The 72,089-nt window shown below is 34.4% G+C and overlaps 3 protein-coding genes, 2 long non-coding RNA genes and 1 pseudogene across 9 annotated transcripts; 1 reads left to right on the forward strand and 5 right to left on the reverse strand.

Moving 5' to 3' along the window:
- The first annotated feature begins 6 nt into the window (after positions 1 to 6).
- On the forward strand, positions 7 to 9,446 carry LOC134282006 (polycystin-1-like protein 2). The gene is made up of 11 exons (XM_062764448.1): positions 7 to 14; positions 182 to 415; positions 1,667 to 1,837; positions 1,971 to 2,131; positions 2,254 to 2,971; positions 3,103 to 3,235; positions 3,533 to 3,780; positions 4,472 to 4,646; positions 4,899 to 6,173; positions 6,456 to 6,550; positions 8,939 to 9,446. The coding sequence occupies exons 2-11, from the start codon at positions 191 to 193 to the stop codon at positions 9,080 to 9,082; spliced, it is 3,345 nt and encodes a 1,114-aa protein (XP_062620432.1). The 5' UTR covers positions 7 to 14; positions 182 to 190; the 3' UTR covers positions 9,083 to 9,446.
- A 13,377-nt stretch (positions 9,447 to 22,823) lies between these two features.
- On the reverse strand, positions 22,824 to 26,071 carry LOC134281950 (uncharacterized). Its single transcript, XM_062764392.1, has 5 exons — positions 26,066 to 26,071; positions 25,716 to 25,832; positions 25,313 to 25,372; positions 23,504 to 23,578; positions 22,824 to 23,416 (listed from the first exon to the last, which is right to left on the reverse strand). The coding sequence occupies exons 1-5, from the start codon at positions 26,069 to 26,071 to the stop codon at positions 23,330 to 23,332; spliced, it is 345 nt and encodes a 114-aa protein (XP_062620376.1). The 3' UTR covers positions 22,824 to 23,329.
- Positions 26,072 to 26,306: 235 nt separating this feature from the next.
- Positions 26,307 to 29,142, reverse strand: LOC134281959 (uncharacterized). Of its 2 annotated transcripts, XR_009995198.1 has the most exons (4): positions 29,095 to 29,142; positions 28,227 to 28,315; positions 27,168 to 27,230; positions 26,307 to 26,333 (listed from the first exon to the last, which is right to left on the reverse strand). It is a non-coding gene; the product is annotated as an uncharacterized LOC134281959 (long non-coding RNA). The 2 variants fall into 2 exon arrangements; XR_009995196.1 differs by lacking the exon at positions 29,095 to 29,142 and having other exon boundaries at positions 28,227 to 28,372.
- Positions 29,143 to 34,192: 5,050 nt separating this feature from the next.
- LOC134281970 (uncharacterized) lies at positions 34,193 to 36,349 on the reverse strand. 4 transcript variants are annotated; one of them, XR_009995202.1, is made up of 6 exons: positions 35,915 to 36,349; positions 35,735 to 35,826; positions 35,543 to 35,622; positions 35,143 to 35,251; positions 34,448 to 34,544; positions 34,193 to 34,326 (listed from the first exon to the last, which is right to left on the reverse strand). It is a non-coding gene; the product is annotated as an uncharacterized LOC134281970 (long non-coding RNA). The 4 variants fall into 4 exon arrangements; XR_009995203.1 differs by having other exon boundaries at positions 35,143 to 35,241; positions 35,543 to 35,625; positions 35,915 to 36,348; XR_009995199.1 differs by having other exon boundaries at positions 34,195 to 34,326; positions 35,543 to 35,625; positions 35,915 to 36,346.
- A 16,693-nt stretch (positions 36,350 to 53,042) lies between these two features.
- On the reverse strand, positions 53,043 to 59,839 carry LOC134281996 (R3H domain-containing protein 4-like; annotated as a pseudogene).
- Positions 59,546 to 61,354, reverse strand: LOC134281984 (uncharacterized). The gene is made up of 6 exons (XM_062764429.1): positions 61,280 to 61,354; positions 61,052 to 61,195; positions 60,762 to 60,896; positions 60,597 to 60,666; positions 60,118 to 60,467; positions 59,546 to 60,022 (listed from the first exon to the last, which is right to left on the reverse strand). Exons 2-6 carry the CDS (start codon positions 61,193 to 61,195, stop codon positions 59,963 to 59,965), a joined length of 759 nt encoding a protein of 252 aa, XP_062620413.1. The 5' UTR covers positions 61,280 to 61,354; the 3' UTR covers positions 59,546 to 59,962.
- Positions 61,355 to 72,089: the final 10,735 nt, after the last annotated feature.

Consider the following 72,089-nt stretch of genomic DNA (forward strand, 5'->3'; position numbering starts at 1 on the left):
CTAAAGGATGCACGGTATCTTAACGGCCGACATTTTTTTGTATATGACAAATGTTAGCTATCTGAAAAAGAAAGATATTAAATATGATGTATCCTGCAATGTTAAGGTTCATTCATGAATTATTTTTTTTTAGTTTTGCTACTGTATGGTGCTAAGTCTAACGTTTATGTTATTTATGCAGGTTTTACCAATGAGTACTCTTAACGAAACAATATGCAGATGCCCCAATCCCTCGACAGGGAGTATTTTTGCATCCACTTTCTACGTACCGCCCAACATGATTGATTTCAACACTGTGTGGAGTAAATTCGATCCTTCAAATGCAGCTGTTTATGGAACCGTTATTGCTCTTCTAGTAATATACGTCATAGCAGCGATCTTTTTACGACGGGAAGACAAAAAGGATATTGAAAGGGTATACTTATTATTGATACACTTCCCTAACAATTCAAAATAGGGAAATAATATCTTTACAATGCGCATATGTAGATTTTAATTATTTATGGCATAAAGTGAAAACGATCGCGAGCACATTGCATGGATATAATACAATAGAGACAGGAACTGAATACGAAGAGATTTTGCAAAATAAGTAGCTTTTGTTAAGGTTCTTCCTTTTGGAGTGGCATATTTGACAAAGATGAATGTCATTATTGGCATTAGACTGCCTTAGCATGAAAACAATATTTATAAATAAGACTCATCTTTTATTTTTTACCAGAGATTTTCTGTAGCCATCGTTAAAAAAAAAACAACTGTTTTATAAAACAAATTAATACCTTTCTATAAAGTTTATTTTTTAAAGAGTTAATTAAACATATTAACCTAATACTGTAGATCACTTAATTTTTGCGACACCTTAATTTCGCGAGACAGTCATTAACCATTTCTTTCTTTGCGACAACACAGTTATTTACCGTTTTTTTGTGTTTTTTTTTTTGATAATTCTTGTGACAGTGGGCCATCCATTTCCTGGTGGACAGTGACTCTACTGATGAGTATTTCTACATGATAACCTTATACTGTAGATCACTTAATTTTTGCGACACCTTATTTTTGCGAGACAGTCATTAACTCTTTCTTAGCGAGGCAAAATTTCACTAATTGTGGTTATTACTCTGTATATAGCCCTATGGAATACTTACATACGCGAAAATGAAACTTTCGAGAGCACAATGCCTCTATAATGCGAAAATTAAGTTCACGAGAATTAAATGTGATTTACAGTATGCTGACCATGTGCCATTTCTTTCTCCTTGCGACAACACAGTTATGTACCTTTCTTTTTTTTTTGATAATTCTTGTGACAGTGGGCCATCCATTTCCTGGTGGACAGTGACTCTACTGATGAGTATTTCTACATGATAACCTTATACTGGAGATCACTTAATTTTTGCGACACCTTATTTTCGTGAGACAGTCATTAACTCTTTCTTAGCGAGGCAAAATTTTCACGAATTGTGGTTATTACTCTGTATATAGCCCTAAGGAATACTTATATATGCGAGAATGAAACTTTCGAGAGCACAATGCCTCTTTTAATGCTAAAATTTCACGAGAATTAAACGTGATTTACAGTATGCTGACCATGTACCATTTCTTTCTTTGCGACAACACAGTTATGTACTGTTTTTTTTTTGTTTTTTATTGATAATTCTTGTGACAGTGGGCCATCCATTTCCTGGTGGACAGTGACTCTACTGATGAGTATTTCTACATGATAACAGTACAAACCGGCCTCAGACGTGGGGCAGGGACAAAGTCCGTGGTCAATTTTGTCCTGGCGGGCGAGGAAGACGACTCGGGCGTGAGAATCCTCAGCGACGGTGTAAAAGAGGTACTAGTGTATCTATCAATGTTTTTTGCATTTTTATTCTACTTAGGCTTATATCGAACCGTAACATAAAAAGTTTCAACGATGCATAAACACTTGTGTGTATCAATAATTAAACTTCTAAACCATGTTGCAGGGATTCGACACTGGAAGTGCAAAGAAGTTTATTATGGGTACGAAGGAGAAACTTGGTGGATTAACTTACATACGTATATGGCATGATAATTCTGGGTCTGGCGACTATCAGAACTGGTATCTCAACAAAATTGTAGTGGACGATCCTCAAACAAACACCAGGTATAAATCAAAGTATTTTCCCTTTATATTTTGATGTCAAAAATTATCAACATTGTATGCTTTTTTAATATAAAATATTTGTTTCAGAAAAAGTATTTTTTCTTAAATAATGTTTTCAATAGATATGTCTTCCTTTGTGATCGGTGGCTGGCATTGGATCAAGACGATGGACAGGTGGACAGAGTTGTCCCGGTTTGTGGAAGGGATAATCTGGTGGCCTTCAATACTCTATTTGCCCAGCATGCTCAGTTCAATTTAACAGAAAACCACCTTTGGCTTTCCCTTATGATCCGTCCAGAAAGAAGTCCATTCACAAGGGTTCAGCGGCTATCCTGTTTGCTTGCTCTGTTGTTTTTAACAATGATTGCAAACGCTATGTTCTTCAAATCATCCTCAGAGGAACAAAGTAGTAACGAAGTCCAGATTGGGTTCCTACGATTCTCTCTGTCAACGGTTTATGTGTCTATAATTGGCATTGTTTTAACTACGCCTCCCATTATGTTTGTTACAATGGTATTCAAAAAATGTAAACCGAAGGTTGAAATAAAACACAAAAATAAGAAAAAGGCCGAGGAGCTTGACATGAAGGTCAGAAAAAACATGGACATGGAATTGAAAAAGAGAGCCTTTAATGGCGAGGATTTTTTCACCAAAGATCATCTCCCGTTACCACACTGGATGACTTACGTTGCTTGGGTCGTCGTTTGGCTAGCTGTGATAACATCGGCATTTTTCCTCATTCTCTACAGTATGGAATGGGGGAAATCAAAAGCGGAAGAATGGCTTTCTTCCTTTTTCCTTTCATTCTTTGAATCCTTGATTTGTGTTGATCCTTTGAAGGTATTGTTATGTTTTATTCTTTCAAATATTTGAAGAAAATACAAATGTTTGACACATATAGAATTCAGATCATGAAATAATTTCAACAATTATGCAGATAAATTAACTTTCATCTTTACTTTATATTTTAGGTAATAATAATAGCAGTTCTACTTGCAATGCTTTTCAAACAACCGGCAGATGGTGAAACTCCTAAGATGGATTTAAACAAGCTGAAAGCGACGGCTTCTCAGTACAATGCCGGATCAGAGCGCAGTTATATGGGTAAAGATATATGCGTATATGATATTATAGTGAGAATAATGTTTCATCAGTATGTTTTGAGCAGATATGTATTGTATAATTTATACAAAGAGGTTAGATACAAGTTTAACTTAGCACCATTTATTCCTTCTAACATATTTAATGGTTGCTACTCTATGTTTAAGTAAAAATATGTGTTGAATGAACGAATAGTTCTATAAATTACTTTAATATAGCCTGGTGAAAATGCCATACTAAAGTAAAGACAATATTTTTGATTTAAAGATAATCATTGAGAGACACATTAATATGTTGCAGCTTTCGTAAATGGAATATTTAACAAATCAGAACCGCCGCCTCAATCAGATCTGGAAAAGCTCAGACAGAAAAGAAAACAAGAACTTAAAGCACAGGAGGCGCTGATGAACCTGATATTTTACGCCGTCTTCATGTTTGTTATCTACAGTATCAGCTACGTTGAGCGAGACCATAGAGCGTTTTTCTTGAAGTCCAACGTAGATAATTACTTGGTTGGACATGGCAATGGACAGCTAGGGTTCTCAGGGGTATATATAATGCTTCTCATTTATTTAAGGAATGAAGCTTATTTCAACTTTTGTTATAAGTTGAAAAAAGCTTCATTCCTTATAATTTAATTTCAATGTAGACAATGATATAATTTTTCCAATTTTTCCTTCGGAAAAAGCCTTCAAATATAGCATATTTTAAAAGTTAACGTCCAGCGGAGTAATACGTTTTTGACGTAACTCATTGTGACGTAGGCAAGTTATGTTATACAAAATGGATAAAACCGTTTAACCAATCAAATGACGTGTTACAACTGAAATTAAATTATTAATCAAAGCACTTACAGAGCATTTCAAAACATTTTGTCAAGTTTAAAACACGATAAAATTCCAGTCGGTAGAAGAAAAAGATGCCGGATTATCGTAGATGCCTGTCATAGTCGCTTTGGATAAATCCCATTTTTGAAGATAGAAAAAAAAAACTTCATATCAAAATTGATTAAATTACACCTTTTTATCAGTAGAGTTAAACCTTCCTTTTTATTTAAAACATTTTTCAAAGGTAGATGTCTGCATCATTAATGGTAGTTTACATCAGTTACCAAATGATTACATGTATTTAATTTTGGTTTAATTTATTGCATTTGATGTAGGACCTATCTTCACTTTGAAGTAAAAATTGTACTGTGAAATATGCTTCACACAAAATAAAAACATCATTTATTAACAGATCAACAAAACTGCCGACCTCTTCTCTTGGTTGAATCAGACATTCATCCCTACTTTTTACCCTGAGAACCATTATTCCGGTGCCAGTCTGGGAGTCCAAGATAAGAAATATTTTGGGGATCTGGCAAGTATTCGTGTAGGCCCTGCAAGACTCAGACAAGTCCGTATGACTAAAGGTATCCAATAGATTCTAGTACTTTAAATCACATGAAATAAAATTCTCCAATTCATGCTTTTTTTTATTCAATTTTAAATTTTAGTTATGCAATAATGTACTCAAATTTAGTTATACAATCTAATTAAAAGATTTGATAAATATGTGACAGATCAATTAATGTACAATGTTTTGTAATAATAGCAGTTTTATTGCTATATTTTACTTTCAAAAACGACATGAAAAACAATGAAGCATTCATGTTTATTTTTAGGGGAATGCGATTACCAGAAATTAACATGGCCACGCTATTGTGTCGATTACTACAACATGTATCAAGAAGACGAAAGAGAGTACTGTCTTGGTTGGTACCCATATAACGCCACTGTTTGTGACACTAAAGTTTATAAGGACCAATTCCAAACGGCTGCTGCATGGAGATTTACAAAGTCCATTGACGTCTGGGGTCTTCCATTAACAGGCGAATACAATACCTACGGAGGTGGTGGATATATCCTTAAATTACCATCAAGTAGACTTGCAGCCCAAATTCTATTGAAAGAACTTCAACACTACAACTGGATTGACAGAGGAACACGTGCTATTTTAGTGGAATTTACTATCTACAATCCCAATGCTAATCTGTTTACATATGTTACTTACATAACAGAAATAACAGAAATGGGTGGTTCCTTTACCTGGACTGAGACAAATCCATTCAGACCGATTGTTTCTCTCAATGCTATGGGAACGTTTGCTATCATATGCTATTGTGTATACGTTTTGTACCAGCTTATTCTAACTTTCAACACGCTAAAAGGGATTCGAAGGGATGGACTCTGTAAATACTATAAGGTGGTCTGGAATGTAGTGGATACGATATGCTTGATCTTGGGATACAGTGCTGTCACAATCTTTATTCTCAGACTGTCTTACACGAACCAGGCAATGGACGTATTTTACGACGACAAGCTTACAGGAGAAAATAATTTCATCAATTTCTTTCATATTGTCGTGTGGGACATGCTCTTTAACATCCTAATGTCCATACTCGTGTTTATTGCAACACTGAGAATATTAAGAATCCTTGGATATAACCAAAAACTGACGGAAATAATAACCGTTGTCACTAATGCAGCTAAAGAAATCATTGGTTTCGGTGTTGTTTTTGGAATGGTATTTGGGGGATACGTCATTTTTGGGTATCTTATTTTCGGGCGTTCCCTTTACGAATACAGAAGCATTTTCACTTCTTGGGGAACTCTCACTAACGCTTTAATTGGCAAGAACAGCTTGGATACCATGATCAATGCAGCCCCACAACTTGCACAATTTTACTACTTTACATATGTTTTCTGTGTCCTTTTCACGCTTATTACCATGTTTGCTGCTATTCTGAACAAGAGTATTACCGAGGTCAGAAATGAATCAGCCGCACAAGGAGATCAATTTGGTATTGTTGACATGCTGACAAAGTCTTTTAAGGACATCATTGGTATTGCATACAAAACTGACGGAACAATGTCTAAAAATGCAGAGGCAAAGAAAAGTAAGCGAATATTAATAATTTTATAGAAAATTGTATTCATGTTAGAATTTTTCAAGAGTTTACACATCAATATCAGCACTTAAAAAGAGTTTTTGAACAATTTTTCAGCGATGTTAATGCACATCATACGAATATTTGCATGCCTTGAAGCATTAAAGCACTTTGTTTTATTTTTATTGTAACATGTATAACATTTTTAGAGCTTAGAGCAACAAAAAGCGGCAATTTTGACACCTGATAGATGAAATCATCTTTTTTGGAAATGATTCATTACTTTTACAGAATACATGCAAAGTATTGGTATGAACGCTAAGTTTGATGCTCCTAACATTCTGCGACTGGTACGCACTACCCTAGGTGAAGTCAACAACGGAGAGGTGGGTGAACTGTAGATGGAGAACACATTATATTGAAACCTTTTTTCAGTTAGATTACACATAGTATTACATGATGTACAAAAAAGAGACTTCAGAGAAATGTTGGCTATATGATGTTTAACTTTTTTTGGGTAACTTTGAATTAAACTTTCGTAGTCTTTCATTGCAAATCGACAAAATCACTTGGATACTTTATGCAGATCAAGTCTATTAAAGGCCTGCCTGCATATATATCTTACTTTTGCATAAAAAGGGGGCAACTTATTTTTAATAAGCGTAGTTAGAGAAGGGGAAGCCAGTTGTACCGGTGTTTATGTAAATTTTAGGGTGAATTGCTAACGGTACTAGACTGGTGAACTACGCACTAGCTACCTAGCACGCACGTACAGTCCTAACAGGATCACGCTTAAGGGACTCCGACCCTCAGCCAGGAAGGACAACTCTTTAATTTATAATTTAATTCAAAAAGTCTTTAAATGAAGCTTGAAAATTAATTCTTTTCATGCAACAATTTTCATTATATGCCTCTCAATGTGCTTCAAGGTTCTTTAAACTTCTCAGAAAGGTCTAATTTAAAATAGAAATTTTTATCCCGAAAAAGCATTTTTAGATACCAAAGTTCATTAACATGATATGAAAGTAGAAGTGATTTATGGATCTTTGCAAAGAACCTTGAAGCACATTGAGAGGCATATAATGAAAATTGTTGCATAAAAATATTTAATTTTCAAGCTTCATTTAAAGACTTTTTGAATTAAATTATAAATTAAAGAGTTGTCCTTCCTGGCTGAGGGTCGGTGTCCCTTAAATAATTCACGCCTGCATGTCGGATGAAGGGATTGCTTTCACTGGCGTACTTTTGTCAGTTATTGTTTAGTTGTTTCGGCAAAGAAACACTTTTGCACAACATCTGATATTAATCTTTTAAGAAATGGGTTACCATTAATATCAGAATAACAGTGCCCAATTTGCTACGGAAAATCCCAATTACCTGTATTGTCGGGCACACGTAAAATAGGTTTTGCTTGTAGTGGTATGGGAGGATTTAAAAAAAAAAAAAAAGATCGAGTTCCTTATGACAATTTTCTTGTTTTGCTTAGGGAGACCCAAAATATCTTCTTAAAATGTAAACGTTTAAATTTTTAAGGGATTGGAGAAGTTTCGGATAAGGGGAGGTTATACCCCAGGTGCAACGGGCGTAGGGACAGACAACCCTTAATTAATATAATATTATACATCCATTGCAACTATATAATAAATCTATTTCGGCGACTTAAAATATTTTGCTGAAAGACAAGACATTCGATAGTTGATCATCCTAAGCATGGCAGATAGAAAATTGATTTGAATTTCTTCTGAACAATCTTAATGTCTACTTAAGTAAACAAGCTCTTTTAAACTTTTATTTTTAAAGCGGAGATCAAACAGAATTTCTTTTCTTTATTTTACATCACTTACTATAATATACGAAAAGCAGATTATCCAAAAAAGATTGAAATACGGGGCCAAATCTTCATACAGGGTCTCTATTGGCTATCCTTTCTCTAAAATAAGTTTACACAAGATATGCAGGGAGTTATGTTTATGGAACAAATGAATGCTGTAAGAGCGGTTAAAATTCAGTTTATTGCAATTTATCTTAAAATTCTAGGAGTTCGATTATTTCAAGAAGAAACAGATTCGATAATTATGGTAAACGTAATTTATGTAATTGATGGTTGTTTTCAAATTTTTTGGTAAAAATGTTTATAAAATTTCATCTTCATTCTTACATCTCTGAGAAAGCATGCTATGGGAATGTCATTGTTGTGCATCAATCTCCTTGTATAAATAAATATGTCTTTATAAGATTATTGTTGATATTTGCATTGATATTTGCATTAATTTTCCTGGAATTTTGATAAAGAGCTTCAATAATATAATGATATACTTTTTCATGAATTATTAATTGATAAGCGAGAAGAATTACTTAATATATATGTATATGAGTTAAGGGATGAATGTTTCTCTCAGCACAGCTAATCATTGAACAATGCATGACTTGCACACAGCATGACAATAATTAGTCGAGCTTTGAACAACTTGCTTAATGTATAAATTTTGGATCAACATTCTTTTGATCAAGTTTCACTTCCTACGTCAATGTAAATTTTTTAAATATTTATGTCGACTGAAATATTCTCTCATTGTTTTTTTTTATCGATCGTACTTTGTCCTTCATTTCTGTGTTTGCTTAAGTAATTTAATGAGATGTGGACCGAAAAACGGAAGATATTTTTCTGTCTTATTTTAAAGTTTTTGAATTTGATTATTTATTGGCAGCATTTAAATATTATAAAATACTAGTATCTATGTTTTAATACCGATTTGCCATTTTTTGAAATTCAGCAACAACACATGGAGAATTCCAACTCAGAAAGCCTTCTTCTAAATAAGTTGGATCCGGACTCACAAAGTAGATCTATCTCAAGGGCATCCGGAGCGGAAACTCCAGGGGACATAAGTCTGGCTTTCTATGATACCAAGCGTTAACTATAACCTCCGAAATCTTCTGTAGATTTTACTGACTTTAGTCATTTATGTCTGCATTTGTTACATATTCCATTCAAATTACATTGGTGTTAAAGATGACTATATTTTCGTATTGTTAATTTGAATTTCATTCCCGGATGCAAATATTTACATTGACTGACTGATATTGATTTTTAAAATTGTTTTCTACCTAGAGAACTACTGTTTTTACTGCGAAACAATATGCATTATTGATTAAAAGAGTGTGCCAGTATTTTCTTACATAGCACGTATCTATCTATGTACTTTTGTCATGTTTATATAGCAGAATAGTCTGTGTGTAAGAAATGTTAACGTCTTATTGTTTTAACATTGTTAGTTTCTTAAAACAGCGATTAAAAAATTGTAGGAATTTTAAAGAAAAGACTTGTTTTAAGTAAAAGAATCAGTGATTGTATTTCCATTTGACGTCAAATCATTACGCTTTTTCTAAACACTTGTTCATCACCAAGAAGCAGTGGGTTCTGTGAGTTTTCTTTCTTAAAGGTGTAGAAATTGTAATTGTTTTACCGCCACCATCCATTTAATTTGAATAGAATAAGGTATATATTGCATGTACTTGAAATTCGCTTTGCTCTAATAGAAGACGACCACTATAATTGGTGATAAACATATGATGTCTCTTCGAATTTTTTTAAAAAATAAAACACTGTGATATAATTTGTACATAGATTTGCAATAAATAACTCAAACCGACTTCTCTTCACCGTTTTTCTGTGTTTCTTCATGTTTTAAGCACATGGAAAAAGAACATTAAAATGTTGCAAAACAACCTTTATCAACAACCTAAACAGCAATAATTACTTCATAGCCACAGTTCCTAAATATGCCCCATTTTGTAAAAACTGAATGCCTAATGTTATAAAAGAATAAATCTTAATAGCCACATGTAGCATTCAATTCTTCATGATACCCACTGATTATTTGCTTCAGGGTATTGGAAACCTTGAGCTCTGGAAATATGATTGTTATACAGAAATTCATTTTGTTCCGAAGTTATATAATCTTTCCAGTAGAAACTGAAAACTTCAAAACCCCATTACTCGCCATGCTCACATTCCAATAAAGGGCTATTCCTAAAAAAGCAAAGTAGCCTAACTACAACAATATATCCAAATTTTCCAAATATAAGCAGTATGGGCATGAAAACTATAGGACATTTAACCACGTCGACGGTCGCTCATTTGAGCACTAAATTTGGCTAGGAAAAATCAGATCAGTATTAAAGTTTTTTTATATATCTATATCTATAAAAGATTCTAAATTACAAACGTCCCACTGCGGGAGGATTATTCGAACAAAATTGAATCTGCACTTACGAACACCTTTTTTGCACTGAATGTTTAATTCGAATTATTTCCGACACGTTTGATCTATTGTGGCATGGACATGTTAAGAACAATCTTGAGGACGTTTTTGAGTTAATAAAACTAATTATGTTCCTGTTCTTGAGCATTCATGAGCACTTCGGGGGGCTCGTACCTCGCACACTAATTTTGAATAATGGAGCTTATTGGAGTTAGCCGAGGCTGATTGCCAATTGGTTCTTGAGAAAAGATTTTAAATATTTTTTTTCTATGTCGTCCTCTTTGTAACTTAATTCGATCACCTTTACTTACCCTTTGCACAAACATATTGTGCGGTAAGTTCGGTTCAAACTGGTTTATGGTTATTGAGAAGAACTCAAAACAGTTGATAAGACATGCTCATGAGCACCAGCTGGACGAGCACCTCATTTCAACCTTTGACACGGGTAAGCTAAAAACAACACTGAAAAAATTGAGAGTCAGCAGACATGAGATATATAATTTTTTGTGCGATTTAAATAACGCTGATTCTTTATGACTGTATATGCACGTATGTATGGCAATGTATATCGATATATATATTAATTAATTTGTTAAAATAATATTGAAGCAAATATGGGAGACGAAACAATTGCCGTTTCAAGGCTTATTATATCAAAGGGGAATCGATCATAAAAATTTTGATTGAACAGAAAACAGTCTGGTTCACTCAGGAATAGAACAACATTAACGAAAGAGAAAAATCTTTCAGCATCAAAGATTTCATAAAAATGATTTTTTATTGTGTAAAAATCGGAAGTGATAAAAGAATGAGAAAGGCTACGTAAATAATATATCATCCGTTCCAGCAGACAATTGGTCTAAAGCATTTCCGTTTTTGTTTGTTTACAAGGCTCATTTTTAGCCGGGCTTATTGCTCAAAAAGCAATTGCCGGCTTATGTGATCCTGTTCAACGCAGGATGTTGACCCCATAGTCGCCATTTTAAAGTTACGTGCAAAAATATAGTTCTATACTCTCTACCGCTTTTGAGATAATACAAACGCTAAATAAAGCAACAAAAATAAACCGAAGTTTTATATCTATAAAAAAAACATTAGTCGTAATGACTTTGAAAACTTCAGTCCGAAGTCAAAGAACACATTTCATTAGCGTAAGGATTTTTGATAATCAGTGTTATCGTAGTTCTCTACGCATACGAGGTAATGCAGGAGAGGGAACCAGACTGGCCTGTTTGTTTACATTCAGCTGCGGTACCAGATTAATTCTGATTCTGACAAATTCGGACCGTGGTATTAGGATTGAAAAACTCACTGTCATTGTCTTATCATTTATATTGATAGTTTTAAAATAATTTTTTCATCAGAATATAAACGTGATTCGTGTAAGAAATTCATTCTACTCTGTGAATGAGCCCGGCTCTCTGTACTTCTGAGTACTTTGATTTATAACTGTTTTATAACTGTATTTAGGAAGAATGTGGTTTAAATCTACGCCTGGAAATCCAACATATACTGATAATTCACTTGCTACGAGCAGGCACTCTGAAATTAGCATTACAAGGATGCTGGATCATGTCTTGCAATAAACTGTAGGAAAACCAGACGAAACTGCGTTCCTTTGTTAGCTAATTTGGTTATATTCCCAATGAGCAGAATTTACAGAAATACATCTACATGGCAAGGAGAAAAACACTTATATTCTGTGGCCTTCCATTCGATCATTCAGCAATAACTTTTGTTGAGAATTGGTGTAAATTAGATATGGATACTTAACTTAAAAATTCAAAGATACTTTTGGAAAGTCATACCGGTATATCAAAATTTTTTACCACCTTAAAAATTAGATAAATAATTTAAAACATATTTCAACTCTATATAAACAACTATTCCTTACGATAAATTTTACAACAGAACTTACGACTAAGACCAAAAACTTCAGATGATTGTAAAATTTTGAAAAATTAATAATTCTCTTTGAAATTGTTTGTGTGAAAATATCTTAACACATCCCTTTTAAAAAGTTTGAAATAATTTTCGATAAAATGTTGATTAAAAAATTATAGGAAGAAATAAATTTGGTCTTAAGTCGCAAGTCCTTCTGTAAAACGGGCTTTTTGGTATTTTTGACATCCCCCTTTTCAATAAAAATGGAACTCATAAATTTAATTATCTTGACAATGGTCATTTGCTTCAATGGTCATTTGTAAAATTATTTTGTTAAAATACATTCTAATTGTACATACAAGTACTCTGATTGAAGTTGATATTAAAAAGATGCTTGAGTTTCTTATTGACAACATCTTTGCAATGTTTGGAACCCAGGTCTTCCAACAATCTGTGTAAATTCCTATTGGTACATGTACCCATTGCGTCTCATTTTTACCAAACCAAATTAGGCTCAGCATTTTAACACACAGAATTATCTATGATTTGAAATTATGACAAGGAGAACACGGCTGGTGTGACCTGTCGGCAGGGAATGCTCTAAATGTCCTGGTTACCGCATGAGAGTTGTAGCTCTGTCCCGGATTTTTATTGTTTGAGTGGGCTTTTGAGCTTGAATACTGCTGAAATCCCCGTCACACCGGGGCTGCGTCCTCACGGCGATTGCACGGCGTCTTCAAAAAATGCAAAACGCCGAGGTGAGCGCAGTAGAATCTGCTACAGTGCTGTGATAACGTTACGAGATCTCCACTGAACGCAGTAGGGTCGCGTAGGGTCTCCTAGATCTTCAGAGGATGGCGCGCACTTTGGACATACATAAAGTACGCACCGTAGAAACATACATGTAGAACTAGAGCAAAGCTCGTTGCAAAGCAACGAGTAGGTCGTCCGTCCTGTTTGACCGGACGTAACTTTAATTTTAAAAAAAGAGAAAAATGACGTCTGTAATAATTTAAATCTTTCAAATCTATGTTAAAAATTGCAAAAGTAAGCCATTTTTTGCTACTTCCTGTTTGACCGGATGTGACGTCGACGGACGGAAAATTAAGTTTTATGTTTCAAGTGACAGATATTTCTCAAACACATGTCAAAAACGACAAAAATATGCAAGCAAGATCTCATCTATATCATAAAGCGCTTAAAGCCTCTTTCAAATCATACAAAGACCTAAAAGCTATTCATCCTCCCATCAAAACACTCAATACTACATCTTTTTGATCACATGATAAAGCCTATCGCATTATTTGGCTGTGAAATTTGGGGAACCCTTACAGCACGCATACAAGATAAAAACAAACATTTATACGATATTTTTAAAGAGTGGAAGGCAGAAAGCTTAAATATCAAATTTTGTAAATATCTATTGGAAGCTGGGAAAAAAGTACTAATATTGCAATAATTTCTGAACTGGGAAGATACCCTATGTATTTTTCAATAATTCAAAACATCTTATTATACTGGCATAGGTTGCAATCAAGTCCAGAATCTTCCCTGTTACATAAAGCATATACAGAAAATATTAACCTTAGTCAAGGCAATATTAACTGCTGGTACAAAAATGTAATTTATTTCAGTAAGAAAATTAATCTCTCATTACCAGAATGTAAAACATACAAAATCACATTTAAAAAAAAAAAGTTAAGAAACATTTGAAAAAACATTTCCTACAATATTGGAAAATGAAACGTGAAGAGGGACTTGACGCTGGAAAACTTACTACTTATTTTATGTTTAAAGAAAATTTTACAACGGAAAAATATATGTACATCAAATCTCATGAAATATGAAAATCCATATGTAGATTTAGAATAAGTGCTCATGACCTAAGAATTGAAAAAGGCAGATATGAATCTGTAAAAAATAATGCTGGTCAAAGAATTCCATTGGAGAGAAACAAAAGAATATGTTTAATGTGTAACCAAAACAATATAGAAGATGAATATCATTTTCTTACTGAATGTCCATTTTATACTGAGGAAAGAGATAAATTTTTTCGTGATATCTCATTACTTAACAAAAATTTCATATTATTATCAAAAGGAGACAAATTTCTCTGGTTAATGTCTAATGAAGATAATCTAATTATTCCAAAGCTGAGTGAATATCTTGTCAAAACCACCTTCAAAATAAGGCAAAATGCCATAAGATTTTCATAAATGATGTTATAGACACATATTTATGTATACTGTTATATATCACACTGCTCAACGCGTTATCGGCAACTGGATTGTTATCGGACACTCGGTGCAAGAAAAGCAATGTTTAGAAAATGTGGATAACTTTAAATTTCATATTTCAACGATAAATATGTATTTCAGCAAACACAGTTCGTGATCTAAGACAGATAATTGATTATGCTTTCAGCAGCAGAAAGCACAAACCAAATCACTCTCTTTCAAAAGATCTACAACTCTTTCAAATTATATTTTACACAAATTTTGGAAATGTCATCATATTTTAACGTCTGTAGAATTCAAAATTAGTTTATTCTATCAAACAAACTGATCTATTTATTCTATGGACAATCAGATACCTTTAGATCAGCAAACTGAGATTAAAAATCCAAATTAAGGGTTAGTAAACAGTCTTTTAAAATGTCTCTTAAGTTGAAAACATGTTATCGGCAACAAGGTTGATGTTGCCGGATACTTCGGTTTTAGACGGGTGTATGTTATCGGAAATTCAGGTTAAAAAGTTCCTTTAGCTTCATAAATAGATTGGAAAAAGTCCATTATAATCTGCCAATCCTTGAAAATAGCAAACGTAAAAGTTTGTTTTGATATGGATGTATATAAATAAAGTTTATAATTATAAATTTATAATAGAACTACTCATCTGTTCAATCATTTTTCTTGTTTTCCATTCAAGATAACCTCTTGGAAACCGCTTCAGGTGGTTTCAGACGTAAATATGTTATGTTTAATTAATCCTAACAATTTTGCGTTAGACTTCCGATATACATGTATTACGTTATCTTTAAAAAAAAAAACAAATTCAATTTCCCCCATGATTCCAGGGGAACTAATTTTTTGTCCAGTAATTTTATTATCACGTCACAGTTCCCGGTACACATATAGCAGGTGTGGCTTAAGTAGGGGTGCCCCGTATATGAAACAAGTGCCTGTGATTGTGACGTCTGACAGGACTTATGTTGCTCCGCAGAAGAACGTAATAACATATTTTTAGAAGCTTAAAATAGAATCACCCAGTTTATATGACTTTTTTAAATACTTGATCATGTGATCTTCTGTCAATCAGACAGCTGTCAACATTAAAGAAAAATAATAATGCTTAATTCTTTTTTAATACAATGTAATTTAGATATGTAGTAGATCAAAGAGACTAATATCCTTTAACAAAAAGCATGGTCCAAAAAAAATATTTTAAAAAATAATAATAAAATTAAGGGAGTCGACTGGAATTTTATTGTGTTAGGAACACTTTAATTTAAAAAAATATATATAACTCATTTTCCAACCGTTAACATACCTACTAGTATTTAGGTGGAAGGGGTGCTGGTTGATTTACTTCAGTTCCTGGTGTTTAACTTTTTCTGCAAACAGTTATTTGCGTTTTCAATTACAATGGCGGGGGGGGGGGGGGGGAGTGGATTGGTCCCAGAGATTTTTTGCTTCAGTATAAACATCCAATAGCAATGCAAAATCCATGTCAGCCCCTCCCCCCTCCATCCGAGCACCAGCTCTATCTACGCATTGAATTTGAGCACACTGCAGGATTTGACCGTTCATCATGGGGTTCTTATTCCTTCTTGGTACGTTAAACAACCTCCGATGTTTTAAAGATCCGTGTTTACAATTTTGTAATATTTTAAAGCCAACCTCTTTTCTCCTCAAGATTTTGAATTCTATGTCATATATTTTGGTCTAACTACCTATTTGGAAATTCATCTAACCACCGTTGAGTTTAAATTCTTTAACTTGCTTTACATGTATATACCAAACTTATAAATGTATTCGTGTTCGAAAGGTTGTGAGTTTGAATCTCGGCGGCGACTGACCTAAGTCGATAAAAAAAAGGTAGCAACTGTCCCTTCGCCATGCGCTCAGCACCTTGATTGTATGCTGTTTAACGCCCTCTTGAGAATTTTCCAGTCATATGGAGACGCCATCATTGCCGGTGAAGAAAATTTGTCATATACTCAGCACTCTGCGCCATTTAGCAGTGAGGGATCTTTTTTGTGCTAGCACCCACTTCGACGTTCCAATGTGGGATATGAACCTGCGACGTATGGATGGACTCCTTACTTGGCGACTCTAGAGCAGACACTCTTAACACTGCGCCACGCGGGCGACCTCGGTTCCTTGAAATGAAATTTAAAACTTATACCATATTTTCGAACAAGTCAAGATCATGTAGATTTCAGTGAGAAATGCCAAAAAAGCACTCATTTTTTTTAAAAGTTACATATTCTTAAAAGAGGCAAATTATAGCCAAAAATTAGAATTTCGTGCCAGCCACTTTAACTATTTAGGTTTCATGCGGATTTCTGTCGTTTCTTTGCGTTTTCCCCTAATCTATGACAACTTTTGTTTCCAATAACCAAAAACTAAGTTATCCGATAACAAAGTGCATTATTCAACCGTATTTCCGATAACATACTGAAAGTTAAAATTGGGCAATTTTTGCTCTTGAATTACATATTAGCAAGTTTCTGTGGAAGTCTTCTTGTGGACAATCATTAACGCAAGGTAAGTTTAAGGATTTTGAAGAAAAAAGCTATTTATAACAATGCCAATCGGAGAAAAACTCGCAAAATATAACAAATTTGACTTTTAAAGCCTTCCAAAGGCTAACAAAAGCTATAGTAATACGTATCAATGCTTTATTTTGTATCCGTATTCGTTTCTGTTTACAAAACTCACAATGAATATTCTCTGTTTCTATTTTAACAGAGTTTATTTAAAATAATTTACTAACCTGTCAAAAATTGGGTGTCCGATAACAACCGAGTAGCCGATAACGCGTTGAGCAGTGTGCATATGTATATTGATAATATTGATTTTGATCGCATGTTGATTAACAATTTGATAACCCCAACTGCTGCATCTACATGTTCAGTTACCTGTATATATTATATCAGATATATACATGTGTGTGTGTGTGTTTATGTCTGTGTATGTTTACTAACCTTTCATTCAGAAATTTCTATCTTGTTATTGTAAAAATCCTTTATGTCTTCTTGGCCCAAAATTGGAAATAAAATTATCTTATCTTATCTTATAATGAGTTGGTGCGTAGTGGATACAAAGATTTTTCAATATCTACTTTTGTGATTGCTCGCTTATTCCTATGATCATCATATTACTAGTATTAAAATACAGTATACAAATTAACGGCATAAAAATATTAATTGACTGTGTTTGTAAAAGATCGATATACAATTCTGACCGAAAAAAATATTCATAAAAATAAGAAAGGAGAATAAACATATTATCTCAATAATTTGACTGCATTTTATTTAAGGTATAATGAAAAAATATATTCTACTTTTTATTTCCGATATTTCATAGTTTACTGACAATTTATAGTTTTATTTTTAGACCTTTATGGAAGAGTAAATCAGGTAATAAAACTGGGACTGAAGACTTTCTCAATCTAAAATCAAAATCAAAAACAATACATCATTGATATCAAAATAATTAAAATAAAAGCTTTGTTTTGTTTTTAAGGAAAACCATATTTTACTGAGCATGAGATCAGTATCATGTGTCTCGGACAAAAAAAGTGCAATCAGTGAAGTAACAAGAAAACATTAATGTAACCATCAATAGTCGCCCGGGAAATATATAAAGTAAACAATGAAAATGAGTCTTGATCAACCAACCGCTTCGTTATGTGTAAAAAGGCATGCGTGTAAATGATGGAGACGATAGTCGCAAATATTTTTTAAAAAAAAAACTTGTAGTCGGATAAAAATCAATCAAAAACGATACCATTTTAAAGTTGATCAATTCCTCAAGTAAATGTTGGCTGCATAAAATATAAATTGACTTCCTAGCTAGACACACGTAAATTTTAATTAACATCATTTATATTTAAAAATGTATTAATTTTCAATTTTAGAATATAAATCACGAACTTGTGCAGAGTACGTTTTTATCCGAGAAGTAAAATTCAATGTTTTAAAAAAAAAGGGATCTGTCGTTGTTTCGATAGTAAATGATAAGTAACTTTATATATTAAAATATGAAAAACGTATATATTTTTACAGATTCACTTTATGGAAGTAAATATATTATGTATCTCGTAATTTATAAACGGAAAGAACATTCTGATTAACAATCATTTCAATGTTTAGAAAACCTTTAATTCTACATAACTACTCCCACCCCAATCCCCATACACCAACACTTAAACTTATATTTTGATTTAAAAATCAAAGTTAAAGCAGCCCGTTTCCTGGCCGGGCTGCAATTTTTAAAATTCAAAGTGTAATTTGATTTTTTTGACCGACTCTGTTGGTTGTCCAGGCTTAGCTAATGGGTATTGTTTTCAGTGATTAAAACATGAAAGTTTGTTTGCTGGATCAAGTGATGTCTATGTTTACATTTTTTTTTTGCTATCCATTGAAGACAGGACTCCCAGATTGTGAGTGTTGTTTATTCCTTGCAGAAATATCCCAAAGGGAATGGTAAAAAACGGACAATCAAAAAAGAAATCCAATGACATACAACGGAAAAAATATAATGCTACAATTTTACACAATTCTTTAATTCCTGATTTGTTTTCTCTGCATAAAGCAAATGTAGTACATAATTTCTCAAATACATAAATGTACAATTTAAACATTCTTTTTTTTTTAACAATATAATTTTTTAAAACAGTTATATAAATGACCAAGTTACATACACTGTAAAAAAATAACTATAGTTAATGTCACGAAGAAAACTAGTAGATTCAATGTCCATACAATCACTACCTTTAATTCCAGAGATGAAATAGTAAATTTAGAATAATGAATAATCTAAGTAGATCGCTGTTGGTCATCTTAACCAGTAAATGAAAGTTTACACCCCACCCCCTTCTACGAAACACACTAGTTAAATTCACTAGGTTTTTCTGTCAGTGTAATAATATTGTTCTCAGTGTCAATGAGCATACATACAACAGATTATTTTTTTATTAACCACCAGATATACATGTAACTTATTTTTTAGAGATGATATCTTTAGCAGTCAACTATTATTTGGCAAAGAAAAATTTCATAAATTTTAGTTATAAAATTTTATCAATTCATTATATGGAGCTCTTCTTCTAAAGGAGATCAAAATAGTCTAAAAATGGCCATGACCACCCAGCTTCTTTAACTGTCCATTCACAAGGTGGATGTCAAATGTGTTGTCCGTCTGTCTAGCTGTCTGTATTTATCATATATATGTATAACTTTACACCTTTAATTGCTATATTGGCAATCACTAATTCATATTGTATATATTACAGGGAGAGGTTTATTTAAGTTTCAAGAACTTGTAACCAATCCCTTTGTATAAATTATAATATAAAATACGTTTTAAAAAAGCTGTCTGTATGTCTGTCCGTAACAAAGTTTTGATCGCAGTTTTCACAGCAAATACTCATCACAGATGCTTGAAATTTTCTTCACTGAGGCATGTCATATGATGGGATCCCTTCTTGTTGAAATCCGATGTCAGCTGCCTTTTTATTCTTTAGTTCAATTTTTTTTGTAGCATGCCATATGTGGGATTTATTTTTGTATGAATCTAATGTCAACTTCCTATTTGTCCGTGCATCTGACCGTAACTGAACTTGTGTAATTAACATAACATTGTACCAGTATAGAGCGGAGTATTTACTGGTGAGTTTTGGCTCATAGACTTCTTGTATGTCCAACCCTGTTTTCAAACAAGTATTATTGATTTAGTGTCATACCATCAAATCTTAACGCGTTATCACAACAGAAAACGTCAAAAACGAAATGTGCGTTTTAAAAATGTGTGATTGCGGGGCAACGGTATATGCGTTAAAATGCGTGATTGCGGAGAAGGGGGTTAATCAGTAAAATGAACAAGATTCACCTCGTACTTTTTAATTTTTCATTTAAAGTTTCACAATAATGGGATTTGGACGGAAAAGTATTTAAAGAGATTAATAAGAATGGTTGCAGAAAGGTAGAATTTTGAGCATCAGAGAGGGTTTACAAATTCAATATTTTAAACATTTTTATCTGCATCATTTGCAACAAAAATAGACCCAGAACTATGCAATCCAGGCATTTTTTTTTGTATATCTGTCCTTAAATTTTATCTACCATTTATTCTTTTTATGAGAAGAAACAAGTTCAAAATATTGAAAATTTAGAATTAAAACATCAAAGTTTTTAGAATATGTTCCAATAAATATTTCATCTTCAATAGCATAATTGTTGCTTGGATAAGTTTACTTTACAGACATTCATTTATTTCATCCCTAAAGCAAGTACCCATGTAGCTTCGAAGTGCTTGGGCAGATTAAATCATAAACTGTATTATGTGTCCTTTAACGGTATTTTGATTTAAAAATCAAATTTTCAAAGAATTTTCTGTTTTAACACCTTGCTGGATTGGAAAAAAATAAGTAATTCGATTATGGATTTTTATACATGAAATACTTTTTTGATACATTTCTTTGACAATATTGTAAAACTTCTGTCCAATTTCTATCTGAAGAAGTTTAATTTTTATTCCAGTATGTATAACAGTATCAAAAGCCTTATGAAAATCTACAAAACATGCATAGAGTTTCCCATTCTTTTCATTGCAATATTTATCAAGAATACATTTTAGAATAAACATATGATCACATGTTCTGGCTTTCTTGGTAAATCCTATCTGACAATCATCAATGACTTTGTTTTCCACAAGAAATTTGTCTAGTCTATTATTCAAAATACTATTAAAAATTTTTCCTATTACACCTGTTACAGTGATCCCTCTATAATTATTTGGATCATTTTTATCACCACCTTTATGAATTGTAGAAATATATCCACATGACCAAGCCTTAGGATATCTCCCACTGGACAACACCATATTGAATAATTTAACAAGACTGGATAGTAAAACATGCTGACCACATTTTAATATACTATTTAAAATATTATCTAAACCAGAAGACTTGTTATGTTTAAGTTTAGCAATTGCTTGAAATATTTCTGATTGTTTTATAGGAAAATCTAATGCATTGAATATCTTTGTGGATTCCAGCTGTTCAAGACTTTTCTGGAGAATCCTGGTTATTTACTATTATATAAACAAATCTTCCCTTTACGAAAGAAATGCTATATTGTAAAAGTTTCAATTAATAAGGGCTAATAGGCGACCCCCCCCCCTCCGCATCCTAGTGGCATTTCTTTTACAGAAATGATTAAAATATACGACATTCCCATCCCAGTTATAATTATATCTGGATATATTTTTGTTTAATAAAAATTTATTTCGTACAATGTACATATTTATATCTATGTTTGTAACTTCTACTATAAATTTTAAATTTAAAAACAACCCTCAAAAACTCAATAACATGTGTTATGAAAATTAAAAAGAAATTGAAATCATTGCTCTGCGCATTTAAAGGCAGAAGTAAAATCAGAACCGATGACGTAAATATGACGAACTGTGTAATCTGTTTAATGGAAGGACTTCCCAATGGAGTATTTCTTGCTGTATAGTAATTTTTATGAAGGTTTCTTCATTATGGGGAAGTTTTGCTCTACTGGTCCACTGGGATGGTTACTCCTCTATGGCACCTTATCCAACTTCTGCAACTTCTGGTGTTTTCAAAGGTCTCTATTTGTTTTTAGTTACCATTTTTAAATTGGATTCTTGAGAATGACAATTGTTCTGTTCGCTATCTTACATTGCAAAGTTTGGTAAAAATTAGCTCTCTACATCTAGAGAAAAAAACAAAGGCTACAAACTTCCAAGAAACTAGACACAGAGATGCTGGAAACTTCAGTCTGTGGTATTTAATACAAGAAAAAACGCTTGTTTTTTTCAAAATTGCATTTAATAAATTTACATATAATTAACAAATATAAAATATCTAAAAAAAGTTTACAAAAATACTCGAAAAATATGACTTTAAACAATTATCCATAAATACTCTACATATTCTTTACCATAAAAAATACTCTGTTGTTAGACTTTCAGATATACCAATAAGTACAATAAAATGCTCAATGGAGCGGAGATCAGTCTTGGAGCACTAAGATAGAGATCGAAGCTGGATAGTGTCTTTCATCATCGTGGGATAGCCCGGCCATTTTATCTCTTATTTAGATGGGTGTTTGCGAGTCTTGGAGCACTAAGGTATAGATCGAAGCTGGATAGTCTTTCATCATCGTAGGAAAGCCCAGCCATTTTATCTTTTATTTAGATGGGTGTTTGTGTGATTTTTTTAAAAAACCAAATGTATTATAGTTATGAAAATGTTTTTAAAAAATAGAGCATCTTGAACCTTATTATGACATATGGATGGCGTAAGACCCTCTCCAACCCTTTTCCCTAAAAATTAGGATATTACAAATTAATTTCTTGAAAAGCATGCCTAAATTTACATTCTGATGTCTGAAGTAAATTCTAAAATTCTCGTTTTTTATGTTACAGATGACTCATTAAATGCAAGTATTTTTATGTACCGGTAGATCGGGGCCAATCTCTGAAACTTATCGAAAATGGAGAGTTGAATTAAAATCTGATTATAGGAATAAAATGCTATAAATTCGCGTTTTTAATTAGATACTGTGTCCAAAAATTGCAGTAATTTCTCGGGAGAATTGGGAAGAAAGGGCTACACCATCCATGTGTCAACTGCCTGTGATATTACAATTTTACAATTACATGTAAAAAAAAAACATTACAAAGGATCTTTCAAAAATATATGATGCTCTACAGATCACCCATCTATTTTAAAAAGTCAGAGTCTTGAAAATCGGCACTAATCAGTTTGTGGTCTACAGCAACATCCAAAGCATCGTCCAAAGCATCGTCCAATTCGTCGGAGAGCACGGCGGAAGACATTTGGCTGAAATTATAAAATTTAGCATTAATATTTATGTAAAGATGGAGTTAACTTTAACTGCGATGGCATAAAGCCTAAAATCTGCATTACCTTTTTGCGCTTTTGGGGCACATTGGCGGCATCATAGAAAGCTTTAATGAGGTCTCGGCTCAACATATCCGTTGCCTATAAATGATATAAAGATACCAAATTCAAACGTTTCAATAGGTAAAAAATTAAAACAAATTAGTCTCTCGTATATTATATTATGAATTAATCTAGCAGTATGAAATGTAGTAAAATTATCGTATTTTTTCAAATAAAAGATAGACTTTGTTGTTACTGAACAATACTTATCAAAGATATATTGTGAACAATAAAAGAAACAAACACACAATTTCTCAAAGAAACAAATCATAATGTAAAAAAGAATATAAAACTAAGAAGAAAACAGAAATTTTAAACTGTCTCAGTAGGATGTTAATAAACATGAAAATTGCTATAATGTTGATAATAATTAACTTTTGAGAAATGCTAGTACAGAAAACGTCTAAAATAAATTTTTCGCACACAGTATTTGATTTCCATAATACTTATATTCCACAAAGAAGTATTAAAGGGGACCTTCTTTTTAATCTCTTTAGCAAGAAGAATGCTGATAAAATTATACAGAACCCTTTTATACACTGTAGCTCGTTCAGTTAAAAATAAAAGTTACAAAAGTTTAACTGAGTTGAACTATTGCAATAATTATTACGAATATAGATCTGAGCAATATGTTTTAACTCTAGTAAATAATTTGGTATATATATTTCTTTCGGATCCTATGCATACATTCAATTCTATGACAAACAAAATAAATCTTTGAAATAAAGAATTGTAAATATTGGCATATTTTCTCTATGTAAATACAAGGGAGGCTGAGTGGGGAATATTTCTTTGAAGGAAAGACTCAAGGCGAATGGGATTAAACAGAGACTTGTTAAAATAAATTTAATTCAACAGAGAAATATTACACAGAAAAGTGTTAATTACAGTACTGTAGAAACACAAATTTTTGTGGGGATTTGTTATCTAAAACGGTTTCTAGGGATTAAAATTTCGTCGTTCCGAAAGTAACCCTAGTCAATATATCTAGTCATATGAAAATTTCGTGTGGGATTTAATTTCGTTGATAATTTTGAACAACAACAAAATGAACCAAAATTTAATTTAATCAACGAAATGTTCTGCTTCTACAGTATGTTAATCTAAAATGTAACACTGAATTGACTGTAACCTCAAGAGTGGAGCCCAGTCTTCTTTGACCCCCTCGCCAATGCTGGATCCGCCTATATACATGTATGTATGTTGCAAATGAATGATTTATATAAATATCTAGTAAATGAGAAGGGACCACTGGATTTTCAAGCTGCAGATTTAATTTTTCTTAATAATGATTCTGAACAGCTATATATTGTAACCAAGTCAAATAAGATGTATCACCTATATCATAATGTGGCTTCATTTTTTAGGAAAACACAACGAGAATAAAAAACATTATGAATTCGTGAGTACTAGTAATCATGACCCTGGCCTTTTTGGTCCATAATCAAAAAGGTGTCTTTCTTAAGTTATCGTCATCACCTTTAGTTTCATTGCAAAATTTTAGAGAACCAGTGCTTTCATTTGGAAATCATTTATGCAACATGTGAATATAATATCCAAGGCCTTTGGTTTTTTTTTACATCAACCATATGAAAGTCAATAGGGTCTTCCAATTTTTTGTTGTTGAAATCATTGCAAAACCAAATGACAGCTATATATCATTTTAAAAGGAGGGTGTTACAGGCAGATAGAATAACGGATATATAGACCTAAATAAATATCCCCGCTTTATCAAAAGCAAGAAAAAAAAATCTCAGAAGGTTAAGTTCTTACCAAGCTATTTATGGCAGCTGAATCAATGAAATCCTCAAGCCATCTTGCAGTGAATGTATCCTGTAAAAATTATTTAACAAAATATTTATATACATTTTGTAAGTTTTGAAAAATAGAATAAATTGTATCCATGTAAATTACGAGACTGTATTTTGACTTCAAGGGATAAAGATTCAGAGATGAAGTTTGAGAAATCAAGAGTACATAAGCTTAGTTTCTCTCTCTCTCTCTTTTTCTCTCTCTCTCTCATGTACACATTACCACTCTCTCACACAAATATGCATGAATATTGTAAACAATTAACTGAAATATACAGAGTGTATCAAGGTGATTAATGCCAGGAATTAATATCCTTTTTTAAGATATTAATACATGTATCAATGATAAGAACCCCAATACGTACCTCATGGCCGATGTACCTCAGGCTTAGGTACCTTGTATATAAAGTCTGAGGCCGCGGTCCTGCAAACAGTTCAGCTAGAGAAACATGGGCAAGACTGGTTGATGGTTGATCCTCATCCTTTAAGACAACATACACATGGCAGAATATTAGTTTTGCTTGATACCAATATTCAATTAAATACTTATGTGAGAATATTTTCCCATAATTTGTATAAACTGGTCAACCTAACCCCAAGAATCTCAACTATTATGGAAATATTCAATTCGAAAGTGATCATTATTGGTCAATGGTGGTTGTAATGTAGTGTTGTTTAATAGAAATGCATTCTCAATCATTTCTGAAATAATTACATGCATTTCAATAGTTGTTGATATTTCAATAGTGGTTGATATTAAAAGTGGTAGATATTTCAACAGTGGTTGATATCTCAATAGTGATTAAAACCTACAGGTATCTTTATAGTTTCCTGTCAATTAACGACATAAACATAATTCAAAGATTTACTTCAGGGATTTCGTCAGAACATTTGTTTGACCAAAAAAAAAAAAGATCTTACTCGAATGTGGTTAAAACCTCCCAAGCAAATCTTTATAGTTCTCTCCTGGGAGATATGAAGTACTGAAGATATAAAATGAAGCATTTGTTAGGATGATTAAGTATGTAGAAAAATACACTAAGTATTAAAGTAAAAAAATAATTAAGAAACATTAATATACAGGTCCGTACCACCTGTGTGTTTTCTGATTGCTCACCTACATGTAAGCACTTCCCAGTTCCTACCCCTTTGCCCTTTCTCAGTATAAGTAAAAATAGATAGCAACTGGCATATAATATCTGACGATGTATGTATAGGCAAATTAAAAAAAAGATAGACCAAGTTTGAAATACTGAATGTTTAATTATACCCCCTCCCCTTGAAAACAAGGATATACAGTGATCGGCATGTAAGTCCGTCTGTCTATACATCCATTTCTCCGCCTTGCACGCTTTGGCGTACCACCTCTTATTCGCAACTCCTCTTATACCTCTGAATGAAATTTAATGAGACTTTCACAGATTCTTTGTTTACCTACATTGTGCCCCTCCTATTTTACTTTTTGACCTGACACTTATTTCAGGTCTCCCAGAGCAAAACATGGACTATGCCAATATAATCATATTTGAGGCGAGGTAGGGGGTATCATTTAGTGAGCTCGGTGCTCACACTACCTCTAAATTTGGACCAATACCGACCAAAACTCTTCTCAAAAACAAAATCACACAAACAAAGGACAAACTTTGAAAAAACTGTTGTTGAATTGTAAATCGAAGCAAAAAGAAAACTACAGATTTTTTCAGTAACATATCTTGAAATATGAATGTGATTTTTATGTATTATTTTTCTTCTTTATTTCATTATATATGTGTATATCTTACCAACATCGTCTTGCAAATACATAAAATCATACTTACATTCTCTATTTCTTCCCCTGTGTAGTCATAACGCGGATCATAATAGTTCACGTCTAACTCGGCCTATGGAAAGAAAAACATACACATCATTTAAATTTTAAAGAGAGAAAAGGAGCATGGGAGACAGAGGCCCAAAGGCCATAACGTAAGTAATTATCTCCCTTCTTGATCTTCATCAACAGAATTTTGTTCAGATATATTCCCATGAACAAATCACAACACTACACCATATGAGGATGCTTCCGTATAAATATGATTCGACACGACTTTGCTGTTCCTTGAAATTATATATAATTATTTATTTATATTAATATGAATGATCATGGCTTTCCTATTACTCTTCAAAAAAATATCTTTTCAGAAATAATCTTTTATTTCGGCTATGTAAAACTTAAACTGTCCATAGTAGCCCTACCCTACGGTACCCCCGGGGGTCATGCATACATATCCTAAATATGCATAAAATTTCCCATTCTTAGGATTTATCTATAAATTCTATATCTAAAAAAAGGGGGTCATACTTTTTCGTTATTGTCAGCATTCTCTATCGAATAGATAGGATTAACCTATATTACAACAAAAAGCGGGGGGGGGGGGGGCACACAATCATAACTTTTTAATAAAAATGTCATATGAAACATTTTTTAAAAAGTTGGGTTTTTTTTTTTATTTACTGGAGGAGCTGGTCTCTAAATGGTCTCTTAAATTTAGGCGCTGGGAACATGCCCTCCCCAATTACTAGTGCTGCCCTGGCCTTCACACTCCACAGATACTAAATGACTGTTTAAATGCACTAATGGAATATTTAACAATTAACATCTACTAATTAAACTAACTTTCGTTAACTTGAGTTCGATAAAACTTGAATGCAAATGCGAATGAAGTGGAAGTACGTTGGTAATATTCCGAGATGACAATTAAAATAGACACACACAAAAATTGAGCAACATTAGCTAACAAATGTACACTTTTCCCATAACAATGAAAGGATCGTAGAGTACTTCATCATTTTTTCGGCAAACTTAACATTTGAACACTTAATTAATTTGGAATACTTACCAATGTATGTGTGTCATCATTAACAGTAATCCCTGGGTTGACTCTCCGGGCCATACTGCTAGTCTATTCTCTTTAAAAGAACAGAGTACCTTATAAAAAGAATCAAACTGATCAACACTCCCGTTGTCGAGAATAATAAAACTATTATGACGTCACTATGGTTATGACGACTCATTCGGAACACCTCGGATTTTACTTCAATCTCGTGAGATTTACAAACCCACGATACATTTTTTTCCGGTTATACCCTTCCTGTCAAAGTAGCAATCATATTAGGATTCATTGATAATTATTAAAATAGTTAAACATGAGATGTATCACTCTGACACACAGGAACGAACGACAACTCTGCAAGGGTCGATAGCAATCTCCCATGCAGAGTTGTCGTTCGTTCATATCTTAGACAGTGAATGACGTGTTGGATCGGGACCCCTGGCTTGCGAGGATGTCCCACGGGTGATTCACATCGATTCTCTCATAGTTTTGGACGATGACAGAATTTAACTAGAATTTAACACTAACCTAGACAAATATTTCGTGTATGATCGCAAAGATCAGATAGGGCCTATTCAATCCAAGTTGTTCTGCTTGCTTGGGGATTCGTTTCTGAAGACATTTTTTTCTCTCAATAAATAGCCTAATTTATTCAGAACAAAAAAAAAACCAAAGCGCTGAATGATTTAGTTAAGGCCTTGTGTGGTTTCGTTTGGCCTAGCCAACATATCGTTGTCAAAGATTTTTACTTTATAATTATTGATTAATACCGAAATATTTAAAATATTGACATGCATGATGCATAAATGTAAACTTTCTCCAAATTTTTATATTTTTTATACATAATAATCAATTACATTATGGATGTACTTACAAGCATAGATGTGCTGCATAGGCCTGTAGTTTCATGATCTTGGTGCACTTGTTGATATGACGTCATAAGGTATAACACGCAAGTAAGAAGTTGCGTGCTCAAAAAAAAAATAATAATAAATAGGCTAAATAGATCTTATTTAAATTAATATATAATAGTTACTTAAATATTTTTTAAAAATAAAAACGGACTTTACAAGTTGATTAACAATTTTAATGCTAATTACAGTTTCAAAAAAAAATTGACATCTCATAAACATGATAAAAAGAATATTCTCATTTTTCAAGATCTTTAAGACATCTATAATAAGATAAGATTTATAATGAATATGTAGTTTATGGTTACACCCACAGGCGCTTGTTTCGATAATAAATTTTTAATCCATAGTATGTTATTGTACTATCATCTGCCCAAGTCAAGAGTTTCTGATCCTCTCCACTCCATATGTTTATGTGGAGCGGAGCGGATCAGGACTCGGGAAGAGTTGTCCTACGGGCTAAAAAATTACCGAAACAAATGCCTGTGGACTAATATCATATATGTGGAAATTATGTTGTTCAAGTATGTTAAAAATGATAATGCGAAATTTTAGACATGAATTTTTTTTATGGATAACATTTTCAAAAGAATACTGGTTTGATTATACTGTGTAATACGGGTAAAAAAATTACTGAACTTGACAATGAAATGATTTTTGGTCGTAAACAAACAGGCAAATTCAAAGAATTGTGGTCCCTCGCTTTCGGTGTATTTGTGGGTGAGATGTCATTTTTTATGACATATTGTGTCTAATATGAACACCCTGTCATATGTCATTTATTTAGAAATTATCACTGAAGTTGATTTTTTTTTAATAATAAGGTCAATTGTGAAGGTCAAGGGGTAAGAATTCATAGCATGCTCGGAAACATCTTGTCACAGGTAATGCATATGTCAAAAATGAAAGTCGTATCTCTTCTCAATATAAGGAACAAGATGTGTTTGTGAAACACAGATGACCTCGTATGGCAACATAACAAAGATTTAACATTTCTTAAATCAAATGAAATGTATTTGATATTACCCAAAGTAGGGTTTTCAGACAAGAAATAAGATTGTGAAATACAAAATCCCACCCCCTGTTCAAAAGAAAGTAATGGCCAAGGATAAATTTTTGAAAGGTAGGTCAATCTCCAAGGTGAAAGGATCTGAGTTGATGATTTCTTTAAAAAGGTCATAAGTAATAGATATGTGAAGGATGAAAACCCTAACCTTAACCGTTCAATAGTTATGGCCAAGGTAAAAGTTTTGGAAAAGTAAGTCAATCTCCAAGGTCAAGGTCAAAGGGTCAAAGTTCTTGGTATCCAATGAAAGGTCTTCTTATAAGGATTACATATGTGAAGTATGAAAGCCTTAGCCCTTACCGTTCAAATGTTATGGTCAAGGTTAAACTTTTTTTTCAAAAGTACGGAAATCTCCAAGGTCAAGGTCAAAATGTCAGAATGGTTGGTATCCAATGAAAACCCTTGTCACAAAAAATACATATGTGAAATATGTAAGTCCTAGTTTCTACCATTCAAAAGATGTGGTCAAGGTTAAAGTTTTTTCATAAGTACGGAAATATCCAAGGTCAAAAGGTCAAAGTTGTTGGTATCCAATGAAAGGTCTTGTGACAAAAAATACATATGTGCAAAAATATGAAGTCCTACATGTAGTATCTACCGTTCAAAAGTTGTGGCCATGGTCAAAGTTTTTGAATATTAGGTCAATCTCCAAGGTCAAGGTCAAAGTTATTGGTATCCAATGAAAGGTCTTCTCACAAGGATTACATATGTGAAGTACGATAGCCCTAGCCCTTTCCGTTCAAAAGTTATGGTCAAGGTAAAAGTTTTTTCATAATTACGAAAATCTCTAAGGTCAAGGTTAAAAGGTCAAAATTGTTGGTATCCAATAAAAGGCCTTGACACAAAAAATGCATATGTGAAATATGAAAGTCCTAGTTTCTATTATTCAAAAGATATGTCCAAAGTAAAAGTTTGGATTTTTTGTGTAAAAGTGGGTCAAACTCCAAATTCAAGGTCAAAAGGTCAAATATGGTGGTACCCAAAGAAAGGTATTCTCACAAGGAACACACATGTGAAATATGAAAGTCATAGCTCCACTAAATCAAAAATAATGGGCAAGGTTAAAGTTTTTGTGACAGACGTACAGACTGACGGACAAGATGAATGAGATTTAATGTCCCCTCGCTTTCGCTAAAGCGGGGGACAATAAAGAAGGCAATCAATTGTTATTTTATTCATTATGGTTTATTTTGATCGGGATGGTCCAAAATGAATATTTTTTTCAATTCGCCATTTCAAATTCTTGCCAAAAAAAACTCTAGTCAAAAGTCACATATACTTTGATCATTAGTAAACTTTAGGTGAATCATTGTGCATACTTAAGGATATTTCTCCATCAGATAAAAGGCTTGTCATAATTTTTAATTCTTATACCATCAACCTTTCACTTGCTATTTGACTTTGAATTAAAGTCATGACACTCCTTAGGTTCATAAACAATACCTGTATCAGGTTCCAATGAGCAATCTTTGTATCAAGTATGAGCTCCTAGTATTTCTCCATTGTTGAGTTAAAGTCTTAAAAAAATAATTTTACACTATTCTGCCTGTAACTTTGAACTTGCTGCATTGACACTGGATTAAAATAAGAACTTTCCTGATTTCAAAAACAATACCTGTACAGTACCAATTCTTTTCCAAATAAAGTTTTAGCTGAGACATTTTTTTTTTCTTTTTTCTACCAGTGACCTTGAAATTGCCAAAATGACCTTAGATAAAGGTCAAGGCATATTCTTTGATCATAAGCAATATCTGTACTGAGTATGAGCTTCCACTGACTCTCCATTACAAAGTCATGTTATGTCATACCTTTTTCTACTAGTAACCTTGAACTAAATGGAATGACTGAATAAGATCATGACACATTTTTGGGTCATAAGCAATCCCTGTACCAGGTTTGAGCTTCCAGTGATTCTTTCTACAAAGTTATGACCCAGACAATAATTTCATACTTTTAGGCCAGTGACCTTGAACTTGCAGGAATGACCTTGTGTCAGATCAGGACTCACTGTAGGGTCATTATAAGCAAGGTCTGTAACAAGGATAAGCTTCTAGTGTTTCCATATATCAAAGTTAGAGCCTATACAAAATTACATTAACAGGCAATGTGATTCCTATATATCCCTAAAACTTCCTTTGTTTGGGGTAATAAAAGACGTTTCATTACAAGGAATACACATTTGAAATATGAAAGCCCTAGCATAATCATTCACATCATTTTTTTTTACCAAAGTAGGTCAAAGTCAAACTTAAAGGTTAAAAAAAGTTCAAAACGAATGGCCATGGGTAGTAAAAATTAGTAAATTTGGAGACAGATTAACAGACAGATCGTTTATCAAAATATGCCCCCAAATCTTCAATTATAGAGGTGGAATAAAAACTCAACAAGTTTAATTCCATGACAAACAGACTGTATAATAGCTAGTGTATTTTAATATATATGATAAATCCAAACTGACATAAATTAATCATGTATCACAAGGGACAAACACAGTATTTACAATTACATGTACATCAGTTATGCTTTTCAAGAAAATTTGAAAAAATATGAAACATCTAGAAAATCTTCATATACTACTTGTGTATGAAGTAGAACATGCTTATAGAACTTGACAAGGAAAAATGTTTCATAAAAAACTTAAATTACTTAATAGAACCTCAGTAACAACTAAAAGAAGGAAAAGTGTTGCATACAAAGATAAAACTAAATTAGATAAGCAAGAAGCCCATGGGCCACATCACTCACCTGAGTAACTTTGGCCATTATGTTATTTAACAGATTTCCCCCTAATACCTATCTTGACCTTTCCCAATCCCCAGGGGTCATGATCCAAGCAATTTAGAATCTACACTAGTAACACTACCCCAGGATGCTTCCACAGAAGTTTTAGCTTTTCTGGCCCAGTGGTTCTTGAGAAGATTTTTTTTTATGACCCCACCCTATTTTTGTATATTCTTGGCAATTTCCCTCGAAGGGGACTTTATTTTTATAATTTAAACTCCCACTTCCCAAGGATGCCTTGTACTAAGTTTGGTCATAATTGGCCCAATGGTTCTCAAGAATAAGTTGAAAATGTGAAAAGTTTACAGATGAATGGACAGCTGGACGGACAACAGGTGATCAGAAAATCTCATATGAGCTAAAAACTGCAAGGCCTGCTATGTAAATCAAAGAAGAGAGAATATAAAAGAATTTAGATTTTGCATATTGTTATATTTATTTATAATCTAAAACACTAAAAAATAAGAATGTTACAATGAGATCACTTTATCTTTTCTAGCAATTTTCAAACTAAAATTAGATATCATTGAGATGGTGGCCATCTCAAAGGGTCCCACTTTCAGCAATGAACATAAAAATGTAAAGTAGCTGAAAGGGGATTTTAACCTTGACTCTTGGCCTAGAAACTTTGTTCAAGGTCACTACACATCCATTGACCAGTGGCACTCTGTAAGAGAAGTATTAGCCACATTGGACCAAGGGGAGAAAGCATATGCTCTGAACAAGGATTCACAATAAAAAAAAATACCTCCCTTTCTCTTAAGCTTAGATATTCAGACAAGCACTGATTTACCTCTCTTGATATTTTTGCTTAAAAACCCAATCTTTAATTTTTTTAAATTAAAAAAATATAATATACAGATACAAAAAAAAACCATTCAGTAAAAATAACGTAGTATATGAAAAGTTGTACAATAATGTAGTAACACAACTTTGAGTGATCTGCTGTGGATGTCATATGAGTTATCCTTAATGAGTTATATACTCAGCATGGTACACTGAATCCTGAGAATTAAGCTGTTTACTGTGTCCATCACTTTGTAGATAAGAACATACTCAACTCTGTCCATTGGATTCTGTGAGTTAAGCTATTTAGTGTGTCCATCACTCTGTAGATAACAATGTACCCAGCACGGTCCATTGAATTCTGTCAGTTTAGCTATTTAGTGTGTCCATCACTTTGTAGATAAATAATAATGTACTCAGCACTATCCATTGAATTCTTTGAGTTAATTGAGTTATTTAGTGTGTCCATCACTTGCAGTCCAAACCTTCAATTACTCTCTGCGCTATTGTTGAAGCATATTTGTCTGCTATCAAAGAAATAATGAAATTGATGGCAGTCTGCCTGTAAAAAAAGAAATCACAAGGACTCAACATAAATATTAATAAAATCTTAATAAATGAAAAATAGCTAACATATTTTTACAGAATAGAAGGATTTTGCAGAGCTTGTACATGTGTCTTACCTTTATTTTCAGGTCCCATAGTTGATCTCTTTGGAGTCTTGAGGAATCATGTTGATCTGCTTTTGGAAACAGGATCAATGCCAGCATAACCGTCTGCCTATTAACAAAAAGACACTAAGAATCCAAGAAATGAGAGAGTCAAAATCTCCTCTAATTCACATAATGCAAGGTCTAAATCCTCCTGGACCTATGATTTGATGTGTATAAAGAAAACTTATAAATTGCAAAAAAATAATATACACTTATCCACTGGGTGTGAGTGGGATAGCTCTTTTATCAAACCCGCGACAGAGAACTATTCCCCGAGGGCTTGCCTGAGGGGAATAGTTTCTGTCAAGGGTTTGATAAAAGAGTTATCCCACTCACAAACAGTGGATAAGCGTTTTATTATACTAATGTATAATATAATTTCTGAGGTTTGATTTTTTTCGGAGTAAGATAATACTGCAAGAATAATCTGAAATCCTGATGATGTCACAATGCTACTGAAGTCATTATGACATCATCAGTAGATAGATCTATCGTTGGAAATCAAAATTGGAGGCAAAAATTGCATGAAAATTTTCCGAGGGTGGACATCAAAAACTATACCCCGGGGTATAGCTTTGCTATGCGTGAACTATAAAAGATAGCTATTTTACCTTCTGAACTTTATAGAGGAAACATTTTAACAGAAGTATAATAAATCTTTTTACCCACTCCTTAATCAGATATTGGCTGCTGTACAAAGCTTGGCAATAGACTCTTCTTTCTCTTCTCTTGGTCAGCACTGGTCCTCTTCCCTTGTCAAATTCCTTGAAAATACTTGATGGAGAGAAGATAAGCAATAATTCAAAGCAATGTAATTCAAATGAACATAATCATTACATTATTAGCTTGAAAATCAAAAAGCATTAATAAAGACAATTAGGTTATGATAGCTAGGAATAAGGTGGAATATTAGGGCAAGGAGAGGAAAGCATAGTTAATTTAGAGTAGGGAGGACAAAGATATGTCGGAAATAATTAAATGAAAAATACTTGTAAGACTCCTGTCTGTTAAAGTGGGTCATGATGAAGTTCCATAGGTAAAAAAGAAGTAAAGTCTGATTCTTACGAGTATTCTCCTCATGGCTGCAGTGGAATGGGAAAGGGACTCTTCCTCACTTAGAATTCCTAGTTAGTCTTAACTTTCTTCTGCTTAAAAAGATAAAACAGAGACATAAAAGGGGAAACACTTGCACTTCATACCAAGTGAGAAGCTTCAGTAAAAAGCAGCTTGTTGCTTACCACTTTTGAAACATAATACCTGCAAAACACAGACAGGAATAGACTCTTCTTATATTAATGACCTTGGTCCTCCATTGTTGTTCCTCTTCTGAATCAAAGGGGAACTGAAATCTGTTGATTGAAAGTCCAGAGGTTAAAGCTTAGTACAGCCAACATCAATAGGCAAGCAAAGATACAAGAAGTAAAATCTGAATCTTACCCTGCTTTCTGCTGCTGTATGCAGTTCAATGAGAGAGGGAGTCCTCCTCACTTCAGGATCCCGTCCAGCCTTAAAAGTATTCCTCTTAAAAAGATAAAAATTAACAGACACCAAAAGGGGATCACTTGCACTTCATACCAAGTGAGAAGATTTCTAAAATAAACTAGTGGCCAATGGCCAATATGCTCACCTAAGCATATTGGCTAGTAAATGCACAAATTAGTCCAGTATTGAAAAGTATAAAATTTAGGAAGAGGAGATGGGGGTTTGAATAACTACCTGGAGACATTTTCATATCAATAACAATGGCTTAGCTGTTCTTGAACATAAAATTTTTTCTATATATTCCTTTGTTAAAATTTTATCCCCATTGATGCCCCTCCCTGCCCCCTGGAATCAAGATTTGGACAAATGTGAATCTACACTACCTAAGGATGCTTCCATATCAATATGACTATATATGGCTTTGGTATTATTGAGAAGACGTTTCCTATATACTGTAGATCACTTAATTTTCGCGACACCTTATTTTCGCGAGATAGTCAATGACTCTTCATTAGCGAGACAAAACTTTAAAAATTGTGGTCATTGCTCTATTTAATCTTAAGGAATTATATTATACGCGAGAATGAAATTTTGGCGACCATACCGTCTCCCGTAATAATGTGAAAATAAAGTTCATTCGAATAAAAAGTGATTTACAGTATTCCCCTGTCCATTTTGATCCACCATTAAAGCCCTGCCCTAAACCTGGGAGTCATGATTTGAACAAACTTAAATCTACACTACATGAAGATGCTACAATTTAGAATCTACACTACCCCAGGATGCTTCCAACAAGTTTCAGCTCTTCCGGCCAAGTGGTTCTTGAGAAGAAGATTTTCAAATTTTTATTCCTATATATTTCTATGTAAAACTTTGATTCCCCATTGTGGCCCCGCCCTACCCCCGGTGGTCACGCAGCACTGTTAAGGTCTACTATGAGAAATCGACGGAAAATAGACGTTCAAAAAAGGGAGATTTTTTAAAAATTGAATTTATTTTAAAGCTGTTTTATTAATATTTCTATGTAAAACTTTGAATTCCCCATTGTGGTTTAGTCCCCCGATGGACAGTCACGTGATAAATGCATAGTCCGTGCACTGAATGTAGGTCATTCCACACAATTTCAGCTTTCCTGGCCCAGTGGTTCTTAGAAGAAATTAAAAATTTAAGCTATATATTTGTTGTAAAACTGAGATTCCCCTTTGTAGGCCCTGAAAAGTGTAATGCTTTGAACAATTTAGAATTACACGTTTTAATAGTTAAATTTTCAAGTAAGTGGCCAATGAAGATTTTTTAATGACCCCACCCTAGTTTTGTCTTTTAAAATTATCTCCGATTATGAGAAAGGACAGCACTTTTTAATAATTTAATATTCCCCTTTATCTATATTCAAAAAAATGATTTAGATCAAAATTGGCCTAGTGGTTGCCCTTGCGAAAGTACGATTTTATGAAAAGTTTCGATGTAAAATATACGTAAAATGTGATAAAAGCTCACTTGAGCCTTCATATTAATAAAATACAAATTCTAACATAGGTAATCAGAGATTAACAGAGCTCACAAAACAAAGGATATACATAAGCCAAAGTCACACAATTAAAACAAAAAGTGTACATCCAAAAATGCAAAATTTATGCAATTTTTTTTCAGACTTATATAAAAACTTAAAACTAGTTCCTCATCATGAAAATGTAATTAAAATCCAGCATCTGAAGCAAGATTGAGAGTTTCATCCCTTGATGCATCATTTGTGCAACTTTGGTTTATATAAGCCTTATAGTTTCTTGGTGATAGACCTGCACCCATAACTTTTTTTAATGCATTGATAAGTTAAAATGTATGTTTATTGTCAGCATCTGAAAAGTGAAATTAGTGTGCATTTTCAGATGTATCATCCATGCAAGTTTGTTCAAAAAAGCTCAAAGTTACTTGGAAATGAAACCTGTATAAAAAACTAACCTTTTCACTAATCCAGAAAATGTAGGTCAGATTCAGCTTTGAAGCCAGCCTTAACAATGCACCCATGATGTACCATCCATGCAAGTTTGGTCATTATAGGGCTCAAAGTTACTTAGAAATGAATCCTGCACACATAAACTTTAACCTGTTTACTGGCCCAGAAAATGTAGGTCAGATTCAGCATCCGAAGCAAGATTTTGCAAAGATTTTTCCTTTATATTTCTAGGCAACTTTAGTCATTATGGGTTCATAGTACCTTGGAAATGAAACCTGCACCAAAAATTTTAACCTGTTCACTCAACCGGAAAATGTCCACACAAGTTTCAGCATCCTGGCCCAGTGGTCTTGTAAATGAAGATTTTCAAAGATTTTTCCTATATATTTCTCATAGTAACTTGGAAATGAAACCTTCCCAAAAACTTTAACCTGCCCAACCCCGGAAAATGTAGGTCAGATTCAGCATGAACAATTTAGAGAATACATACCCCAGGATGCTTCCACATGAAAGTTTCAGCATTATCTGGCTCCAGTGGTTCTTGAAATGAAACCTGCACCAAATTTTTTAACCTACCCCACCGGAAAATGTAGTTTCAGCATGTCTTTATGCATCGTAAGATGTACCTCCAGGTAAGTTTGGTCAACATAGGCCCTTATAATTTTAATAACCAAAAATTCCCAAAAATGTTAACCTGCACCAAAAACATTAACCTGGTCATTCCAAGTTTGCAAAATTGCAGCATCTGAAACTTTGACTGGTACAATGAAACACATTAGAAACATCTTCTATGCATGTCTAATCAATATAGGACATAGAAGTACTTAAAAAGAAAACTGCTCCAAAAAACTTCAACCTTAACCCGGCTCAGGTGAGCTAAAAAGCTCCCCCCAACTTCGAAAAAGACATAAAATGAACAAAGGTTCACTTCTTTTGAAAACCAGCACTTATATCAATTGATTCTTCTACTAAATCGGGGTTGTGATCAGTTTTCTTTCCCAGATAAGATGTTTACTAAGGCTTTTCGCCCTTGCGAACTTAGCCTGGGACTGAATGGTGCCCAGTATCCATCTGCTTCCACGCGGAGGCATCGCATAGGACTTGTTGTGGAGAGGCTATGTACTGGCAGGGGAAGACATTCCCTTTTCGCATTACTGCTAGCCAGCGGTGATGGCTGAAAGCGAGAGGTGACAAGCACACAGACACTAACACCAACACACTAGACGCGTCACACAACATTTAGCAGACGTTAGTAGTTTTAGTAGCTTGTTACTTGTTCAGGGTTCTCCATCAGCTGAAATTTTACTATGTTGCAGATTTTACGCAAAGCACTAAAATTTCACGGTATTTTAGCGATCAAATTTGCAACTGAATCACTATTCATTATAATTACTTAAGAATAAATGCACACACTTTAAAAAAAAAAATCACTAATTCGTTACAAAAATAGTATGGTCGAACATATTAGCACATGTTGTGAAATGCAGAGGAAATTCTTGTCTATAAAGTTAAACTACTTGCAATTTTTTAAAGCAAATTTGTCATAGTTTTTTTGTCAATTTTCTTGATTGAATTAAGGAATTACAAAAAAAAGACTTCAGAATAGTAAAATACTTTTAAAAGTTCCTTGAAAATTTAAAACTATTTATTTACATCAAGTAAATGATTTTGGTACAGTGTTATGTTTGATTTACATTGCCAACAAAATTCTAGAGCCATGGCTCTAAAGAAAAGACATTTAAATATATTTTTAAAAATAATACAATGTACTTTAATTGCAACTACTAGTACCAATTAACCGTTACATGGAAGTTTGAAATCCAATTATTTGTCTTTGTTCCTTCATGCATCAAGTCCATTGAGGGTCTAGCAAATAATTGATTATGCAAGGTGAAAGCATAATTAAGTGATCTTAAGATATCGTATAGAATTGAAAGATGGTAGAATTGTTTGATCAATTATGTTTCAGATAGAGAGAATTTGTATGTTTTAATTTTTTTTTTATCATCACAGATCTTACTGTGTCCGCAAAATTTTTAATGTGTCGCACAGATAAAATTTGAATCTTTACTGTGTCGGAGAACATTTTTCTGTGTCGGGACCAACACAGTAAAACAGCTCATGGAGAACCCTGCTTGTTAGGGTGTTAATCATGCAAACCTATCCACCACAAGCACTAATCATGCACTAACTAACAAATACCTTAATTACAATAATAACCTACACTCCTAAAGAACTCTAAGCTGTCTAACTAACAACTAAAGCCTACTTACTAACTAAAACTACAACACAACTGCACCTACCAGAAATACTATACAAACTAAACCTAAGACTAAGAAACACTTTTGTAACGCTACTTACAACTACTATACACCCCATACCTTCTGAATGCAGCAGAAAACACTCCAAACTGACCTTCAGAGGTGGCTATCTCTGCTTCCTGTCAATTCAAACTCAAGAGGTCAAAGCCTGACAAAGCCAACATCAATTGGAAAGCCAAAATACTGGGAAAAGGTACAAAGAGGTCAGGTATGAATCTTACCGCACTTTCTGCTCGTGAACGCTGTTAAATGGGAGAGGGACTGCTCTTCACTTCAGGATCCTGGTCAGCCTCAAATTTCTTCTGCTTAAAAAGAGAAAACAAACGCATCAAAGGAGAATCACTCACATTCCCTAACAAATGACAAACTTAATTTAAACTAGATATCATTAAGATGGTGGCCATCTCAAAGGGCCCCGCTTTCAACAATGAACATGAAAATGTAAGGAAGTTTAAAAGGGTTTATTTTAAAGAGGAACATTTGTGTAATACAGTGAAAGTCATTTAGTACGACTTCACGGATATTGCAAATTTACAGATATATATCTAACTTATCTTCAATCTCCAGTTATATAAATTTACTGGAATTAAAGGGAAAAAATTATGCACCAAACAAAGATTTTAAACAGAGAGGCTAATTCTGACCATGACCTAGAAACTCCGACCAAGGTCACTGCACATCCATTGACCAGTGGAACTCTGTGATGAAGTAATAGCCAGATTGGGCCAAGGAGAGAGAAGATATGCTCCAGACAAGGATTTTTCATAAAATTCTGCTATGACCTTGACCTTTGACCTAGAAACATGGTTCAAGGTCACTGCACACTGGTTACCCAATGGCACTCTGTGGGTGAAGTATATGAGCCAGATTGGGCCAAGGAGAGAGAAGATATGCTCCGGACAAGGATTTTTCATAAAATTCTCCTATGACCTTGACCATTGACCTAGAAACATGGTTCAAGGTCACTGCACACTGGTAACCCAATGGCACTCTGTGGGTGAAGTAATAGCCCGATTGGGCCAAGGAGAGAGAGATATGCTCCGGACAAGGATTGTTCACAAAATTCTGCTATGACCTTGACCTTTGACCTAGAAACATGGTTCAAGGTCACTGCACACCAGTTACCTGATGGCACTCTGTGGGTGAAGTAATAGCCAGATTGGGCCAAGGAGAGAGAAGATATGCTCCGGACAAGAGATCTCCGACGGACGGACAGACGGACGGACGGACTGATCACTATAGGGCGCCCGCAAAGCGGGGCCCTAATAAACAATTTGTAACTTACAACTTTGAGCCATATTAGTTGCTGTATAGAGATGGGAAATGGACTCGTCATCCCGTCTTTCTCTGTTGGCCGACCTTGCTCCTCCATCGTTGTTCCTCTTCCGAGATCCTGAAAGTATAAAACTGGCACAATGTTAGTAAAACTTCAAAAGAATGCAACAAATCGAAAAGTTACTTACCACTTTTGTTGGCTGCTGTATAGAGATGGGAAATCTCGTCATCGTATTCCTCTGTTGGTTGACCTTGCTCCTCCATCGTTGTTCCTCTTCCGAGATCCTGAAAGTATAAAACTGGCACAATGTTAGTAAAACTTCAAACGAATGCAACAAATCACGAAAAGTTACTTACCACTTTGGGCCATGTTGGCTGCTGTATAGAGATGGGAAATGGACTCGTCATCTCGTCTTCCTCTGTTGGTCGACCTTGCTCCTCCATCGTTGTTCCTCTTCCGAGATCCTGAAAGTATAAAACTGGCACAATGTTAGTAAAACTTCAAAAGAATGCAACAAATCACGAAAAGTTACTTACCACTTTGGGCCATGTTGGCTGCTGTATAGAGATGGGAAATGGACTCGTCATCTCGTCTTCCTCTGTTGGTCGACCTTGTTCCTCCATCGTTGTTCCTCTTCCGAGATCCTGAAAGTATAAAACTGGCACAATGTTAGTAAAACTTCAAAAGAATGCAACAAATCACGAAAAGTTACTTACCACTTTGGGCCATGTTGGCTGCTGTATAGAGATGGGAAATGGACTCGTCATCTCGTCTTCCTCTGTTGGTCGACCTTGCTCCTCCATCGTTGTTCCTCTTCCGAGATCCCTGAAAGTATAAAACTGGCACAATGTTAGTAAAACTTCAAAAGAATGCAACAAATCACGAAAAGTTACTTACCACTTTGGGCCATGTTGGCTGCTGTATAGAGATGGGAAATGGACTCGTCATCTCGTCTTCCTCTGTTGGTCGACCTTGCTCCTCCATCGTTGTTCCTCTTCCGAGATCCTGAAAGTATAAAACTGGCACAATGTTAGTAAAACTTCAAAACAATGTAACAAATCACGAAAAGTTACTTACCACTTTGGGCCATGTTGGCTGCTGTATAGAGATGGGAAATGGACTCGTCATCTCGTCTTCCTCTGTTGGTCGACCTTGCTCCTCCATCGTTGTTCCTCTTCCGAGATCCTGAAAGTATAAAACTGGCACAATGTTAGTAAAACTTCAAAAGAATGTAACAAATCATGAAAAGTTACTTACCACTTTGGGCCATGTTGGCTGCTGTATAGAGATGGGAAATGGACTCGTCATCCCGTCTTCCTCTGTTGGTCGACCTTGCTCCTCCATCGTTGTTCCTCTTCCGAGATCCTGAAAGTATAAAGCTGGCACAATGTTAGTAAAACTTCAAAAGAATGCAACAAATCACGAAAAGTTACTTATCACTTTGGGCCATGTTGGCTGCAGTATAGAGATGGGAAATGGACTCGTCATCTCGTCTTCCTCTGTTGGTCGACCTTGCTCCTCCATCGTTGTTCCTCTTCCGAGTCCCTGAAAGTATAAAACTGGCACAATGTTAGTAAAACATCAAAAGAATGCAACAAATCACGAAAAGTTACTTACCACTTTGGGCCATGTTGGCTGCTGTATAGAGATGGGAAATGGACTCGTCATCTCGTCGACCTTCCTCTGTTGGTCAGCCTGGCACAATGTTAGTAAAACTTCAAAAGAATGCTCCTCCATCGTTGTTCCTCTCGTTGTGGGAAATGGACTCGTCACCTCGTCAGTTCCGAGATCCTGAAAGTATAAAACTCCAAGTCCCTTGCTCCTCCATCGTTGTTCCTCTTCCATCCTGAAAGTATAAAACTGGCACTAGAAAGTATAAAACTGGCACAATGTTAGTAAAACTTCAAAAGAATGCAACAAATCACGAAAAGTTACTTACCACTTTGGGCCATGTTGGCTGCTGTATAGAGATGGGAAATGGACTCGTCACCTCGTCTTCCTCTGTTGGTCGACCTTGCTCCTCCATCGTTGTTCCTCTTCCGAGTTTCTGAAAGTATAAACTGGCACAAGATTAGTAAGACTTCAAAACAATGCAACAAATCACTAAAATTCAAGTGAATAAAATCAGTACAACACAATTCGTTGAAAAATCTGAAAACAATGACAGTGAATTCAGGAAGACGAATGAGGGGGAAGGGGATGGTTAGTTATGTTAGAGTCAGCAGAGGCCAGGGGGTAGGGGAAAGAAGGGGGAAATCAAAAATACTTCCATATAAGCTTCCTTGGCTGTTGCTGTGGCTTCTGGTGATGTTTCTTCTGAACTGTCTCAGCATCTCTGCTTCCTGTCAATTCAAAATCAATAGGTCAAAGCCTGACGAAGCCAACATCAATTGGAAAGCCAAAATATTGGGAAAAGGTACAAAGGGGTCAAGTATGAATCTTACCCCATTTTCTGCTCAAGAATGCTGTGAAATGGGAAAGGGACTGCTCCTCACTTCAGGATCCTGGTCAGCCTCAAATTTCTTCTGCTCTTATAAAAAAAAACCCAGACACATCATAGGGGAGACACTCTCATTTCATATGAAACTTCATTTAAAAGCATAGATAATCAAAAATTATGAAGCTCACCTCGACGAATGTTATCAGTTTAAGTAATGCAAATCTCACATCATATTTCCTTAACAGTTAGTATTTATCCTGACAACAATATTCAAGCAAATTCTGTTTATATAGGTTTTAAAGTTCATTGAGGATTGACATTTTTCAAATACTTGAAGCTGGTCACTCGTTTGAAAAATGCAGGTCAGATCCAGCATCCGAAGCAAGTTTCAAATGTCCATCTTTAGATGCACCATCCATGCAAGTTTGGTCAGGGTAGAGCTGAGTTGGGAATAATTTCATCACACATCTGGAAAATGTAGGTCAGATCAAGGAAAAAGCAGATATCAGATTAGAACTGAAAGTTTACTGAGGTTGGGGGGGGGGGCTTGAATTTTAACACCCCAGGGGATCATGATTTGAATGAATTATCTAGAATCTACAGTAATTTTAAAGGTTTCCCTATATATTCCTACGTAAAACTTTGGTCGTCCATTTTGGCCTCACTCTAGCCCCGGCGGTCATGGTTTGAAGAAACTTGAATCTACACTACCTGAGGATAATTTCACATGAGTTTCATCTTTCCTGTCTCAATGGTTCTTGAGAAGAAGATTTTTAAAGATTTTTCCTGCATATTCCTATGTAAAACTTTTAACGGCCATTATGGCCCGCCCCACACTAGCCCAGGGGGTCATGATTTGAACAAACTTGAATTTACACTACCTGAGGATGATTCCAAATGAGTTTCATCTTTCCTGGCCCAGTGGTTCTTCAGAAGAAGATTTTTAAAGATTTTTCTTATATATTCATATGTAAAACTTTGATCGGCCATTTTGGCTCCAACGGACCCCCGGGGGTCATGAATTGAACAAATTTGAATCTAACACTACCTGAGGATAATTCCAGATGAGTTTCATCTTACCTTGCCCAGTGGTTCTTGAGAAGAAGATATTTAATGATTTTCCTATATACTCCTACGTAAAACTTTGATCGACCATTTTGGCCCCACCCATCCCCCTAGGGTCATGATTTGAACAAACTTGAATCTATACTACCTGAGGATGATTCCAAATGAGTTTCATCTTTCCTGGCGTGGTTCTTAAGGAAAAGATTTTTAAAGATTTTCCCTATATATTCCTATGTAAAACTTTGATCGGCCAATTTGGCCCCACCCTACATGTACCCCCAGGGGTCATGATTTGAACAAACTTGAAACTACACTTCCTGAGGATGGCCCAGTGGTTCTTGAGAAGAAGATTTTTTAAAAATGGATATAATTTTTCTCTAATTCATAATTATCTCCCCTTGGAAAAGGGCGTGGCCCTTCATTTGAACAAACTTATTTGAATCCCCTTCACCCAAGGATACTTTGTAGCAAGTTTGGTTGAAATTGGACTAGTGGTTCTTGAGAAGATGAAAATGTGAAAAGTTTACAACGACAACAACGACAGACAACGGACAAATTCTTATCAGAAAAGCTCACTTGAGCCTTCGGCTCAGGTGAGCTAACAATTACTAGCATTGTCAGTTTATACATACAATACTTCAACATTCACTCAATCAGTATTTGAAGCACGTCGTTTATATATTTATTTGAACATCAATTTATTAGATTAAACGTTACAGAGTCCAAACATTTTATAACCAAATTTTGTTTGTTTTGATTGTCTTTTGGAAATTTTCTTTGGTGAAATTGGGAAAACACATACTTTTTGCCATTAAATATGAATGGAGCAAAAAACAGGCCCCTTCGACACTCTAAAAATGCCTGTCAGTAAAAATATTTGCATTATCAATACACAGTTGATTCAGGGCAAAGTTAACCCCACTTAGGATCTGATGTCCCAAACTTACGCAGAGTCTAAAAGCACAATACATTTTCAAAATATATTTCACTTTTTTGATATTTCAAAATATATATTTTTTCCAAAGAATTTTCATTGAAGATACTGAAACAAGTTTCCTCACAAAAAATTAGGGTACCTTACCAGGCATTTAACCAAGATACCATAGTCATATTTCTTACATTATCCTTATGGGTAATCTTCTAAATGGCATATATAGCACAACTTTTGGTGTACTTATATTTAAAAACATTTTGAAAACAATATAGAAATCAGAAGAGAATGACAAATATAAATACAATTAGTATTTTTTATATAATACCAAGAGATAAAAAACATATATTTGAGGAACGTGTCGTCTGACCTTAATTCCCCTGTAGGTTTTAAGCTGTCCCTTTCCGCAGCATAAAAATACTTTTTCAACGTTTTATCAATACGTGCATCTGAATCTGACAAATGTTATTTCAAATAATGTTAATTGTTTTCCCCAACCAACTCACCTGACCGTCCACTGACGCCAAATTTGCTGTTCGCGCCACATATCAAATTTCAAAACTCACAATTTCGATCCCGATGCAAATAAATTACAAATGCATGCAAGAAACAAATAATAAATTTATGTATTAATCTATCCCCCAATTATAAAACAATTTTAGCGATTAATCTAAAATATGCTCTACCTCTAGGCAGGACAAAATATTTATTATGTCTCAAACCTGTCTCGTTATATAAGCGACATTGCTAGGTTACTGGAAATGGGGGGGGGTCTGAAATAATTTTTTAAAAGAAATTAATGCGTTTCAATTTTTCATGTATTCGGCTGATTTTTATGGATTCTGTTGCATTTTGAAAATGTGAAAACCTCTAAACCAAATGCCTTTTTTTTATTTTAATGCATATTTGCAAGATTAAATGCAGCGAATATATCCTGTCCTATTTTTCCCGTGTAACTACATTTCCCCTAAAATTGCAGACTATTTTGTGTCATTTGTAAAACTACCTACAGCTGTCTAAGGAGATCTGGAAGTTGTGTCGTTTGACCACTGACCAGAGAAAATACTCTTTGAAAATGGCGGGGATGTCAAAATATACAACCTTCCTCAGAGAAATTAAACAAATTCTTAAACATTTTTTATTACAACAGCTTTAGAATATTTACCTCAATTTTTGATCATCTCTAGGCTCCTGTAATGCATTTTCGACTGAAAAATGTACATGTATATGAACTGATCTGAATGTCTGCTGCGCATTTACCTGTTACTGGTTTGTGAATTCAGTTGTGAATTATGTTCAAACGTCATGCTCACGTGATTTAATTACGTATTCATCATTCATTACTATATAGCGGTCATTAAATCGTGAAATGTGTATAAACTAATGCCGCGAATACACAATCTTTTTGTTACATCTATATTGCAAATTTCAACAGAAAATCTTGTGCGTGGGTATTTTAATAAACTTTTTAAAATTACAGTCATGAATTACATTTATATATGTGTTTATTCAAAATAATATACCGGTATACTAGTACATATACATTACAGATGGTAAAACATTCATTAATATACTTTAATATACTGGGTATCAATATATAATTGCTTGCATACTAATTTTGAGTGAAGAATACCAAGTCATAATATTATATTTCAACATTTAAAGCATGATCTAGACTCCCAAAGGTTTTAAGGTAGGACACAATAGATAGGCCAAATTTTTTTCCTCAAATTCATTTTTTCTGAAACTTTGATATTTTGTTCTAGGATACAAAATCTCTCTTTATATATGATATGAAAGAAATTCAACCACACATTTTTTGCCCACATAGTCTGAAACATGGCCTATCAGACCCCTGTAAGAAGATTGTGAAATCAGACATTCGACTTGAGAATGACACTTATTTTAGAATTATCAATTGATTTATTGCAGATTTGTGCAATACTTTTAATAAAGATAACCTTTTTGTTACTTTAGATCAGTAAGTCATATTGATATTGGAAAATCTGAGTAAAATATCAAGTAAAAATAGAACATACGTAGCGTCGGAATTGAAAATTCACATGTAAATATCCGACAGTTTAAGTTTTCTAAAGAGAAAATGTATGATTCAATTTTTACTAAAAATCAACAGAATGATTCAAATATGGGTCCAAGAATAAAATGTGTAAAAATAAAGAAAAGTGAACCAGTGGTTTCAGATGTTTTGGAGATTAAAAAAATTCAATGGAAAAAAACTAAAAGATTCAGTAAATGACGTCACAATATTTGACATTTGACCTCTTAATATGACCTTGACCTTTGTAGTACATAAAGAATGGAGACTCTTTATATATGTGTCCAAATATCACCCCTCTACCATTTATGGAACAAAAGTTACACTGCATTTTATAACATACTGTTACATACGTGTATATTGCAGTTAGATAGCGCAAACACATTCCAAATTGTAAGCTCCTTAGACTTGCTCGAGTCTCTATGTTTTTATTTTTTTCATAATATTCTTTTGATTTTTTTTGTTCTTATTTGTATTGCTGTCCTCTGCTCTCTGTCATTTTTGACATTATCAAAAAGTATGAAAGAGAGCACTAAAACATAGAGACTTGAGCAAGTTTATAAGTTCCCAAGTGACCAATATATAGGATTTTCTGATTTTTTCACAAAATATGATGCAAACATGCCAAAACTTATTATTTTTCTTCCAGGGATCATTCATTGTTGTCAATATAGTAATTTTTTTTTCTCCAGTACATGTACTTTTTAAGAAATGGGTTAAACTAGAATCCACGGGTGTTTTGTCGTTGAGGTCTAACCATAAGATCACCATTAGGATTCTGGGAGAGGAGGGATCCAAACCTCCTTGGGACAATTATGAATAATATCTGAAGAAAATTTAGCTGAGAAATGACTTGTCCCACACTCTGTCTCAAATAATAAGAGTTGTGTTTGTTTAAAGGTGAGTGTCCCCCCCCCCCAAAAAAGAGGCTCATGGGCCACATCGCTCACCTGAGAAGCTTTGACCATTTCGTTCTTTACCAGATTTCCCCTTTGTAATACATATTGTGACCCCGCCCTACACAACTGATCATAATTTAGACAATTTGAAATCTACACTACCAGGATGCTTTGATTCCCAATTGTAAAACTTTGATTCCCCATTGTGGCTTGTTGCCCCACCCTACCCTCCGGGGGTCATGATTTGAACAATTTAAAATCTACACTACCCCAGGATGCTTCCTCATAAGTTACAGCTTTTCTGGCCTAACTAGTGGTTCTTGAGAAGAAGACTTTTAAAGATTTTTCCTATATATTTCTTTATAAAAATTTGATTCCCCATTGTGGCACCGCCCTACCCCCAGGGGTCATGATTTGAACAATTTAGAATTTACACTACCCCAGGATGCTTCCACATAAGTTTCAGCTTTTCTGGCCCAGTGGTTCTTGAGAAGAAGATTTTTAAAGATTTTTCCTATATATTTCTATGTAAAACTGAGATTCCCCATTGTGGCCCCGCCCTACCCCCCGGGGTCATGATTTAACAATTTAGAATCTGCACTACCCCACCATGCTTCCACATAAGTTTCAGCTTTTCTGGCCTAGTGGTTCTTGAGAAGAAGATTTTTTTAATGACCCCACCCTATTTTTGTCTTTTCTTGATTATCTCCCCTTGTGAGAGGACTTGGCCCTTCATTTTTACATTTTAATTCCCACTCACCCAAGGATGCTTTGTATCAAGTTTGGTCAAAATTGGCCTAGTGGTTCTTGAGAAGAAGTCAAAAATGTGAAAAGTTTACAGACAAACGGACAGACAGACGGACGGATGATGGACAAAATGTGATAAGAAAACCTCACTTGAGCCTTCGGCTCAGGTGAGCTAAAATGGAGAAAAAATACTGGAGCCATGCATGAAAGAGTTGCTTCTGTATGAAATATGTTATAGTTATGAAAATTATACTTTCATGTAAATTGGTTGAAGAAACATTTGTTAAACAAGAGGCCCATGGGCCACAACACTCACCTGAGTAACTATGGCAATGCTGTTCTTTACCAGACCCCCCTTACAAAACCTATGGTGGCCCAACTTACGCCATGGGATCATAATTAGGAAATTTTGAGTCTACACTGACCCAGAATACTTCTAATTAAGTTTCAGCTTTCCTGAAACAGTGGTTCTTGAGAAGATTTTAAAAGATTTTTCCAATATTTCAATGTAAAACTTGGTTTCCCTATTGTGGCCACACCCTACCCACGGAGTCATGATTTGAGCAATTTAATATCTACACTACCCCCAGATGCTTCCACATAAGATTCAGCTTTCCTGGCCCAGTGGTTCTTAAAAAAGAAAATTTTTAATGAACCCACCCTATTTTCACCCTTCCTTGATTATCTCCCATTTGAAGGGGGGTTTGTAATAAGTTTGATTAAAATTGGCCCAGTGGTTCTTGAGAAGAAGTTGAAAATGTGAAAAGTTTACAGACGGGCCAACATCAAATTTAGCAGAGCCATGTATCAAACACTACCACATACTAGTATGCTAAACCAAACTTTGATGTTATGGATATACATGTACTGAAAAGAACTACGAACAATAGTATTGTTCTCCCGCCTACCTCTAAGTCAATTCTCAAAAGTTAACATATTCGAATGATTTTCAAAATTTTTATAGATATTTAAATGAATTTTCATACAACGTTACTTATTTGGGATACCAAAGAGAGATAACTCTACAATGTTGGTAAAACTTGTGTTTTTCACTATAGAAATCAACAGAAAACGGAAAATATTTTTAAAACATCTTTCCCCCCCGGGAAACAAAAATTCCTTTTTCCAGGTAATATGAACTGTCATTTTACAAATTTATACCAAAGCTTTTTGTGTTTCATGGGGGGGGGGGGATATGTTTATAGACAAAAAACAAAAACAATGCTGATTTTTCACCAATTTTAAAGGTATTTACAATTAAATAATATATTTTATTAATTTATATATGTTTTATTTATTTGCGTAAAACATAAGAAAAGAGATGAGATACATTTTACCATATTTAAGACTATTTCAAAATATGGTGATTCTTGAAAGTTCGATTTCATTTGAAAATATCGTCTATCCCCCTTTTTGCAAGTGCTAGAATTAATGATAATTTACAATTTTGGAATTAAAATGATTAATCAATTACCGTAGAACTGTTCTTTGTATTAAACAAAGATTTAATGGCCAAATTGCCATTTATTTGAATTTAATGGGTGCAAAATGTAGGGAATCAAGAGTTAGAGTTCGTAGTTCTTTCTTGACAAAAAACAAAAAAAATGCTGATTTTTCACCAATTTTAAAGGTATTTACAACTAAATAATATATTTTATTAATTTATATATGTTTTATTTATTTGCGTAAAACATAAGAAAAGAGATGAGATACATTTTACCATATCTAAGACTATTTCAAAATATGGTGATTCTTGAAAGTTCGATTTCATTTGAAAATATCGTCTATCCCCCTTTTTGCAAGTGCTAGAATTAATGATAATTTACAATTTAGCGCTGGAATTAAAATGATTAATCAATTACCGTAGAACTGTTCTTTGTATTAAACAAAGATTTAATGGCCAAATTGCCATTTATTTGAATTTAATGGGTGCAAAATGTAGGGAATCAAGAGTTAGAATTTTGACAAAAAACAAAAAAAATGCTGATTTTTCACCAATTTTAAAGGTATTTACAACTAAATAATATATTTTATTAATTTATATATGTTTTATTTATTTGCGTAAAACATAAGAAAAGAGATGAGATACATTTTACCATATTTAAGACTATTTCAAAATATGGTGATTCTTGAAAGTTCGATTTCATTTGAAAATACCGTCTATCCCCCTTTTTGCAAGTGCTAGAATTAATGATAATTTACAATTTAGCGCTGGAATTAAAATGATTAATCAATTACCGTAGAACTGTTCTTTGTATTAAACAAAGATTTAATGGCCAAATTGCCATTTATTTGAATTTAATGGGTGCAAAATGTAGGGAATCAAGAGTTAGAGTTCGTAGTTCTTTCTTGACAAAAAACAAAAAAAATGCTGATTTTTCACCAATTTTAAAGGTATTTACAACTAAATAATATATTTTATTAATTTATATATGTTTTATTTATATGCGTAAAACATAAGAAAAGAGATGAGATACATTTTACCATATTTAAGACTATTTCAAAATATGGTGATTCTTGAAAGTTCGATTTCATTTGAAAATATCGTCTATCCCCCTTTTTGCAAGTGCTAGAATTAATGATAATTTACAATTTAGCGCTGGAATTAAAATGATTAATCAATTACCGTAGAACTGTTCTTTGTATTAAACAAAGATTTAATGGCCAAATTGCCATTAATTTGAATTTAATGGGTGCAAAATGTAGGGAATCAAGAGTTAGAGTTCGTAGTTCTTTCTTGTTTTATGACCAGAAGAGTTCTCTTCCCTGATACAGACTTTAATAACAATGACTGAATAATAAAGAGAGTTTAGAATTGCCATTATTTTAATTTTTGTACAATTCAAAGATACATAATATACTTTTATAAACAACTAAATTGTAGCGTTTATTTGAATTTGTATGGCTGAAGTTATGCCCCTTTTTTGTTTGAGAAATTTTTCTTAAAAATATTAGTAGATAAATATACTTGACAAATTGTGGTTTCACTGGTTTCAATCATCTAAAAAATATACCGTACAATTACACCTGATCTTTTAATTACAATTTAGAGATCATGCAAGAAAAATACTATATTTGACATCAATTGTTACTGGTTTAAAAAAATCAACAGTTCGCACCATTAATCCATAAATATGACTGGAAAAAACATGTATAAAATGAGTAACTGTTGTGAAAATGATCAATTCCTTAAAAATAAATACATATGTCTATGATGTAAAATCATAAAGAACAGAATCAAAATGTAGTCCAAAACCATGTATTAACATTTTACATAAACATGTAAATAAATGCATAAAATCAGATATACCCAAAAAATAAATATCTAATGGTAATGAGTTTAAATTTCTGCCATGAAAATGTTTTCTCATAGTTGTATTTTGCTATTGTGTGGTCATGATGATGACCTTTGGAGGCAGGATCACAGTAAAACAGTGGGAGGATCAAAGACAGGATATGGGTTTTCCACGTGAGTGTAGCGTTCTCCATTGTTTTCTACACCTGAAAAAAAAAATAGCATATTGAATGCCCATTACAATATTCAGCCTTTTATTTATCTGGTAACAAAATTTTTTAAGACTATTCACAAAAGAACAATTGATCACAATATAATAATAATACCAATCAATTAAATTTGCTAAATATTGTCACTATCTTTGAACAAGAGGCCCATGGGCCTTATAGGTCACCTGAGCATTATGCAACAACTTTCCAGTGATCGAATTTCCTTCATATTTTAAGCCAGATGCTATGGCATTCACAATTTTGAAAGAGGCACCATTGATCATCATAACTATACACTTAGCAGTTGCTTAGTTTGGTTATTTAATACCCATAGGCAGGGTGGGGGAACAAAAAATGCATTTCAACTAATTAGTAATATTCAGCAATAATCAGTAGTGCCCCTACCACACATTAACCCCTGACCCTTAGGCCTAAATCCACACATTACACAATTTTTAAAAAGGCATCCTTGCTTTTCAAAAATATTTGATTAATACCAAGAAGTAGATTTCAAACAATTCATTCATTTTCAGTATATAAGTACAGCCCCCCCCCTCTTTGGTACCCCTGACCCTGGGGCCATGAAATTCACAATTCTGGAAGACTAGGGCCCTTACTCATAACTATATAGGTAGTTTATCTGCTTAATACCCAGGAGCAGAGAAGAAAACTTTCAAAGATTTAATGTATTTTCACTATATAATCAATAGAGCCCTGCCCTAAGACCAGAACCCCTGACCCTGGGGTCATCATATTCACAATTTTGGTAGAGACACTCTTGCTCATCATAACTAAGCACTTAGTTAGTTTATTTAATACCCAGGAGCAAAGAAGAAGATTTTCAAAGAATTCATGTATTTTCACTGTATAATCAATAGAGCCCCGCCCTAACACCAGAATCCCTGACCCTGGGGCCACAAAATTCACAATTTTGATAGAGTCACCTTTTCTCATCATAACTATGCACTTAGTTAGTCTATTTAATACCCATGAGCAGAGAAGAAGATTTTCAAAGAATTCATGTATTTTCACTATATAATCAATAGAGCCCCACCCTAACACCAGAATCCCTGACTCCAGGGCCATGAATTTCACAATTTTGATAGAGGCACTCTTGCTCATCATAACTATGTTCTTAGTTGGTTTATTTAATACCCAGGAGCAGAGAAGAAGATTTTCAAAGAAATAATGCATTTTTACTGTATACTTATTTAGCCCCGCCCTAGCACTAGAACCCCTGACCCCAGGGCCATGAATTTCATAACTTTGGTAGAGGACTCAATGCTGATTACAATCATGCAAACAGTTTGACTGCTTGATGTCCAGGAGTAAAGAAGAAGATTTTTAAAGATTTCATTAATTTTAGTGGTTTGGCCCCACCCCTCAGGCCCAGGGGGCAGGAATCATGAAATTCATAATTTTTGTTCCCCTTCACCCATAGATGCTTTGTGCCAAATTTGTTTCAAATTGGTTCAGTGGTTGCAGAGAAGAAGCTGAAATGTTCAAATGTTAACGCACGACCCACGATGACTGACGAAAACGGATGGCAATTATATAGGTCACCTGAGTTTACTCAGGTGACCTAAAAATCATATTCTATGAGTTTTTGCATATTCACATTGAAACTTATCAATTTTCCAATAACTTTGTGATATCAAATCTATGAATGTCTCTCAAAGATATCACTGTTATCATAAGAAATGACTTTAACTTTTGGAATGGAGATCTAGGTACTGACACACACCATGCAGCATCATTCTCTCGAACCCTCCCGTTAGATGCTGGATGTACACCGAGTCCGGCCAAGATCTGAAGAACTCGATCACATTCTCCTCCAGACTCATCAGGAATTCCTACAAACAGAAACACAGAAAATCTGGCATTTACCTCGATATTGAACTGTACTATGAGTAGAACCACTTATTGAACTAAGGAACCCACTGCTCATCCCATCAAGTCACTTCAGTGATTTTTCCAACAAGAATGGGGTGATACTGGTATTACATGTGACAATTGATGAGAATTTCAGATGGATCTGAACACATACTCAGACAAAAGTTAAATTAAGTTGATATTTATGTGCATAGTGTCTTTGATGATACAGGTAATATTTTATGTTTTACTTTATTTACTTTAACCCCTATCAAGGTTTATATCTACATACCAGTGGAATGTGTTTCCTTCTCAGATGGGTTTTAATTTTCTTGTCAATCCTCTGGAAACATTCCTCTGCAGTATAAGATGGATATGATCTACAACATAAAGAAGTCAAGATAATTGTAGCTTTAACTATGTAAACATTTGGCAATATAACAAGGTAAAATCCAACCTCTCACAGAGAGATGACAACAAACTCAAGTACTGATACTAAAAAAAAATTTTTTTTTCACTTATACCGTATAATGGGTATTTTTTACGTGCTGCTAATTTTTACTAATTTTTACGAGTTTTATAAATCCGTAAAATTTAAACATGTGAAATTTCACAGAAGTAAAAAACGCCTCGCCTAAGTTTTCAACATCGTCTGTCTGAGTGTATCACTGCTATTTCGCTCATTACCTGGAGGCTATACAATTAGTGCTGACGACCATTGGTATTTTTGTGAACTTTTTAATTGATCATCAATTAGGATCAAACAAGTAAATCTTAACGCACAAATTATACAAACATTGTCAATTACCAGGGTTCTCTTACAGGACGCATAATTTCTGATAATGACTTAATTATTACAGACTGAAGTCTTCAAATTATATCCGTTTTTAAGACTTTGACCCTTTCTTTTTATTTCCTTCCAGTAAACACTTCGATATTTTAATACACTGTAATTCGTGTCCCCTGTAATTTTGTCAACTTAATCGTGATAGTTTGAGTTGTCTCTCTTTGTTTACGGTAAAATGAACACGAGCATGTGGTGCACAATGTGTATTAATTAAAAACAGGAATAAATGCATGGCATATGATACATAAAGATATTTAAATGAATAAACATATAACTTTTATTGAATCCACTCTCGTTATCACGGGAACCAATTCGTTTTTGTTTTTACATCGGGTTGTCCAGACACATTTAAAACATATATTTGTATGTTAACGCATTTAAAATGCTAAAGGATTGATCTGGAACTTCACCTCAGATGATTTTAATTTTTATGGACATGCCCAATTCGTAAAAATTGAACGCGTATATTAAATCACCCTATTTCAACCTAAATTCGTTAAAATTTACAGCAGTAAAAATTACCTGTTATACGGTATCAACATGGAATGAAATGATTGAGGTCTGTAAAGATGTGTAAAATGATTATGCCCAAATCTACGATGTTTTGAGAAACCAGCACCTGGAATTATTCAACTCTAAAGCAAAGGGTTTTAAACTTTTTGATTACACTCCTGAACTTAAAAATTAAAAGAATACACTTTACAATATCTTAAAAACATTGTCAAAAAATCTAAAAGCTAGTTTCATAAACAATGTCATATTCCAAAGGACAATTTCTGTTTATCTGCCTAAATTTTGACAGATTTACTGGTATCCCTCTCTTTCTCCCTTACATTTCCTTTTGTCGGTTGTATTTTCCGTCATCCTCTCCACCATCTGGAAGTCGCCCTCCACTTCCTCTTCCTCCTCAGTGATGGTTTCTGGGATTGATCTTCCACTGATGATTCTTTCCTGCTCCTCCTCTGAACTGTTCACAAAGCTGTTCCAAGCCTGTAAATAGAGAGAACTACCTCTCGATGATCTTTCATAAACCAGATTTGTCAGTTGTAAGGAAATATCTTCTTTGTTTATTCAACAACACATGAAAAGCGTGATGCCCACAATTACATTTTTTTGTCCACAATGGAACCTGGCCTGTGAACTGATAATTTCGTTCTTTTTTAATTCTGTTCACAGCAACAATCATATACAGAATTTTTATGCAAATAAACATGTACCTTAAAAATATGCTATAATAATTTTGTTGCAAGATAAACTAGCAAAGTAGAATAATTTCTCTGAGAATTAAATTTCACAGAATAGCTGTATTGCTGTATATTTTCATTTTGAATAAAATTGGTGTATGAATAAGCAATAAAAATTCTATCGATAAAAGATTATTTGGACATTTCCATAGCGAGAGCTTATAAATTAAGTAGGATGTCCATCACCTCTATCTGTTGCACAACTTCTCTTAGTTACCCAGGATTTCAATAAGTTTTAAAATGCTTTATTTTTTTACCTGCATCTTTTCTTTTTTATTGAACAGCTCTGCAAATGCTGAAATGGTTGGCTCAAAAATATCAAAGTCCAGCTCAAAGGAGTCCTCTTTTTCTGCTATGTTCAAAAGTTGTTTCACTGAAGAAATAAATATAAGATAATAACAAATAAAACTGAATGGAATCTGTCAGGGGTTCCGAATGGGAACAACCGTATTTGATGCAAAACCCCTGACATTGTGAGGATGCAAGTACCACATACCAAAGTGTTTTCCCTTAATTTATTTCAAAGTAATGGGCTAGTGATAAATTGTAACAGACTTTGAGTTGTGGTTTATGACAAATCTCTATGGACTTTACCGGTACACATGCTACATTAAATTTTAATTTTCTCATTTCAAAGTGGCATTTCTGTCAATTGAAGCAATCAATTTACACTTGCACTTCAAATCAAGTGAGAAGCTTCAGTAAAAAGCAGCTTGTTGCTTACCACTTTTGAGAAATGATGTCTGTAAAACACAGACAGGAATAGACTCTTCTTATATTAATGACCTTGGTCCTCCATTGTTGTTCCTCTTCTGAATCAAAGAGGAACTGAAATCTGTTGATTGAAAGTCCAGAGGTTAAAGCTTAGTACAGCCAACATCAATAGGCAAGCAAAGATACAAGAAGTAAAGTCTGAATCTTACCTGCTTTCTGCTACTGTCTGCAGTTCAGAGAGGGAGTCCTCCTCACTTCAGGATCCTGTTCAGCCTTAACATTATTCTGCTTAAAAAGATAAAAACAGACACCAAAAGGGGATCACTTGTACCTCATACAAAGTGAGAAGATTTCTAAAATAAACAAGTGGCCAATGGGCAATATGCTCACCTAAGCATATTGCCTAGTAAATGCACAAATTAGTCCAGTATTGAAAAGTATAAAATTTAGGAAGAGGAGAATGGGGCTTGAATAACTACTTGAAGACATTTTCATATCAATAACAATGGCTTAACTGTTCTTGAACGTAAGATTTTTTCCTATACTGTAGAGGTACTTTTTTTCCACGTGGTATTAATTTACGCTATGTACGCGGTCACAAATTCTCCACGGAAATTTGTCCAAGCGTACTTAATATAAATGAAAGGCATATTAAGTGACAATCTAGAAAATCTGCATAATTTTCTACTCGCGGATTAAACAAAATTTGAGATTCCGCGGAACTATGATCCCTTGGAAAAAAGAATGTCTACAGTATATTCCTTTGTTAAAATTTCATCCCCCATTGATGCCCCTCCCTGCCCTCTGGGATAAAGATTTGAACAAATGTGAATCTACGGTGTCAGGTCATTTCTCTCTAAAAATTTTTCTCTCCCAGGTTATTTCTCTCTCCTACCATTTCACGGTAGGCCATTTCACGATAGGTCATTTCTCTCTCTTACCTAGGTCATTTCACCCCATTTTTTTTATCTAGTCTAATATAATTATTTACAACTCAATTTTTTGTGTTATTAACTCGTATCTGGTCAATTAAATTAATTTTATTAATTTATGACTTATAAAAACTATACAAGAGGAAGTCTGCCGGTATATTATTTTCAGGAAAATAATTTTATTATTTCAATTAAATTAATTTTATAATAAATTTTATAAAATGATTTTTTTTTATCTATTCTAATTCATTATATAGAACTCTATTTTGTGTTATTTACTCGTATCTGGTCAATCAATTTAACTTTATTAATTTGTGACTTATAAAAAGTTTACGAGAGGAAGTCTGCCGGTATCTTATTTACAGGAAAATAATTTTATTATTTAAAAAAAAAAACAGATACCGTTGCCCAGCCCTTGCTACGTGGAGGCCTCCTCATTAAGGGCCATAATTTTGAAAGAAAAATTTAAAGCCAAATTTAATAAATTTAATAAAATTATAAATTTATGCCTTAGCTAATAATGAAATTTTGTCTACGAAAAGAATATTATAATAGAAAAGGAAGAAAGTCGAAACAAAAGAAAATTTTTTTTTTTTTTATTTAAAATTTACTTTTACCGATTGATTTCATAATGTTCAGCGTGACAACTATGAAGAATAAAAAAATAAAACGGATTCAAATAACATTCTGTCACTCTAGATCTTACGACAAAAAGGGAGAAAATGAACATAAGTAAAATATCTTTTTGTAGAAAAAGGCTACCTGTATATCTATAAACCATGTATGTAAATATTTACGAAGTTTTACTTTTTTGTACAAATTTTATTTACAGCCAAAAATGTTAAGAACGCGAAGAAAACAAAAATCTAAGGGGAAAATGCTATCAATGAAAAAAAAACCTGAAATGTAATATTTACATATATACAAAAGAATACGGCATGTACAAACATCAATATCCCAAGAATTAACGCGAATTTAACACCGAAAAAAATCAGACTATCAAAAACTTACTCCGTATGGCCATAAACACCTCCACAAATTCGCAAGAAATGGCTTGTAGTGATAATCTCATCGTCATAGTTTGACCAAGCTTGCCGAATTTTCTTCTCCACCCTTGTGCTGGTTATTCTGGCATCACGAGACAGGTCCTGTGCGGAAACCTGGACGTGCACAATTTCAGCCTCCTTCTGCAGCAGAGGAATCAAGCGGTAGAACCCAAGGTTTCCATGACCGGCTTTGCCATTGAGACGATTGTGCCATCCTAGGTAATTTTTAAAGAATAAGCAAGTCAATAATATTAAAGGGGGGAGGAGGTTACCAATAAATATTGAAGGCACATATATGAAAAAGAATTACCTTCGGTATCGTTGTTTGTACGAATCTCCTGTTTGTAGATGGACCAGGCTGGAATAGGGAATACAGCGTTGTTAATCTACTGTCTTTCCATGTATAGTCTGTCAGGGACTTTAGAGAGGGAGATTCCTGAACCTTTTCTTGCATTGCCCGGAATGTGGGGTTGATGTCATTTGAAGGCAGAAATGGAAGGGCCATTAACTGCTTGATGAACCAGTGAGTTGCCTTTTTTTCACGATAGGTGGCAGCTAGTCCTAGTTCCTGCACGCGTCTCCATAATGCCTGTGTCCAATGGAAGACACACCCACGGATTGAAATGCCGGGTAATACTTCTCGAATGGACTGCCAAGTCGCTAACAAAGGCATATTGATATTTATAATTTCACTTTTTAAACTATTTAAATTTAAATTTTTTTTTATTAATACAGGTACACTAGAGTACTATTTTTGTTTGCGTAATGAGAATAGAAAAATGAAAATACCCTTTTCAAAGTCCAGCATAATTTCCTCAACAACGGGTTCATCTAGCCGTTCTAATATGGCTTGCAAAACCTAAAGGAACAGGAAAATCGAAATTATTTCTCTGATTTGCCATAATATTTTACAGGAATAGTTTTACGCATTTTGTCACTTTACTTGTGCCTCACCATCACATAGTCTTCCTTCTTTCTCCTTGACATAAGGGCAAATACCAAAGGAAACTGTTTCTTTTGGCCGCCCTGTTGCACAAAAGCGTGTATTGACATCAGCTGGCCCGTCTTATGGAAAACTTTGGGTACAACCTAGGATGTAAAACACACCCGTCCATGTTGATTTTTAAATGTAAATCTGATAAATTATAATATTTAGTGTATTTATATTAATATAAATTGCATTGAAAATGCCTCTAGTATTGGGATACTTTCATAAAATATAATAGATGTACATGTATATTAACCTTAAAAGTGCCGTCCATGTACCAGCGCCTAGCGTCCTTCAGCAGGGATAGTTGGAAAGGGGAACTGAATATTATGTGCCTCTGTCCATCTGTATTGATGTCAGCGACAAGGAACTCTTCGCACTGGAGGAAGTCAAGGTCCATCTAAAAAGAAGTATGATATGTGTGACATGTGGATAGGGGTTAATTCTCCGAGAAAAAGGGGGAAAATGTCACCAATTAATATACCTGGAAATTAAGATTCACTGGTTCCTCAGGACGGAACTTGCTTCTGAATCGATTTGCCACTCTCTTAATCAGATGGAGATTCTACACTACCTAAGGATGCTTCCATATCAATATGACTATATATGGCTTCGGTGTTATTGAGAAGACTTTTCCTATATATTTTCCTATATATTCCCCCATCCATTGGGGCCCTGTCCTACCCCTGGGGATCATGATTTGAACAAATTTAAATCTGCACTACATGAAGATGCTACCGTATAAATATGACCAGTCATGACATTTTTTGTTTCTGAGAAGATTTCTTCTTAAGATTTTTCCTATGTTTAATCCTGGTGAATGTAAAACTTTGATGTCCATTGAGGCCCAAACCTTTACCCGGTAGAGACGATTTGAAAAAATGAAATCTTCACTACCAAAAGGATGATTTCCTATCAATATGACTAATTGTGGCTGTTGTTCTTGAGAGAGAAAAAATTAAGTATATCCCTATATATTATATATATTTTTGATCCCCTATTATGATCCCACCATGGGGTCTTGATTTGACTAATTTTGAATCTACACTACCTGAGGATGAAGCCACATAAGTGTCTCTTTCCTGTTTCAGTGGTTCTTAAAAAGAAGATTTTTAAAAGATGTCCTTAATTTTTCACTTATTTGTAATAATCTCCAATTTGAAGAGGGAGTGGGCCTTCATTTGAATAAACTTGAATCCCATAATGGCATTTACTCAAGGATACTCTGTGCCAAGTTTCTTTGAATTTTGATGAAGATGAAAATGAATGTGAAAGTTTACAACAAAGAAGACAATGACATAAAATGGACAAAGGTTCACTTCTTTTAACAGCCATCACTTATATCAAAAGATTTTCTACTAAATTGGGTTTGTGATCAGTTTCTCTCCTATATGAGATGTTTACCAATTCTCTTTCCGTGCGCCCTTGCGAACTTAGCCTGGGACAAAATGATACCCAGTATCCGTCTGCTTCCACGTGGAGGCATCGCATAGGACTTGTTGTGGAGAGGCTATGTACTGGCAGGGGAAGACAAAAATTCCTTCCTTTTTCGCATTGCTGCTAGCCAGCGGTGATGGCTGAAAGCGAGAGGTGACAAGCACACAGACACTAACACCAACACACTAGACGCATCACACAACATTTAGCAGACGTTAGTAGTTTTAGTAGCTTGTTACTTGTTCAGGGTTCTCCATCAGCTGAAATTTTAATGTGTTGCAGAGTTTACGCAAAGCACTAAATTTTCACGGTATTTTAGCGATCAAATTCGCAACTGAATCACTATTCATTATAATTACTTAAGAATACAGGCACACACTTTTAAAAAAAAAAAAATCACTAATTCGTTACAAAAATAGTATGGTTGAACATATTAGCACATGTTGTGAAATGCAGAGGAAATTCTTGCCTACAAAGTTGAACTACTTACAATTTTTTAAAGCAAATTTGTCATAATTTTTTTGTCAATTTTCTTGATCGAATTAAGGAATTACAAAAAAAATAGACTTCGGAATAGTAAAATACTTTTAAAAGTTCCTTGAAAATTTAAAACTATTTATTTACATCAAGTAAATGATTTTGGTTCAGTGTTATGTTTGATTTACATTGCAAACATAATTCTAGAGCCATGGCTCTAAAGAAAAGACATTTAAATATATTTTTAAAAATAATACAATGTACTTTAATTGCAACTACTGCAAGTACCAATTAAGCGTAACATGGAAGTTTGAAATCCAATTATTTGTCTTTGTTCCTTCATGCGTCAAGTCCATTGAGGTCTAGGAAATAATTGATCATGCAAGGTGAAAGCATAATTAAGTGATCTAAATATCGTATAGAATTGAAAGACGGTAGAATTGTTTGATCAATTATGTTTCAGATAGAGAGGATTTGTATGTTTCAATTTTTTTTTATTATCACAGATCTTACTGTGTCCGCAAAATTTTTAATGTGTCACACAGATAAAATTTGAATCTTTACTGTGTCGGAGAACATTTTTCTGTGTCGGGACCAACACAGTAAAACAGCTCATGGAGAACCCTGCTTGTTAGGGTGTTAATCATGCAAACCTTATCCACCACAAGCACTAATCATGCACTAACTAACAAATATCTTAATTACAATAATAACCTACACTCCTAAAGAACTCTAAGCTGTCTAACTATCAACTAAAGCCTACTTACTAAATCAAACTACAACACAACTGCACCTACCGGAAATACTATACAAACTAAACTTAAGACTAAGAAACACCTTTGTAACGCTATTTACAACTACTATACACCCCTTACCTTCTGAATGCAGCAGAAAACACTCCAGACTGACCTTCAGATGTGGCCATCTCTGCTTCCTGTCAATTCAAACCCAAGAGGTCAAAGCCTGACAAAGCCAACATATTGGGAAAAGGTGCTCAGAGGTCAAGTATGAATCTTACCACACTTTCTGCTCATGAACGCTGTTGAATGGGAGAGGGACTGCTCTTCACTTCAGGATCCTGGTCAGCCTCAAATTTCTTCTGCTTAAAAAGAGAAAATAAACACATCAAAGGAGAATCACTCACATTCCCTAACAAATGACAAACTTCATTTAAATAATCAATTTGTTACTTACAACTTTGAGCCATATTGGTTGCTGTATAGAGATGGGAAATGGACTCGTCATCTCGTCTTCCCCAGTTGGTCAACCCTGCTCCTCCAACATTGTTCCTCTTCCGAGACCCTGAAAGTATAAAACTGGCACAATCTTAGTAAAACTTCAAAAGAATGCAACAAATCACGAAAAGTTACTTACCACTTTGGGCCATGTTGGCTGCTCTATAGAGATGGGAAATGGACTCGTCATCTTGTCTTCCTCTGTTGGTCGACCTTGCTCCTCCATCGTTGTTTCTCTTCTGAGTCCCTGAAACTATAAAACTGGCACAATGTTAGTAAAACTTCAAAACAATACAACAAATCACGAAAAGTTACTTACCAATTTGGGCCATGTTGGCTGCTGTATAAAGATGGGAAATGGACTCGTCATCTCGTCTTCCATTGTTGTTCCTCTTCCGAGTCCCTGAAAGCATAAAACTGGCACAATGTTAGTAAAACATCAAAAGAATGCAACAAATCACGAAAAGTTACTTACCACTTTGGGCCATGTTGGCTGCTGTATAGAGATGGGAAAAGGACTCGTCATCTCGTCTTGTTCTGTTGGTCGACCTTGCTCCTCTATCGTTGTTCCTCTTCCGAGTCCCTGAAAGTATAAAACTGGCACAATGTTAGTAAAACTTCAAAAGAATGCAACAAATCACGAAAAGTTACTTACCACTTTGGGCCATGTTGACTGCTGTATGTAGCTGAGAAATGGACTCGTCATCTCTTCTTCTTCTGTTGGTCGACCTTGCTCCTCCATCGTTGTTCCTCTTCCGAGTCCCTGAAAGTATAAAACTGGCACAATGTTAGTAAAACTTCAAAAGAATGCAACAAATCACGAAAAGTTACTTACCACTTTGGGCCATGTTGGCTGCTCTATAGAGATGGGAAATGGACTCGTCATCTCATCTTCCTCTGTTGGTCGACCTTGCTCCTCCATCGTTCTTCCTCTTCCGAGTCCCTGAAAGTATAAAACTGGCACAATGTTAGTAAAACATCAAAAGAATGCAACAAATCATGAAAAGTTACTTACCACTTTGGGCCATGTTGGCTGCTGTATAGAGATGGGAAATGGACTCATCTTCCTCTGTTGGTCGACCTTGCTCCTCCATCGTTGTTCCTCTTCAGAGTCCCTGAAAGTATAAAACTGGCACAATGTTAGTAAAACATCAAAACAATGCAACAAATCACGAAAAGTTACTTACCACTTTGGGCCATGTTGGCTGCTCTATAGAGATGGGAAATGGACTCGTCATCTCATCTACCTCTGTTGGTCGACCTTCCTCCTCCATTGTTGTTCCTCTTCCGAGTCCCTGAAAGTATAAAACTGGCACAATGTTAGTAAAACATCAAAAGAATGCAACAAATCACGAAAAGTTACTTATGTTGGCTGCTGTATAGAGATGGGAAATGGACTCGTCATCTCGTCTTCCTCTGTTGGTCGACCTTGCTCCTCCATTGTTGTTCCTCTTCCGAGTCCCTGAAAGTATAAAACTGGCACAATGTTAGTAAAACTTCAAAAGAATGCAACAAATCACGAAAAGTTACTTACCACTTTGGGCCATGTTGGCTGCTGTATAGAGATGGGAAATGGACTCGTCATCTCGTCTTCCTCTGTTGGTCGACCTTGCTCCTCCATCGTTGTTCCTCTTCCGAGTCCCTGAAAGTATAAAACTGGCACAATGTTAGTAAAACTTCAAAACAATACAACAAATCATGAAAAGTTACTTACCACTTTGGGCCATGTTGGCTGCTCTATAGAGATGGGAAATGGACTCGTCATCTCCTCTTCCTCTGTTGGTCGACCTTGCTCCTCCATCGTTCTTCCTCTTCCGAGTCCCTGAAAGTATAAAACTGGCACAATGTTAGTAAAACATCAAAAGAATGCAACAAATCACGAAAAGTTACTTACCACTTTGGGCCATGTTGGCTGCTGTATAGAGATGGGAAATGGACTCGTCTTCCTCTGTTGGTCGACCTTGCTCCTCCATCGTTGTTCCTCTTCCGAGTCCCTGAAAGTATAAAACTGGCACAATGTTAGTAAAACATCAAAAGAATGCAACAAATCACGAAAAGTTACTTACCACTTTGGGCCATGTTGGCTGCTCTATAGAGATGGGAAATGGACTCGTCATCTCGTCTTCCTCTGTTGGTCGACCTTGCTCCTCCATCGTTCTTCCTCTTCCGAGTCCCTGAAAGTATAAAACTGGCACAATGTTAGTAAAACTTCAAAACAATGCAACAAATCACGAAAAGTTACTTACCACTTTGGGCCATGTTGGCTGCTGTATAGAGATGGGAAATGGACTCGTCATCTCGTCTTCCTCTGTTGGTCGACCTTGCTCCTCCATCGTTGTTCCTCTTCCGAGTCTCTGAAAGTATAAAACTGGCACAATGTTAGTAAAACATCAAAAGAATGCAACAAATCACGAAAAGTTACTTACCACTTTGGGCCATGTTGTATAGAGATGGGAAATGGACTCGTCATCTCGTCTTCCTCTGTTGGTCGACCCTGTTCCTCCATCGTTGTTCCTCTTCCGAGTCCCTGAAAGTATAAAACTGGCACAATGTTAGTAAAACTTCAAAAGAATGCAACAAATCACGAAAAGTTACTTACCACTTTGGGCCATGTTGGCTGCTGTATAGAGATGGGAAATGGACTCGTCATCTCCTCTTCCTCTGTTGGTCGACCTTGCTCCTCCATCGTTGTTCCTCTTCCGAGTCCCTGAAAGTATAAAACTGGCAAAATGTTAGTAAAACATCACAAGAATGCAACAAATCATGAAAAGTTACTTACCACTTTGGGCCATGTTGGCTGCTGTATAGAGATGGGAAATGGACTCGTCATCTCTTCTTCTTCTGTTAGTTGACCTTGCTCCTCCATCGTTGTTCCTCTTCAGAGTCCCTGAAAGTATAAACTGGCACAAGATTATTAAGACTTCAAAACAATGCAACAAATCACAAAAATTCAAGTGAATAAAATCAGTACAACAAAATTCGTTGAAAAATCAGAAAACAATGACAGTGAATTCAGGAAGACGAATGAGGGGGAAAGGGAAGGGGATGGTTAGTTTTGTTAGAGTCAGCAGGGGCCAGGGGGTAGGGGAAAGAAGGGAGAAAATCAAAAATACTTCCATATAAACTTCCTTTGCTGTTGCTGTGGCTTCTGGTGATGTTTCTTCTGAACTGTCTCAGCATCTCTTCTTCCTGTCAATTCAAAACCAATAAGTCAAAGCCTGACAAAGCCAACATCAATTGGAAAGCCAAAATATTGGGAAAAGGTACAAAGAGGTCAAGTATGAATCTTACCCCATTTTCTGCTCAAGAATGCTGTTAAATGGGAAAGGGACTGCTCCTCACTTCAGGATCCTGGTCAGCCTCAAATTTCTTCTGCTCTTATAAAGAAAAAACAGACACATCATAGGGGAGACACTCTCATTTCATATCAAGTATGAAACTTCATTTAAAAGCATAGATAATCAAAGATTATGAAGCTCACCTCGACGAATGTTATCAGTTTAAGTAATGCAAATCTCACATCATATTTCCTTAACAGTTAGTATTTATCCTGACAACAATATTCAAGCAAATTCTGTTTAAATAGGTTTTAAAGTTCATTGAGGATTGACATTTTTCAAATACTTGAACCTGGTCACTCGTTTGAAAAATGCAGGTCAGATCCAGCATCCGACACAAGTTTCAAATGTCCATCTTTAGATGCATCATCCATGCAAGTTTGGTCAGGGTAAAGCTGAGTTGGGAATAATTTTATCACTCATCTGGAAAATGTAGGTCAGATCAAGCATCCGAAACAAGTCTGGTAGTGTCCATTCCTAGATGCATCATCCATTCTTGTTTGGATCGGGTAGGACTTACACTTTCTTGGGAATGGACCTGCTCCAAAAACCTTAACCTGGTCACTCATCTGGAAAATGTGGGTCAGATCCAGCATCCGAAGCAAGTCTGGCAGTGTCCATTCCTAAATGCATCATCCATGCAATTTTGGTCCAGGTACGACTTATACTTACTAGAACATGGACTAGCTCCTAAAACTCTACCATGGCACAAATGCTAACCCTGAGGCTGGTGTCAGGGTATAGCATAACTACATCTTGACTTTGTTGAGGTAAGTTCAAGTTCAAAATAAAGATTCAAGGTAACAAAAATTGTTGCATTTGAATAACCTTCATCAATATCTCTAATTTGATTGTGATCATTCAACAGGTAAATAGTTATATTAGAACTAGAACTGTCCAAACGGGACAAAATACCCCCCGCTGGGTTTTTCAGAAGTAAGTTTTTCCATAATAAAGATATGTATCAAACACAAATTATGAAATTTTTCTTCCAGTGACCTTCAACTTCCCCAAATGACCTTGGATCAAAGTCATGACACACCCTTGGGTCATGGGCAATCTTTGTGTGAAATGAGAACCTACCAAGTTTATCCATAAAAGATATGGACTGGACACGAATTAAGAACTTTTTCTTCCAGTGACGTTGAACTTCTCCAAATGACCTTGGGTCAAGGTCATGACATAATTGGGTCATGGGCAATCTTTGTGTGAAATGAGAACCTACCAAGTTTATCCATAAGAAAGATATGGACCGGACACGAATTATGAACTTTTTCTTCCAGTGACCTTGAACTTCCCCAAATGACCTTGGGTCAAGGTCATGACTCACCCTTGGGTCATGGGCAATCTTTGTGTGAAATGAGAACCTACCAAGTTTATCCATAAAAGATATGTATCAAACATGAATTATGAAATTTTTCTTCCAGTGACCTTGAACTTCCCCAAATGACCTTGACCCAAGGTCATGACACACCCTTGGGTCATGGGCAAACTTTGTGTGAAATGAGAACCTATCAAGTTTATCCATAAGAAAGATATGGACCGGACACGAATTATGAAATTTTTCTTCCAGTGACCTTGAACTTCCCCAAATGACCTTGGGTCAAGGTCATGACACACCCTTAGGTCATGGGCAATCTTAGTGTGGAGTAGTAGATTCTGATGTCCCTCTGTAAGAAAGATATGGACCGGACACGATTGCACAGACAGACAGACGGACGGACGGACGGACAGACAGACAGACGGACAAGGTGATTCCTATATACCCCCCAAACTTCGTTTGCGGGGGGTATAATGACTATTTCCAAATATTTCCTTGCTCCAAAAATTTTGACTCTTTCACTCATCCATAAAATGTAGGTTGGATTCAGAATCTAAAGCAAGCCTGGTAATGGATCCATGGAAGATTGGTCAAAATAGGCCTTATAGTTACTTGGAAATGAGACTAGCTCAAAAAACTTTTAACCTAGTCACTCATATTAAAAATAAAGGCCAGATTCAGCATCCGAGGCAAGCCTGGTAGTGCACTTCCATATATTTTATTTTGGATGTACATGTTCGATTCTTGTAAGTTTGGTCAAAATGCTTGGAAATGACACCTGCTTCAAAAACATTAACCTGATCTTTCTTTTAAATTAGCTGAAATTGCAGTCTCTGAAACCCTGGTTGGTACAATGAAACATACTTGAAGCAACTTACATGCATCCCTTAGGGGCTAGGGCATAGATGTACTTAAAAAGAAGTCTGCTCCAAAAACTTTCATCTGGGACACCAACACTTGCACTGATCCCATGGGTGTTACTAATATTCCTGTCCACTTCATATTGGTGAGCAAAAAAATGATTAAAATGCATATTTTTTATGCCATCTCTGATTTGATGAATAAATTTATGCAAGTAAAATGTTATGCCGACAACCTCACTGCTTGATTTCCAGCAGAATCTGGAAAGCGGGCAAAACATCAATTGGCTGGGCTATTCCATTTGAGAAAAAAGTGACATTTGGTTGAAATTTAAAAAAAAATATATAATTTTGTCATTTTTCTATTTATGTAAATAAATAATAGTTTATCTTTTATTTGCAAGGTACTCGTTGACTTTTTTATTTGCATATATGATGAATAAAGGTACAGGAGTACCTCCCTCTTTTTCAAAGGGAGGGGAGTTTAGTGTGGTATGAGTGTGTGCAGGTATGTGTTAACTTGACACTGTGTGCGATGCACAGTGTGAGTAAGTTGTCATCTGTTGTGCATGGTGGTGTGTAGATCTAGTCACTTGTATTGCAGGAGAGATTGCGTATTATACTATCGTAAGTCTTGTATGATTAATGCTGAATACAAATATAAACAATTACTAGCATTGTCAGTTTATATATATACAATACTTCAACATTCACTAAATCAGTACTTGGAGCACGTCGTTTATATATTTATTTGAACATCAATTAGATTATACATTAGATTCTACACCCTAAAAATGCCTGTCAGTAAAAATATTTGCATTATCAATACACAGTTGATTCAGGGCAAAGTTAACCCCACTTAAGATCTGATGTCCCAAACTTATGCAGAGTCTAAAAGCACAATACATTTTCAAAATATAACGATATTTCACTTTTTTGTTTTATAGATTAATTCACCTGTAGGTTTTAAGCTGTCCCTTTCCGCAGCTTAAAAATACTTTATCAACGTTTTATCAATACGTGCATCTGAATCTGACAAATGTTATTTCAAATAATGTTAATTGTTTTCCCCAACCAACTCACCTGACCGTCCACTGACGCCAACTTTGCTGTTCGCGCCACATGTCAAATTTTAAAACTCACAATTTCGATCCCGATGCAAATAAATTACAAATGCATGCAAGAAACAAATAATAAATTTATGTATTAATCTATCCCCCAATTATAAAACAATTTTAGCGATTAATCTAGAATATGCTCTACCTCTAGGCAGGACAAAATATTTATGTCTCAAACCTGTCTTGTTATATAAGCTGCATTTCTAGGTTACTGGAAAGGGGGGGGTCTGAGATAATTTTTTTTTTAAAAGAAATTAATGCGTTTCAATTTTTCATGTATTCGGCTGATTTTTATGGATTCTATTGCATTTTGAAAATGTGAAAAACCTCTTAACCGAAAGCCTTTTTTTATTTTAATGCATATTTGCAAGATTAAATGCGACGAATATATCCTGTCCTATTTTTTCCCTTGTAACTACATTTCCCCTAAAATTGCAGACTATTTTGTGTCATTTGTAAAACTACCAACAGCTGTCTAAGGAGATCTGGAAGTTGTGTCGTTTAACCACTGACCAGGGAAAATACCCTTTGAAAATGGCGGGGATGTCAAAATATACAAATTAAACAAATTCTTAAACATTTTTTTATTACAACAGCTTTAGAATATTTACCTCAATTTTTGATCATCTCTAGGCTCCTGTAATGCATTTTCGACTGAAAAATGTGTATGAACTGATCTGAAAGTCTGCTGCGCATTTACCTGTTACTGGTTTGTGAATTCAGTTGTGAATTATGTTCAAAAATCATGCTCACGTGATTTCATTACGTATTCATCATTCATTACTCTACTGCGGTCAATAAATCGTGAAATGTGTATAAACTAATGCCACGAGTACACGTGTACAATCTTTTTGTTACATGTACATTGCAAATTTCAACAGAAAATCTTTTGCGTGGGTATTTTAATAAACTTTTTAAAATTACAGTCATGAATTACATTTATATATGGGTTTATTCAAAATCATATACCGGTATACATATACATTATAGATGGTAAAATATTCATGAATATTCTTTGATATACTGGGTATCAATCTATAATTAAAACTGCTTACATACTAATTTTGAGTGAAGAATACCAAGTCATAACATTATATTTCAACATTAAAAGAATGGCCTAGACTCCCAATGGTTTTAAGGAAGGACACAATAGATAGGCCAAGATTTTTTCTCAAATTCATTTTTTCTGAAACTTTGATATTTTGTTCTAGGATACAAAATCTCTCTTTGTATGTGATATAAAAGAAATTCAACCACACATTTTTTGCCCACATAGTCTGATATATGGCCTATCAGACCCCTGTAAGAAGATTGTGAAATCAGACATTCGACTTGAGAACGACATTTATTTTAGAATTATCAATTGATTTATTGCAGATTTGTGCAATACTTTTAATAAAGATAACCTTTTTGTTACTTTAGATCAGTAAGTCATATTGATATTGGAAAATTTGAGTAAAATATAAGTAAAAATAGAACATACGTAGCGTCGGAATTGAAAATTCACA

This window comes from Saccostrea cucullata, unplaced genomic scaffold (genome assembly GCF_032062105.1).
Source record: "Saccostrea cucullata isolate Sc308-1 unplaced genomic scaffold, CSIRO_AGI_Scuc_v1 ctg657, whole genome shotgun sequence".
NCBI classification, from domain to species: Eukaryota; Metazoa; Mollusca; class Bivalvia; order Ostreida; family Ostreidae; genus Saccostrea; species Saccostrea cuccullata.

Excerpts from the sequence above, each read along its gene's own strand:
- LOC134282006 (XM_062764448.1), top strand. The coding sequence starts at position 191 with ATGAGTACTCTTAACGAAACAATATGCAGATGCCCCAATCCCTCGACA. Across the intron at positions 416-1,666 it reads ACAAAAAGGATATTGAAAGG|TGGGCCATCCATTTCCTGGT; the intron begins GTATACTTATTA and ends TTCTTGTGACAG. Across the intron at positions 4,647-4,898 it reads ACAAGTCCGTATGACTAAAG|GGGAATGCGATTACCAGAAA; the intron begins GTATCCAATAGA and ends GTTTATTTTTAG.
- LOC134281950 (XM_062764392.1), bottom strand. Across the intron at positions 25,373-25,715 it reads TGAGGTACATCGGCCATGAG|GATACATTCACTGCAAGATG; the intron begins GTACGTATTGGG and ends TAATTTTTACAG. Across the intron at positions 23,417-23,503 it reads TGCCCCAAAAGCGCAAAAAG|CCAAATGTCTTCCGCCGTGC; the intron begins GTAATGCAGATT and ends TTATAATTTCAG.
- LOC134281984 (XM_062764429.1), bottom strand. The coding sequence starts at position 61,195 with ATGGACCTTGACTTCCTCCAGTGCGAAGAGTTCCTTGTCGCTGACATC. Across the intron at positions 60,667-60,761 it reads AGAAGGAAGACTATGTGATG|GTTTTGCAAGCCATATTAGA; the intron begins GTGAGGCACAAG and ends CTGTTCCTTTAG. Across the intron at positions 60,023-60,117 it reads TACAAACAACGATACCGAAG|GATGGCACAATCGTCTCAAT; the intron begins GTAATTCTTTTT and ends AAAATTACCTAG.